Source organism: Magnolia sinica, chromosome 8 (assembly GCF_029962835.1).
Source record: "Magnolia sinica isolate HGM2019 chromosome 8, MsV1, whole genome shotgun sequence".
NCBI classification, from domain to species: domain Eukaryota; kingdom Viridiplantae; phylum Streptophyta; class Magnoliopsida; order Magnoliales; family Magnoliaceae; genus Magnolia; species Magnolia sinica.
Genome location: NC_080580.1, coordinates 26,985,089 through 27,039,238, shown reverse-complemented (window position 1 = coordinate 27,039,238; position 54,150 = coordinate 26,985,089). Strand labels below are relative to the sequence as shown.

At 38.9% G+C, this 54,150-nt stretch overlaps 2 protein-coding genes across 5 annotated transcripts; one reads left to right on the top strand and one right to left on the bottom strand.

Moving 5' to 3' along the window:
• The first annotated feature begins 537 nt into the window (after nt 1–537).
• On the top strand, nt 538–14,525 carry LOC131253135 (probable protein phosphatase 2C 38). Of its 2 annotated transcripts, none has more exons than XM_058253970.1 (5): nt 538–801; nt 900–2,059; nt 4,638–5,005; nt 11,818–12,054; nt 14,075–14,525. In XM_058253970.1, the coding sequence occupies exons 2-5, from the start codon at nt 1,741–1,743 to the stop codon at nt 14,306–14,308; spliced, it is 1,158 nt and encodes a 385-aa protein (XP_058109953.1). In that variant the 5' UTR covers nt 538–801; nt 900–1,740; the 3' UTR covers nt 14,309–14,525. The 2 variants fall into 2 exon arrangements, with proteins under 2 accessions (XP_058109953.1, XP_058109954.1); XM_058253971.1 differs by having other exon boundaries at nt 538–1,071; nt 1,594–2,059.
• A 5,142-nt stretch (nt 14,526–19,667) lies between these two features.
• Nucleotides 19,668–43,062, bottom strand: LOC131253134 (protein MODIFIER OF SNC1 11). 3 transcript variants are annotated; one of them, XM_058253969.1, is made up of 6 exons: nt 42,704–43,060; nt 23,317–23,397; nt 23,036–23,161; nt 22,837–22,894; nt 22,339–22,396; nt 19,668–19,911 (listed from the first exon to the last, which is right to left on the bottom strand). In XM_058253969.1, the coding sequence occupies exons 1-5, from the start codon at nt 42,988–42,990 to the stop codon at nt 22,358–22,360; spliced, it is 591 nt and encodes a 196-aa protein (XP_058109952.1). In that variant the 5' UTR covers nt 42,991–43,060; the 3' UTR covers nt 19,668–19,911; nt 22,339–22,357. The 3 variants fall into 3 exon arrangements, with proteins under 3 accessions (XP_058109952.1, XP_058109950.1, XP_058109951.1); XM_058253968.1 differs by lacking the exon at nt 19,668–19,911 and adding an exon at nt 21,659–21,799; XM_058253967.1 differs by lacking the exons at nt 19,668–19,911; nt 22,339–22,396 and adding an exon at nt 21,547–21,799 and having other exon boundaries at nt 42,704–43,062.
• Between the last annotated feature and the right edge of the window lie 11,088 nt (nt 43,063–54,150).

Sequence of the window (54,150 nt, the reverse complement as noted above, 5' to 3'; positions counted from 1 at the left end):
CTACAAAGGGAAGAAAAAGAAGGAGAGTTATTTAATACTTTGGCGGAACACGAAACTTGATACTCAGTCCCTCAGAAATTGCACACGTGGCATATAATAACCCAAAATAAACCGGCTAAAATGTGGAACCCACTGTCTCTAACTCAGAAGCCCAACATAAAATGAAATGAGAAATCCTATCCTCTGATTCTTGGAAAATTATTTGTTGAAATAGGACCGTTGGATTTTTTTCATTCTTAACTGTCCAATAAATGTCCACTAATACAATATAGTAAGATAATAAAATCAAGTAAGCTAAAAAAAAGGTTACTGATGATGTATCTAAACAAGGACCCATAAGATTAATTGGAATTACTGGTATGGCAGCGTTTCATCTATCAGAGAGGCCAGAGTATCAAAGATTTTTTCAAAAAAGAAATAGTGTATTTAAGGACATTGATAATTTGTCTGGGTCTCACCAGCTCTAATCTCCGCCAATTTTGGAGAAGGGAGAGAAAAGCGGGGAAGAGAGAGAGAGAGAGAGAGAGAGAGAGAGAGCGGAGGGAGGGAGAGAGAGAGAGCAGCAAAAGCTGCCTAAAAAGGTGGATGGTTTGTTGCTAGTCAAGGTCAAAACCTCAGCCAATGAATTATAGAAACTAGAAAATAAAGAAAGAAAGAAAGAAAGAAAAAGGAAAGAGAAGAGAGAGAGAGAGAGGGAGAGGTGAATGGAGAGAAAATGAGAGATTTCTAATCTAATCCCAATCCAACCCATATTCACAAGAAAAGAAAGAGAAAAAGCAAAAACAAAGATAAGGGAAGGAAGTGAGTGTTTTTTTTTGTTTTGTTTTATTTTATTAGTTTGCTTTGCTTTTTCTTATTGTTTTTTCTATATTCTCTCATCCCATCTCTCTTCCCATCAGATCTCCTGACACCAATCTGAACACCAAGATCTTCTGTCAATACAACTCCAAACACCCTCTTATCTTCTTCTTCACACCCGAATCTCATCAGGAACAGCTCAGAATCTATATAAATTCCCCTTCTGTGCAAAAATCCACATGGCCTGTCAATCACCCATGAGCTAGATTCAAGGTATGTGAGTTCAACATTTCCAAATCCTCTCTTTTTCTCTGTTACATTAAAAAAATCTCATCTTTTCTTTTTTAAATTCGTTTTCTGCCGTTTCTATAAATACCCATTTGATATCTCTTTGAGACCTGTGAGAGGAACTTACCACAAGTCTCTCTTAGTTCGATTAAAGATCCCTTCTTTTTCATCACAGGCTCATTTTCTTCTCTTTTTGCAAATACCTATTTCCTATTTATCCGAGATCTGTTGAAATCCTTCTCCAAATTCTCTCACTTCCTAATAAAAATTGTCATCTGTTCTTCCACCACGGACTCATTTTCTGCTGTTTGGCAAATACCCATTTTGTATCTCTTTAAGATGTGTACAAATTCATGGTATGTGAGAAGGACATCCCCAAATTCTCTTTCCATTCCATTCAAAACCCCACCTTGTTCTTACCTTTGACTAGTCTGCTGTTGTTTCTGCAAAAGTGCACTTTGTATCTCCCACAGATCTGTTGAAATTCATGGTTTCTGGGTTTCGTAGTGGAATTTTAGGTTCAAACAACTGGGAGCTTTTTGGGTTGAATCAAAACCAGAAACTGGAATTGAAATTGGATTTGAGTTTTGCTTTGGATTTGGATTTATATGAATGTCTCGATTGCTGGGTGGTTCGGATGAGAGAATGTGAGGCATGGTATCTTCTGGATTAATGAAGATTGTTGGTCCTTGTTGGCGGCCTTCGGTTGCGGGAGATGATTCTCGGAGTGATTCGAGTGGCAGGTCTGATGGGCTTCTGTGGTATAAGGATTCAGGGAATCATGTTAATGGCGAATTCTCAATGGCAGTCATTCAAGCCAATAGCTTGTTGGAAGATCAGAGCCAGATTGAATCAGGGCCATTGAGTTTGCTCGATTCAGGGCCTCATGGTACATTTGTGGGGATCTATGATGGTCATGGAGGTCCAGAGACCTCAAGGTTCATAAACCAACATCTCTTCAACCATCTCAAGAGTAAGTGATTCATCTAATCACTTTTTGTGTAATTTTTTATCCTTTTTATTTGATTGTATCTTTGTTTGGTGATTATGAGTATTAAATACTTCTCTTTCATGGATTTTCTGTATTTGATATAGTGATTAAGATGATGTTTTCTTTGAATATAGCATCCATTCCAACATCTCAATTGTATATTGTTCCTGGTAATTGTTATGTATTTGAATTGAATACAGCATGCATGGATTCTTTCTTTATTCATTTCAATCTTGACGGTTTTGAACATGATTCATGGATTTGTTTTAACTCGAAGTAGTGAGTAACACGTGGGGATTGTCTTGTTGTGATTCTTTTCCCTGATTAGTCTGATCAATGGAGTAGGAGCAACTTCTGTTATGTTCTTTCCATAAATTTGGAACAGATTCAGTTTGAATATTCTTTTATGAAGGTGAAATTGCAAAAGCTCCATGCTGCGACTGGAGCTTCACCTGTCCTTTAATGGATTCCCTTAGAATTACATCTGGGTTGATTTTCTAGGTGCAATTGGTATATTTCATGGTTATATTGTAATTTATTCTTTTTGGTCTATGATTTTTCTTTATTTTGATTGGTAGAATATTTTATTTAACAACGAAATGGATAAAATGCATTAGACAACTGGGCTAAATGTGTTTGAGATATGAGGAAACAATGGACCATTTATTCATCCATTGTGAGTTTGCTTGTAAAATTTGGGCATATTTCTGTGGGCTGCTGGGTACTTTTTGGGTCTTGCCCTAAAAGGTTGGAGACCTTCTCTCCATGTGGCACTTTGTTCGGTCGGAAAGGAAGCAAAAGACCATCTGGAGACTCATTGCGATTCATTGGGAAATCTGGTTAGAATGCACCAATCGAACTTTCATTGATAAGGTGGTGGATACAGATTAAGTGATCAAAAAGGCTAGGTGGTTGTTTGTAGAATGGACTAGAGCCACCAATGCATTTAAAGGTAGCCCGGTTAAGTAGTTTCAAGGCAGCTGGGTTCTCTTTTCTTCCAGGTACTAGGCGGATGACTTCTCATCACCCTTGTTGTATCTTTTCTCCTTTTCTCTTTTAATAAATTCTTGAGTTTCGCTTGAAAAAGAAGAAGAAGAAGAAGAAGAAGAAGAAGATAAAATGTTAGTAGGGTATATTCATTTTTAAAACAAATGCCTTGGTTATGCCACGCCACCTATATACTCTTCAATGATCCCAAGGGGACATGTGTAACTATGTATTCACAACTTAACATTATTAACATATAGATTGATTACATTTTAATGGCATTTGGGTTCTTTATATCTCATCTATGGCCTAACAACATTTGGGCCCATTGTAAAACTTGTCCATACGTATTCATTGATGGAGCATCCCTCTCTCTCTCTCTCTGACTGCAATCCTCATTCCCAGTCAGAATAATACATTCTCACCAAAAATTGGCTCTAATTCTATATACCTTTGCATTAAGAATTTTGTAATATTGCTTGTCATGTCTTCTTTCCCTTTGTGCCACACCATGTGGTGATCTGGATCATATATCCAGTAGGTCCCAATGTGGAAGTCTGCATGGGAAAAAAGGCCCAAAGGTAGAGTTCATAGCCATCAGTCCAAGAGACTTGCTAACTCAACCACCAGATACTGTCAAGACATTTAAATGGTCAGCCCCTACTCAGTTCCTCACTTTTTTTAAGGAATTGTGGGCTGGTGGATCAGTATGCAGTGTGGACAGCCCTCACTCAATTCGTTGATCAAAGATCCTCATCGTCCGTCAGGACATGTAGAAATTTGGACTTGTTTTTAGACGTCCTCATATGGTCAATGAAGGTCTCTGCCGAGTGAGATGTTTCCATTTTGGCCCACCTACTGTGGGATCTACCACATGAACATTCCAGGTCACCACAGGATTAGGCGGAAGAAGCGAGCAACAGCTGGAGAGTGATGTGCAATGGTAGCAAACCTCTTTGGTTAAACCTTAGATATCTTTCTTCTAGCATTGCCATTATTTATGGGGCTCACTCTAGTGGTACCATACAGAAGTGAGGCCCACATGATGTATTCATGACATCCAACCCATCCATCAGATGTGTGACCTCAAGTTACCTCTAGGTAACAAAACTCAGCCCAATCCAGAACTCAGGTGGGTCGCATGCCAGAGAACAAGCTGAGGGTAGGTGCCTACCGTTGGTTTGAATAGGGGATCCACCATGAAGTGTATCTGCAATCCAGGCCATTCAACCCTTTATCTGGCCTGGATGAAGAGTCAGCACCAACATCAGCATTTTTTCCAACTCACGTGGATCTGGTGCAAATCAAGGGTGTGCATCCCTCCCATCTTGTTCCCTGTAATGTGGCCCACCTGAGTGTTGGATTGGGCTGAGTTCTGATACCTGGGGGTGACATGAGCTCACATCTGACTGATAGGTTAGGTCTCCTGCATACATGACGTGGTCATCAGATCTGCCCTGCTTCACCAGAGTTCACCTTTTCTTTTATTCATTTATTTTTACACAATCAAGATCATTACAACTCCATCTTGTAAGTTTCGACACTTGAGATTAATGAGCCTATGTATATGCAGAATTCATATCAGAGCAGCAGGGCATGTCAGTTGATGTTATCTACAAAGCATTCTCCGCTACCGAAGAGGCCTTCCTTTCTCTTGTCAAAAAGCAATGGCTTAACAAGCCTCAGATTGCAGCGGTTGGATCGTGCTGCTTGGTTGGGATCATATGCAATGGAACACTCTATGTTGCAAATGTTGGAGATTCTCGTGTAGTGTTAGGGCGGTCGGAGAAAACTGCCAAAGAGGTTACAGCTGTTCAGTTGTCTGCAGAGCACAATGCAAGCATTGAATCTGTGAGACAAGAGCTGCGGTCATTGCATCCTGATGATTCTCAGATTGTAGTTTTAAAACATAAGGTCTGGCGTGTAAAGGGCCTTATACAGGTAATCTTTTCTTCTTCCTTTTTTAATTTTTAATTTTTATTTTTTTGCGTACACATCTACACTTTAATTGCAAGATATTCTCTTCTTGAGCTTTGCTAAGAGCACACGTGTGTGCAATAAATAAAGCTCATGGACACTCCACACATGTGCCAGCTTTTCACATAGGTGTGAGATCCAATCCATCCATCAAGTTGGTCCTATCTTCTACATGTTTTCCCCAAAAAAAATATCTGGTCCAATCAGCATGTGTCCCCAATATTGGAAATGTGCTGATGGATTGGAACATAGTGACAAATCTCGTTTCGGCAATTTCTCAGTGGTGCAACCCAGTTATCAAGTCAATGAGATCTTGATGCATGAATTGTGAAGAAATGGACAAGAGTACAGCCACAAGAATAGTTGAGTAGAGGGGGGAAAATAACTTTATTAATATCAAACATTCAAACTTTGGAATGATTACCTCCTATGCCACCACCCCCTTAAATGAATCTTTAATGAAAATCACCCTAACTAAGAGATTGATTTCAAATCAATCTAATTTACGTAAAATGGCAACAATCCTAATAATAGTAAAAGAAATTCTGGAAAATAATCCTCAAAATCTTCAATCACATTTTTAAATCAACACTTATAATATATCTTCAATCACATTTCCCCATATCTTCAATCACACCTTTGATCAGCCCCTATACTTCCATAAATAGTAAATTGCATTTCTAGATATTTAGGCCCTCAAATCTATAAATAATCAGTCTAAAGTTAGCACATGTTGGGCCCTACAGTGGGTCGTGGGCTTGCGTCACTCAGCCCTGAAATTTCTCGGGAAAACTTGAGGTTTTCTCAGGATATTATTGGTAAAATCTCCCCAAAATTAAAATATTTATAGATAATAATTATAAATTTAAATTACACACACACACACACAAAATCCTTAATATTTTTACCTTTTGAGTTATTATCACGATAAAATGCAGCATTTTAATAATATCATTTAATGTATTTCTTGCAATATTATTGTGAGATTTTCAAAATCTCAGTGATATTTTTGTTTTGAAAGATAAAGAAACTTTTATTAAAGAAACACTGGGCAAGAAGGCCTTGGCGAGGGAGCAAGTTACAACCTGAGGAAAAAAGAAAAAGAAAAATAACCCATCCACTACATCCTGCTTGACCCTCCTCACCACCTCCAACACTAACCCACTAATATTTGTCGCACTGGTTAGAAAACTTTAGCCAAGTTTTTTAGAGCCGTACATTTGTTTTGCTAACTATGTCTGACCTTACCAGTGGATCAACCTGATTCTTGTGCCAGGGCATCAATATAAAGGTGCTTTTTTGATGGATGGATTGGATCTCTGACTTATTGTGCCATGCTGCCACATGTGGCTTGTAAATGAGCCTTATTGCACGCACATGTGGGCTTAGCAAAGCTCTCCCTTCTTTTCTTTGTTATGTTTTTGGATATTATCTGTTTTCTACTATGCCTCTGTAATTAAGAAACCATGTCTGATGAAGTTTGTTTCTTCGAATTATTTACAATCTATTCTGACAAACCTATTGCAGTTTGTTGTGGTTGATCTTCTGATGCTTCTCTGTAAGGGTCTGTTTGGATTGGTAGAACCCAAAAACTAGATTTTGTAAGGGTCCGTCTGATGCTTCTCTGCACGGTATTGATCCAGGACATGTATGAAGAAACTGATCTGATGTTACCATCAAATATTGTTGCATTTGGACACTTTCACTGATATTCTTTATACAAATTAATTAGGTGTTTTCACTTGGTCAAAATATCACCACTACATTCTCTTGGTGTCTGAGTATACCATCAAATTAGACTCACTCACATTCCATGGTTTACTCTCTTTTTTTAGGCACTGAAACCAACATATTAAAGCATCAGAACTTTATTGTTCTTTTTTCTCGGTGAAGATCTTGAATTTCTGTATTATCTCTTCTTTTCTTTTTTTTCTTTTTCTTTTTACACATACTTATTTATGTGCAACGAAGTGGAAAAATTGTAGGATACGTGAACGAAGGGTTCATAATGTGTTTTCAGTTTTGACAAGTGGTGCACTTTCTTTGGCTATCCAGACCATTTTTCTGTTCCGGGCCACCGAGGATGGACCACAAGCCAAAAATCTTCTAGATTGGCATGTCCTAGTGAGTAGTGACCAATTATTGGAGTTCAGACTCTTTTTGGTTGAATGTGGACCTTTGCTGTGTTTCTTCTCTTAACTGTATATTTCTAGGCCACAAATTGAAAGGTAACAGTTCAGCTAGTGAGGAGATCTATTGGCATGGTCCATCTGTGGTGGGATGCATCAGACCAGTGGTCATTACTGACTGAATCATGAGTCCCATTTGTCAGAACTGAAAACCCACTTATTATCTGCAAAGCCTCCGGCCATGTATCCTAAAAAAGGGTGAGGTATCCTGGCTAGACAGTAACATTGAAGCTGACCCTCATTGCACTGTGTGCATTTCAGAAAAATAGTACTACCAAGGTGTTCCAAAACAGTAACAGTGGCTGTAATGGCCACCACCATTACCGTTATGATATGGGCCGTAATGGCCCCTGTATCGGCCGTTACAGGCGTTTTTTTTTTTTTTTTTTTCTAAAAACTGTTACTAGACCAGTACGGCCGTTTCGACCCTGTAACGCCTAATGCTTATGACTGTTACCGTTACGTAATGGCCATTACGGCCTTTACGTAACCGATTTTGAATACCTTAAGTACTACACAATATGCGGCCTTTCAAATTTATTTTTAAAAAAAAAAAAAAAAAAAAACCTACTCAATAAGGCAAGATGGTGCATCTTTTGATTGGAGCTTTCACGTGGGGAGAAAATTGGATCACACCTGTAAATTGGGACGGGCCATCAACTGTCCATTGATTTTGGAAGTGTGCCCCCCTGATGAATGGACCATGCTAGTTTTGCCGTAGGTGATCTTTACATGGTTTTGAATATCTTTACATGGGCATATTGACCTGGCCAAAAAACGATATGATACAGCGTCACAAATCAATATCCAGCTCATATTAGGCAAACTTTATTTTTTAAGCAAAAAATCTAGAAAATATTAGAAAAGTAGGGAAAAAATGAAATATCCTAGAATTTTATCTTCCCTTTTTTTTTTGTGTGTTTTGACCATGTATTCAGTAGTGTATTGGACTATTCTTTGGTAAGAATGTCATCTGTCAGGTTGATCTGCTGTAAGGTATGATGTTTATTTTGTTGGGTATAAATTGTTAATGCATGTCATACATTGATATCATATATTGCTAATATGATTATCATCACTTCCTCTCCCATTAGGGCCCGTCTTTCAGTGCTTTGTCCCCTATGTTGAGTTGTATATATTTTTTGGTTTTGATGTCTATATAGTTGTTTCTTTGTTTTCTTTTCTATTTCTTTTGTTTTCTTTGTTATTGTTGTTTTTTCTTTATTTCCTCTTTTGTTCTTCTTTTCGCCGTTTCCGACTCTTAATAAATTTTCTTCAATCTTGAAAAAAGAAAAATAAAAAGGAAGAAAAAAAAAAATGATGAAGTATGAATCAAATCATAATAATAAAAGTGTAAAATGCATATAAGACATTAAAACTATAAGTAACATATATTGATAATGCATCATTCATATCATTAAAAGCAAAGAGATTTACCTAGATCATATCTATTATTCATATTATTTCGCTAAAATAATTTTAGAAAAATAAGAAAAGAAAATGTCCAAAAATTAACTCAAAATAGATAAAGAATATTGAAAAATAAAATTTTAATCAATCCGTGTCCAAAATCTTGAGATCCATAGATTTGAAACATTGATCATGCATTATTAATGCTTCCATTTCGAAAAATTAAAAGGAAAAAAAAAAATCTGAAAATACAGAAAATTCTAGTGAAAATAGAAAAAAAAAAAAAAAAACTGGGAAAAGAAAAAAACAAATTAGGATGAAATCTTTTAACATTTCATCGATTTGGTGTTATAGCAGCAAATTGATCATATATCAGTAAATAAGCAAACAAAAAGGGTTCTTTTTAATTATTTCTAGAAATACCCTAAAATTCTAGCAAAAATAGGAAAAAAAATTAAGAAGGGAAAAAAAAAAAAAACACCAAATCAAGATGAAGTCATGCAACATTTCATTGATTTGGTGTTATACCACCAAATCGATTAGATTCCAGTAAAATAAAAAATTTTAAAAAAAAAATTTATTTAAAAAGTTTAAATTATTTCAAGAAAATGCCCAAAAAATCTAGCGAAATTTGGAAAAAATGGAAATACACCAAATCGAGATGAAATCATGCTACGTTTCATGACGATTGAAACTTTTCCTATTTGTGGTTGAATATGGACTGTTGCTGTATTTTCTTTCTGAACCATCTATATTTTGGCCTCCAATTGAAGAGCTAAGATTTTTGAGATTTCTTTTGTATGGCCCATCTAGAGTAGGCCTCTTCGTGTCACAGTTTGGATCACTTATTTGAGACTTTTATTCATAAAGTTCGGTTTTTTTTTTTTTTTTCTAAGTTCTACCCATACATGAAATGTTGTTTTTATAGTGTATTGAGTTCAATCCCAATATCAAGGATCTAGCCCCCCTGTTCACCAAACCCTCACCAATTGAACTAGGCTCTACAAGAATGTGTGATGATAGATACTGAGAGGATATTAAAAATCTCATGAATGACATTGAGCACCTTTCGAAGAGGATCAATTCTCTCTTGACCTCTCTATAAATGCCAAAAGGACTCATGAGTTTTTCTGTGTTTTTTTTTGGTTAGTGGTGTTCATGCCTCTTGGAAATCTGATGTTCATGGACTGCAGACAGTATATGGACCTCAGTCTTCATTGTCACTTATTAAGCTTCAGTTTCATGGCCTTCGCCCCTGGCCCTGGTGGACCCTGAGAAAGAATATAACTTAGACATGTTAGTATCAGATGCAGGGATCCTTGAAAACATGACAGTGAAATGTCTAGTTCATCATCATCTAAGCCCGATCCCAACTAATTAGGTTTGGCTACATGAACCCTTTTCCACCATTCCACTCTATCAAGGGCCATAAAAATGTTTAGCTATATGATAGAAATAGATGTTATTATATAAATTTTAGTACATGTAAGCATAAATACTACACCTTAGATCTGTGATCCGGTGAGAATGCTCCTTACTGTGTTACAGTTAAAATTTCTGTTGGCCCAAGTGGGCCCACCTGAATCGTGGTGGACTATTGGATAGACCTGCTTTGGATTGCACATGGCCCCAAAATCACGTTGGTCAGATGATCACAGATGTCAGATTAAGGGGCCCGCAAAATGGACTGTGAGAGCATTTTTCCTCTCACCGTTAATTTTTTATGCCCCTAATTGGATAGCTGTGATAATCTGATTAGGGTAACATGGGGCCATTTACAATTTGTAGTGGACACCTATCTTATGGTTGTTAGTGATCATAGCTGGACCCACCTGGTATTCATGGAGGAATTTACACCATGATATGTAAAAAAAATTGGTCGGTCATTGCTATATATTAGTATAGAAAAGTTCTTGTTAGCCTGAAGTATGGAGAAATCATCATTATAACCTTGTGCCAGCTATTTGGGGTCGGCTATCCTCACAATTCCTTGGCATAAGCTTTGATCAGCTGCTCATCTGACATGAAACCCCATCACCATGACTTGCAATTTGCTGGCTCATCTCTATCAGGCAGGCATAAAATACAGAAAACACTTGAAATAACACATTAAAGATATGTTACTACTATATAAATAAGAGGTGCTCCAGTGGTGTCAGTACCACTGTAAGCTTATGGTGGTACCAGGTAATTGTGGGGCCCACATGGTGTATTTATTACATCCAATCTGTCCATCGAATGCATTCCCTCAAGTTACCTCCCAGGTCCTGAAAATCAGCTCAATATAAAACTATGGTGGACCACAGCGCAAGGAACAAGGTGGGAGGCTACCTTCATCCTTGATTCTAATCGTGGCCCGCCTAAGTTGCAGAACATCCTGATTTTTTTCGTGATCCTTCATCCAGGAAAGATGAAATGACTGGATGGCCTGGATTCTGTATACACAACAACACGGTACACCCTCACGGGAATCAAAGGTGAGTGTCCCATCTCAATCCATGCTCTGTGCTGTGGCCGAGTTTCTGTTTGGGCTAATTTTTGGCCTTGGGGATAACGTGAGGTGACAAACCTGATGGATGGGTTGGATGTCGTGAATACATCACGTGGGCCCCACTTCTTTCTGGTACGACCTTAACTTTTGGTGATACCAGTACCCATGGGAGCGCTATGAGTTACATTAGAAGATATGAAATCATAAAAACTCTTAGAAAGTGGAGCATCCTTGTTAGAAAGCTGAGAAGCACTCGACCTTAAGATGGACTTTGTTACTAGCTCATTTTCTTTGAGGTTTCCGGTACATTGAAATATTTGTAATATGTTGCATTTTGCATAGCCTTGGGGATAACGTGAGGTGACAAACCTGATGGATGGGTTGGATGTCATGAATGCATCACGTGGGCCCCACTTCTTTCTGGTACGACCTTAACTTTTGGTGATACCAGTACCCGTGGGAGCGCTATGAGTTACATTAGAAGATATGAAATCATAAAGACTCTTAGAAAGTGGAGCATCCTTGTTAGAAAGCTGAGAAGCACTCGACCTTAAGATGGACTTTGTTACTAGCTCATTTTCTTTGAGGTTTCCAGTACATTGAAATATTTGTAATATGTTGCATTTTGCATCAGTAGATTATAAATTGCAGCAGTTTCATTCTCTAGATATATGTTTTCCTTGCAGGTTTCAAGATCTATTGGTGATGCATATTTGAAAAAAACTGAGTTCAATAGGGAGCCTCTAATTTCAAGGTTTCGTCTGGCTGAACCCTTCCGCAAACCAATCCTTAGCGCCGAGCCAGCAGTATCAGTACATAAACTCTACCCGCATGATCATTTTCTTATATTTGCATCTGACGGTCTATGGGAGCACCTCACCAATCAAGAGGCTGTTGACATTGTTAACAATTCTCCACGCAATGTAAGATTTCTTTCCCAAGTTCAAATTATACTTACTGAGTAGATCCTGACTGTTCTGAAACATGGTACATGGTCAGCAGTATCAGAAACACTGCCTCTGTGTAGAGAGGTGTTATAGGATCCTTGACCTGATGATATGCATGGTATACTGAGTTTTATTTATTTATTTGAAGGTTTATGAAAAGTGGGACCCATAGTCAAGTGATTGAGACCACTGCTCTGTCGGGGCCAACTGTGGATGGACAATGCCCTAAAAATCTTACATATTGGAAGACCTAATCACCCATCTTCATGGTATCCAAAAATGGTTACGTAACAGCCATGATGGCCATTACATAATTGTGGGTACCTTTCAACATTACAGGGCCGTAATGACTGTTACAGAAAAATGTCCTTAACAGCCGTTACGGCCATTATGGGACCGGCGGACCACTGCAGTTTTTTTTACTAAAAAAATGGCTGTAACAGCCGTTACAGGGGCCCATATCGTAATGCTAACGACAGTGGCCGTTACAGCCACCATTGCTGTTATTGAATATCATGCCATCTTGGTCATTATTTAGTTGAGTTTGGACAATTGATGCATTTCACTTCGTGACTGTCTATTTCCAGGCACAAATTGAAATACTGATTGTTCCATGGAGAAGATCTTGGTTCCAAGAAGCCAATGGGGGCCCTACCACTTGTCCCAAATGAAAACCCAAGTATACCGTGAATGTCCTCGGGTTGTAGATGACACAATTCCTCCTAGGTATAATCTAATAGAATCATTGATTGCTGTCAGGAAATCCCTTGCGGGATGTCAGGTCCAAAGGCTTTCGATTTCATCTTATTATTTAATCATACAAGAAAAACAATTCCCGGGATGATGCTTGCGCGATAATCCAGGATTTTAGGATCAATGGTTTGGAAAGCTTCAATAGCAAAATGTGCTGCCAAAGATTCATAGGGAGCTGAGAATTCTGTTGTAGGTTGGAAAACTCTTTCCTTACATTGTGAGCTAGTGAGATCTAGGTTCATGATATTGGAGTTAGAGCATGTATCTGTTGGGACCAAAATCAATATGTATTGGGCCAATACACACTATGTAACAACCATACCAATGTGGATTTTAACCAGTTGAGTACTGTGTGGCCATTACGAATCAGTATCGTCAAGTACCCATACAGCTAGTGTTTATAGTATCAATAATATCAGCCAATATTATCGGTATCTTAAGTACATGGTACAGAACAACCAGGGAATTATAGAAGTATGTGGTATTGTTGATAATATCATATTGTATCAACGATATTTAAACATATTGTGAGATATCGTCAGGATTCCTTTTAAAGTTCTCCAATATCGCCGATGCATGCATGCCAATATCAAGGTAGCACGTGGGAGATGGAAAAAAAAAAAAAACATTAATAAATAAAACTCATTTTTCCAGGGATTTTTTTGGGGGGAATGTCTTGGTGGGCTGTGGTGAGCACAGATGTATTTTTTTTATCCGTTTTTTGTGTTTTTTGTATGTATTCTTCGTTTTTCGGTACTTGTATTGTATGATTTTTTAATTATATGTACTCTTTTTTGAAATAATTGCCTCACTTCTTTCAGACAACACGTAGTTTAGGACCCTATACAAGAGAATTAGAGAAACTTGTTATGCATTCTTGTTTTTTTGTACTGTTTAAGTTCTAAGTGTGTCATCATATCTCTTTTAACATCTTCCTGAAGTTCTATTGAAAATTTCCATCATTTCCCCAATGTTTTCCTCAGATAGTGATCCATTCCCTCGATTTAAGTGATATTTTCCCATGCAATACCAGTTTTTCGTATCCCAAGGTTGCGATACATGAATTGATACTGATATTGAAAACACTGCATACGGCCAGCACTTGGAACATTGTTGTAAGATATTGTTCCCACGCAACTGGGTCCGAGATCGAACTTCATTTTCATCAACAGGAAAATGAATCAAATAATCAAAATATCACGGAGCAGGATTCAACTCCTTAATAGTTTCCATTTTTGTGCAGGGTGTTGCGAGGAGACTGGTTAAAGCTGCTCTGCAAGAAGCAGCGAAGAAAAGAGAAATGAGGTACTCTGACCTGAAAAAGATTGATAGGGGGGTACGGAGACACTTCCACGACGATATCACAGTCGTAGTCTTGTTTCTAGACCCCCACATGATCAGCAAGAGCTCTCACCACGGTCCGATAGTTTCAATAAAAGGAGGCGGGGTTCCTGTGCAAGCTGACTCCCTGCCTTAAGAGGTTCTAAGTCGATCCCGCAAAACCTATATTTGCGTTCATAGCGGAAGTTCTTTTATGTACACTAATTTGGTTTACCAGAATCTTTCTTCAGGCTCTCTCAGTGACACGGGTGGGGCCCATGACTAAGCTGAGATTGCTTAGCATTATAGTAAGAGTTCTCCTTGTAAATTGCCTGGAAATTGGCACTTGAAACTTGAAAAGATAGTTTCGCTAACCGACCATGCACTCTCATGTTGGGTTCATTTTTTCTCTAACTTCAACAGAAGTGATCCATGCTGCTGAGGCCTCCCTGCTTGTTTCTGCAAATTTCTTAAATCCTGGGGAGACCACCATGCATGTGGTGGTGTTCATGTACTTCGATCCAGACCATCCAAATTGTGGCCCCAGTTGTCGATGGAGCATCTAGCCCAAAAACTGCATTGATTGGGATGATTCTAACCACTTAACTTTGGCCATTTCTCAAATGGGTAGGATGGATTGCTCACATATATGTGTTATCTTCTAGTGCATGCTCTATCTAGGATAGTGGGTCAAAGCACATGGAAGGTGGGAGTAAGTCACCAGCATTTGAGAAATGGCAAAAGATGAGAGGTTAGGAGGCTAGCCCTGTGATGCTGGTAGCATGCATGAAACTACTGTTATTACATCTCTCAATCTCTCTGCTGTAATTGATAGATATTAGGATTGCACTTTTCAATAGAAATACGGATACTAGTCTGGCAAAAGTGGAAACTCATAATTTCCTTTCCTGAGCAATCATTCTGAATGTTTGTTTGGATTTGCAATCACATTATTTCCAAGTTGGGAGAGGAGACGAACGCATTGGTGATATATAACATCATTTCTTTTCATCTTCGCTCAATCAATTCAGAGTCAGTCTAGTTCACGAATGCATTTCTGGCTTTAGTTTCCGCAATTTTCAAACACCTTCAAAAAACTAACAAAGATAGCTTTCTAGTGAGTCACCCATCATGCATGCAGGGGTTGCCTTGGATGTAGACCATTCATTGTTAAGGGCCAACCTTTGATGTGGAATGTCCATCATGTGGCGCGCCCACCTCGATGTGGGCCATCTATTATGTGGGGCCCTGCTTCAATGTTCATTGCCCATCTCCTAGAGCCCACCTTTGATGTGGATAGTCTATCATGTAGGCCCTGCTTTTGAAATGGGTGGTACATCTTACCCACCTGCTTTGGATGTGGACTATTTACCATTAGGAGCCGGCCATGTGGGTCCACATTAATATAGGGGCATCCATCAAAAGGATATATATATGGGAAATTGTTCTATGTGGTCGACGAGGTCGAGCTGTGTGGGCCCCACTGTGATGTGGATAGGACATTAACACCATTAGTCAGATGCATCATTCCATGATAGGCTACGAAAATAAAAATCAGGTCAATCCATTACTTGTGTGGGCCACACCACAGATAACAGTTGAGAAGGGCTACCCTCCCATTAAAATATTCATGATCGTTTATTGGGCCTACTAATATGTGGTTCACAAATCCAGCCCGTCAATTGTGTGTGCCCCACTTGGATGAGGGGTCAGACCAAGTTTCAGCTGCATCCAAAACTTAGGTGGGCCCCACCAAGTAGTTTTAGATGTTTTAGGCATGTCTTCGCATGGTTTTAGATGGTATGGCCTTCTGTGTATACGGCTGATTTTTGGGATATCCCATAATTTAAAGGGGACCCATCAAATGCACGGTGTTAATGTTCGACACGCATTAGTGGGGTCCACACAGCTCGACCTCATGGAAAGTTCCCATGAGGTCGACCGCATGGAACCATTTTCACATTATATATATATATATATATATATATATATATATATATATATATATATATATATATATATATATATAAACAGCAAATAAGTTAGTTTTATTATGAAACTTATCAAACTAACTTCAGTGGAAAACATAAGGGTCTGTTTGGTAAAACTTAATTTTAGCCGTCACAGCTGTAAAATGCTTTTTCCCATTATTTTTCCAAATTTGAATCGTTGGGTAAATTTAAGTGCTTAATTTAAATTTTCACTAAAAATATGAGTTTAATTTTAATCTTCTCTTTTAACTTAAAAGTTAATACGAAATGCTGGGCGAGTGATATTGAGTTAAAATATATATTTTTTAAATGACAATTCTACTCTTTCCTTACCTGGGGTGCAAGCTTACCGAGTAATTGTGTGGAAGCTTTGTCGACGTGGCAAAGTTTTTTGGGCCTATGATGATGTGTGTTATATCCACCTCATCCATCCATCCATTTCGCCGCATCATTTTAGGAAATAAGCTATCAAAAACGCGGTAGAGGCAGACCCAAAGCTCAAGTGGACCACACCACAAAAAGCTGAGGGAACAATGATGCCCACCATTGAAACCTTCCTAGGGCCCCACAAAAAATAATATAACAAAATAGATGGACGGTGTGAATCTAACAGATACATCATGGTATTGCTTACAGTACTTTGCCACATCTACACGGTACCCAAGGTGGTACCTTTGTCATGGATTCGGCATCCACAGATTGCCTACTGAAGCTGCCAGTAGCGAAGCACTACTCCACAGTGCTCTGTGGGCCCCACCATGATATATAAATTATATATATGTGTGTGTGTGTGTTTTATCCATGTGGTCTATCTATTTTTCCGTATCATTTCAGCTAAAAAATGAGATAAAACCAAGTCTCAGGTGAACCACAGTACAAGAAAACAGTGGTGATTGAACACTCACCATTAAAAACTTTCTAAGGCCCTCTGTAATGTTTATTGGCCTCCCAACCTGTTGATTAGATCACATAGACCTGGATGAAAGGAAGAAAAAAAAAAAAAACAAATATCAGCTTTTCATGCCCCCAATCATTTTCATTGTTGGGCGTTCAATCACCACTGTTTCTTGTGTTGTGGTCTACATGAGATTTGGATCTGCCTCAGTTTTTGGGTCTCATGCCTCTAAAATGATCTGAATAAATGGATGGAAGGCATGGATGAAACGCATACATCATGGTAGGGCCACAGAGTACCGTCCAGTAGCAACTGGCTAATGGCGTATAAGCGGTTGCGGATTTCCTGCAAACTCTCGCAGGAAGTTACAAGCATGCTAGGTGGGCCCACCATGATGTTTGCTAGAAATTCACCCGTCCATTGGTATTGAGACCTCATTTTCGGACACATTCAAAAATTAAAAATAGGCTGATCCAAAATTCAAGTGAGCCCCACAGTAGGAAAAAAGTGAGTGAGAGTCCACTGTTGAAACATTCCCAAGACCATGTAAGTTTTGGATCAGGCTAATATTTTTGTGTTTTCGGTACATTCCAATAGGAATGACCTTATAAATGGTATGGATGACATATAAACATCATGATATACCCGAGGAAGGTTTCAACGGTAGGCATGCATTTCACTGCCCACTTTTTTCCTGTCATGCAGCACACCTGAGTTCTGGATCTAACTCATTTTTGGAACCACATCCTAAAACGACGTGGCAAAATGGATGGACAGTGAATTTCATGGTTAGCCTCAGCTATCTTCCCCATCTTTTGAAGTTCCTGCAAAACACCCGCTTAAGCCACTAATGGGGTGATGTGGCAAGGTTCTATAGGCCCACCATGATGTATGTGTTACATCCATACTGTCAATCCTTTTTTCCAGCTCGGAGGTATTCAATTATGTTTGATCAGCGCAGCTCGAAATCAAAGTTCTCTTTTGGTCCCTGTCCACTGAAATGCTACCTCAAATATCTGACGCCGATGAGAAGATTACGAGGGGTTCTTATGAGATGAGGTATGCTTCCCCCTTCCAGGAAGTATTCGACAGCTCAAGTCGAAGAAAAGCGGGAAATCTATCATTACCCGAAGGGATAACCATTTGCTACCAATCGAGAATTGCTTTTCATCTCAAATCAAGGTGATTGGTTTTGTACCAATGGAAACCATAAATTTCATACACAATAGAGATATATGATAGATCTTTATTTTTAGATAGTTAATGGAGTTCTTCCATTCTATCCCATTCATTGGTACTGGTCATTGAGACTGGAAAAATTGTCTCATTTGTTCTAACTCATGATCTGAACGAGTTGCATATACACCTTGGCACATGTTCATCAACGCTGACGACATCCTCTAAGCCAAAAAATGAGGCAAATCTAAAGCTCAAGTGGACCACACCATACAAAGCAGTGGAATTGAATGCCTACCGTTATAAACTTCCTGGGGGCCACAGAAGTTTTGGATCAAGCCAATATTTGTGTTTTCCCTTCATCCAAGTCTATGTGACGATATGAACAGGCAAATAAACATCATGGTGGGCACCAATCTTCTAATCTAAGGAGCTTTCTAAGTAACGGTTGTTATCTTTGTTGCACTCACACAATGATCCATATCCAATGGGTAAGATCAGATGGTTCATATCACTCGGTGTGCTTTTCCCGTAGTGACACCAATCAAAGAGTTATGATTATTCTATTAAGAAGAATATAGTTCATGGTCCATCAATGGTGTATCCAATTTCATCAAGAACTTTGATTGTAGAACTAAATGCAATAAACATAGTAGTAAACATACAGTGCATATCTTTAAGATGATTATATCTGCTTATCTCCTTACAAAATAGTTTATGTCACTGCATTTTGCAAACATAAAAGATCCAGACTATTCATTCACTCGACTTGGTGGGAAAATTATTAAAATTTGATTGGATGGTGCATAGATATCCTAAATTTGATAGCATGAGAATAATAGCTTGTCTTATACTATATAAAATATAAAAATCGAAATGACAGGGGCAAATATGACAGATTGTGACCTAAGCAGGTTTTCATGAGAAAAAAAAAAAAAAAAGAGGTTTTTATTTTCAAATATCACTACTTATTTTCAGACAAATTACCAAATGGATTTTTCAGTACTTATAAATATTAAAATTCAGCATTTTAAGTTGTCAATACTTGAATTAATTTTAAGCCCTTATTTTTAAGTTTACCAAACTGCACTTAACTTAATAATGACTTAAAATAAATTAAAAAGCAACTTATTTGGTAGTATCCAAACATGCTTTAAATCACACCATTGAATATAAGCATAGGCTGACGAAAAAAAAAAAAACTCCACACTCAAAACAAAGATTTAGAATGAAAACCGCTTTGACACAGGCACTTGAGTTGTTTTAAGTGTCTACGAAGACCTGGTGTGCAAATTTCTCACCCTTCAAACTGGCATCGGGATCTTAATACAGCATTTCAAAATTGACCTTTGAAATTTCAAATTTTTGGAACGCTCATGGATTACGACCATCTTTGAATGGTAGGAAAAAGTAGGAAATATAAAATCAAAGATATGACCAGAAAGATGTCTCAATACCAGCAAGGGAATGTTATCCTTTAGTCCCACTATAATATTGATTTTCCAACTCATGTATTCAATAAAACCTATTCATGTAGGATTTTGGCCCCAAGGTTTTGCAATGCATACAAGATTTTCAATTCCCACGAGTGGGGCCCATGATATGGTGATCTAGACCACTGCTGTGTTGCATCCCAGTGGATGATAATGCCCCAAAAGATCCCCTTGATAGGCATTTTGAACCTTCTGATCATGTCACCTACAAACAGTGTTCGGAGTGCTCTAGTTAGGGACATGGAAACATTGGAAAAACACAAGGAAATAGTGGAATTTCTCAATGAAACTTGGGGAGATGCTAAAATACACATACTTGCATATTTGGGAATCATATAATTGAAAAAAGAAAACAAATACATAATAAGTTTTTCTTTAATGGCGATGTGAAAGCATGTAACGCAGGAAATTGGATCCTTACTCTTGCTCCGGTGGTAGACTCTCAGGAGTTTCAACACCTGGTCAAGGATTCGAGCCTCCATAGGTGGTGAAATCCCACTACGGCGTGAGTGGGTTGGGGCGTGTGTGCGTGTGTTTAAAATTTAAAAAATAAAATAAAATGTAATACAGGAAACATTAGAGAAAAATGGGAATTTTTGTGGAATTTTTCAATGATAGTTTAGGGGGTGGTAAAATACACATTTACATATATAAGAAACAAATAATAGTGAAAAACACGCATATGTAGGAATCAAATAATAAGTTTCCCCTTAACAGGGCTTAAAAGCATGCATCATTGACACTCGGGGAAACATTTGAGGAAACATGGGGAAAATGTGGATCCATCTATCCATGCACATACGTACATACAAGCACACATGCATGCTCCATACATCCATGCATTACACACATCCATCCAACCAACGATCCATCCATACATCCATGCATACATATACACACATAAACATGCAATTCGCCATGCAATCATGCACCCATAAAAAAATTTTAAAACAGATGTTTTTAATAAACAATTTTTTTTTTCAATATTGGTGATATTATTCGAAATATCGCCAATACATTGGCAAATACAAGCAACACCTAAAATTTACATGGTACAAAATATTGATGACATATTGGCAATATCGTTACACTGGCAATTCAAGTGACGTGGAATTTACATGGTCAAAAATATTAGCAATACACTAGCGATATCGATATATTGGCAATACTTTGCGATATATCACTGATACCTAGAATTTCTAGTGTTATTGGTATCACCAAACTGAAAATACAAATAATATCAGAGATATTATCAAGAACATCAAGGATACTCGAAACAATGCCTACAAATAGACAGGAAGAAACAGTCCACATGCAACAGAAAAGGGTCCCGACGATGGTGTCTGGAATCTTCCCATCTAGGACATTTCCTATAATCTGTACAACCATGGAGGGATTCAACAGACCAATGGTCTCGATCACGAAACCTGGGCCCTACTTGTCACAACTGAAAACCAGCCAATATTGTGCGGTCTCAGTTTTGCATATCCTACATCCTCTTGTCAAGGGTTTGCCACTTTGCAAGTCAACAGCAAGAACTAAAATGTAGTTTGCCACCTCTACCACTCTGTTGCTTTGCATCCCATCACTAATGGCTATGGCCCAAATATCTCTTCCATTAGATGATCCAAGCCATCGATGAGGAAGATTCATAGTGTTTATCCAATCCATGATGGGCACAATTGTTTGGATGACAAAAGGTAGCCCCCACAGTTAAATGCATTGCTACAAACATACCCCTTTGACATCTAGCAAAGCACACTTCAACTAACGTCCGCAATTTAAAAGCTCCGCCAAAAAAAAAAAAGATCTTTGCAAAAGAGAACCAAAGTAATATGGATTCAAGATAAAAGTTCTTGATCTATTTCCCCAAACAATAATCTCTCTAATTCATGCTCCCATATCACTGCAACAGATATTTGAAATACAAACCCAAGAAAATAATTCCAACAGCACCATAATTTCAATTGGCATCTCATGCATAAGAATCTTGAAATTGCACAGTAATAACAATTGTCCGGAGTCGTATGTGCAAAAGTAATCATGGGCGTGACAAACCCACTAGGCGAAATGCAAAATGTTAGTAACCAGTGCTGCCAAACAAGACATCCAAGATCAGAAATTCAGAAGGAATTGAGAGAGAGAGAGAGAGAGAGAGGAAATATATGATCCTATGCATCAGCACAAGAAGTGTCCTGATGCCACCATTGGAAAAGGCCGACAGTTTTTTGATATGATGCATCCAACTGTGGACAGAGGGCTCCCCCAAAAAATCATCCACAGGAGAATCCTAGATGTCAATCATTGGCATTTCTTCTGGAATGCTCTTTTCTTAACTGTCCATTTTGCAGTGGTTACAGATGGAAATTTAAGATTTTCCAATCTGGAAGACTTCCCAGCATCCAAATTCACAGACCCATCAGATCAACAGTCTGGATAACTGATTCATCAGTCCCATCGTGCATACTGGGATATCAGGACACTACTCATCTTTATGCATCGGGATTGTATAGTTTATAAAAGAAAAGGAAGAATGCCTATCTACCAGAGCCAAGAGGCATGAAAACTAGTTGCTCAAAGGAAATGGGTTATTTAATCAGTTTATGCATGCTATGAAAGAAGAACATCTTACTATTAAAAGCGATCGATGCTCAGGCCCCTCCATCCGCCTTACCCACTATAGTTGGGTTCTGATTTTAATAAAAGAGAAATCAGCATGGTGATTAACAAAATATAAAGGACAGTTTCTTTTTTATCCCGTCTTACGTGAACTGCAACTCATGCCCATCCCTCACATCTTGTTGGTTGGATGGGACCAGCAAGTATCTCCATGCTCAGATGATCTGGAAGGTCCATCTGGTCAGTAACATTTTGGATGGGCCATGATCCAGAAACCACAGACTTGTCTTCTTGTTCATGTATTTCTCTAGTTGAATGTGGACGGTTGGCTAACTTTGTTTCAGCAATTCATTCGAATGCCACCAATCAGATGGTCAGAATCATCAATCCGCATGAGCTTTACACTGTTTCCCGTCCACATGGTGGATGGGTGTGATTTGCAGATCATGCGATGTGCGCTCTCTCTCTCTCTGTCTCATCTCAACATTGATCATGATACTGCATGCCACACCTGCTCATTCGACTTGCCATTTGTTTGTGTTGAGTTGGTAGGTGAGGTCTGTGAAAACCTGAAAAGCAAGTTGAAACAGATACGTTTATATGGGAAAAGAGATGTCTATCTTACTATGATACTAGATAAACCAGAAGATAGGCTCGCATGCATTACAGAGTGATAATACAGTAACGGGAAAGCTGTGCTCTTTTCTGACCTGAGTGCCCTTGCCTTCCTCTTATCTTCTTCCAGGGTATCTGGCTTGGAATTTGGTGCAAATCTAGCTAACCGAGCTTTCTTCTTTGCCTCCTCATCATCCCCAGAGTGAACAACCAGCCCAAATCTGAGAAACAACACGAAAAAAAAGTAGGCCTCAAAGCCAGTCTACTATGTTACCAATGATCTGAGGAGAAGCATAGATACGTTAGTTGTCAGTTTATTTCAATTTCCCGATAACGCCAGAAGAAACTATTGCAGTGAGGAGTCAGAAACGGAAACCTCTCTGCCCGAGCCTTTCTCTTCTGCTCCTCTGATTTCTTTGTTTCTTCTGATCCATGCACCGAAGATGCAGTGCCAAACCTGCCAATGAGATAGGTCCATATTAGACAGGTTTAACACAGTAGCAATAAAGAGTAAATTGTTGCTTTCTGGATTCCTACTTGAAAGCACATCTGCCCACATAGAATGCATGGGATCTTCTCTGTTCATCATGCAGTCCCTACTGAGTACACACGGACATCCAAAAATCAGGCAGTCCGCTCACCAAGTGGGTCACACTTGAATGTTGAGCGGGGACCACTATATTTCTGCAGCTGTCCATTTTTTTAAACATGTGTGCCTACCTGATGACTGCGCCAGCCTCATTTTTCAGGCCAGGGCACATAGCTAATGGGGCCCAGATGTTTTTTTTTATATGTTCCTCCTACTAAAGCTAATTCTCTAGCCATCAGATTAGCAAAAGATGGTATTCAATGTTTTTCAATTGTATGTGTCATACCCTTTGACCTAATTTTGTGTGTTAAAACTTTTGGTTATCCATATAAAGATATACAACCCAATACATATTAATTTTCCCATATACAATTTGGTTTTTCACAAAGGCCAGCTCCCTTCCATCCATGCTTCTCCCCTAGGCACCAGGGTACGGGGTTGTTGTGATCCTCGGGTCCAAGCTTTCTGTTGTTGGACCACAGTAGCAGAGAAGATGTACCATCAAGAACCAGAATCAATTTATCACATTTGTCACTGTAAAGTGGCTAGGGACATCTGAGCTTTCTTTTGTAACCTCATCAACATATCTTAGATTCAGTGGTCACAGTATTGGTATTGATGCACATGTCACAGCCTTGGGATACAGAAACATAACGGTATCGCAAGGGAAATATCGCATATATGGAGGGATATATCGTCTAAGGGAGACAATGGGAAAATGATGGAATTTTCGAATGAAACTTGAGGTGTTAAAAGAGACATGATTACACACCTAGAACTCAAAACATTACAAATAACAAGTACGCAAAATAGGTTTCCATTGGTTTTTTTTACTTTTTTTTGAAAGATTTCCATTGGGTATGGTTTCTAGTTGTTTGACAAAACTGATGCACCTAATATCCAAAAAGAGTTCATATAATTCATAAATCATACAATACATACCAAAACACATAAAAATACAGCCAAAAACCAAAAAGAAGAAAAAATACTTCAGTAGAATTTAACAAAAAATGATATTTTTAATTGTTTTCACTATTTCTAATTAAACAATAATCTTTTTTTCGAAAAATTCAAGAAACTGTCTACAGGTAGTGTCCATCAAGTTTTTGAGACCCTACTTGCAATTTAAATGGATAAAAATGGAAGATATTCAGATTCCCTCCAAAATCTTCTATTTTCCCCAAATTCTAAAATTGGATCTTCAAAGCCATGAATTTGCATGCAAAATATGCAGAATCATGCTTTAGTAACATATTTCTACCGAATCTGAGCAAAAGAATCAAATAAAAACAAACAAAATCTCAAAAAATGTTATGGAATGGGTTCTAGTCCATTTCCCCTCTTCAATTGCGATTTCTCCACCCAAACTTTGATTTCTCTCCAAACAAATAAAAAGTTGTCTAAATCCTAACACAAAGGGATTCCATAAAAAATGGAGCAGAAAATTGAGTGTTAGAGGATCAGTTTTAAAATAATAATAATAATAATAAATGTTTTTGGCTTTTCAGAAGAGGGGTATGTTGCATCAACCGTCGATACGTATCACATGTATCAACGATATCGGGAAATATTTGTAAAGTGATTGTCGATATTTTGCGATATATCCATGTATTGATGATATATTGAACGATACATGCGACATTTTCTTCGATATAGGGGAATTTTACAATTCCCCTTATGTTTTGTATCAAACCCATGCAATATCAATACTATCAATGCTGCAAACACTGCTTGTGTTCTTCCATCCATTGTGGCAGAGCTTTTTTCAGGACGGCCAAGCCGCTCCTTTAGGATTGTACTGCAAATTGTTTCTTGCACATTAGGCTAGTGCAACCAAAGAACTCAGAAGGGTTAGGATTGCAAGTCTTCTAAGCAATTGGATCGTGGCAATTCATTCCAACCATCCCCTTGCAGGATTGGTGGAACTGAAAATGTCCATGGAAGCCCTTTGAGGAGATTGAGTTCCCCTTCTAGAGGTAGGGGAGGCAAATCTTGCGATGGAAGCACCTGATAGATTGATTTTTCCATCCCCTTTATTATCAAGGGTGATTCTAAGAATGATTTGGCTTTGTGAATCCGATAAATGCCCCTGTCGATGGAAGTGTGCGTGTGCCTTCTTGTCTGGTGAGTTTAATCATGTTTTGTGGGATGCAAATTCCCTTGCAGATTCACTTGCAAAAGATTGTGTTTCCTGGCCCTATCTTGTTGTAGGGTCCTATAGTCCATTACCTAAATAGATATTGTTCACATTAATAAATTTTCGTGTCCTATCAAGTAATTTATATATATATATATATATATATATATATATATATATATATATAAAGAAAAGAAGAAAGATCATCATCCTCATGTCATCATCTACGCCTTATCTGAATTACTTGGGGTTGGCTACATGAATCCGATTCTGTAATTCCACTATCAAGGGTCATAACTTCAATTAGACCGTAGGTCAAGTCTTTTTTTACTACCTCAACCTAAGTCCTTTTGGACCTTCCCTTTGGCCATTTAGAGCCTTCAACTTGTAGCAACTCACTCCTAATTGGCGCGGTTCTTGTTCTCTATTGCACATGACCAAACATCTAAGTTTACTTTCCCTCATATTATCACCTATTGCCCATTTAGAGCCTGTAGTAACTCACTCCTAATTGGCGCAGTTCTTGTTCTCTATTGCACATGACCAACCATATAAGTCTACTTTCCCTCATATTATCACCGATTGGCCCCACTCCTAAGCTCCCTTAAATGCATTGGCGCGGTTCTTGTTCTCTATTGCACATGACCAACCATCTAAGTCTACTTTCTCTCATATTATCACCTATTGCCCATTTAGAGCCTTCAACTTGTAATAACTCACTCCTAATTGCCGCGGTTCTTGTTCTCTGTTGCACATGACCAACCATCCAAGTCTACTTTCCCTCATATTATCACCTATTGGCCCCACTCCTAAGCTCCCTTAAATGCATTCATTTTAATTCTATCCTTCCTCGTCTTGTCACTCAACCATCTTAGTATGTTCCACCAGTTAGATTTGGTGCAACCAGTGTTACAAATATCAGTGAAATTATCGATATTATCAGCATCGCTAGGTCAACGATACTAAAATTACTGGTAGTTTAAAAATTTTCTAATATTGTCAACATTTCCAATAAATGTCAGTGATATTTATCGATATCAACAATACTTTGAGAAGTCCCTAATAAAAGTTCCCTAGTATCAACAATACCATTGATAATATCACCGACACTGACCATAATATCCCCGGTACCAAGGAAATGGCCGTAAAAAAGCAAAAATTGATGGATTTTTTTCTTTGGGGGGGGGGGGGGTCGCAAAAACGCAAAAAGAAAAACTCCATTTTTTAGGGTTTTTTTTTAATGGGAATTTTGTTCTTTGTGTGATTTCTATCACTCTTGGTTTTTATTAAATCAAAATTCTATTTTGGGAGAAATCTCGACTCAAAATGACTCAAAGGTGATGAAAAATACATAGGAACATTTTTTTTCAAATGTTAGCATGGATTGCAATGGAAATCCATGTCTATGCATAATTTTCATGCATTAAAATGGATTTGTGACAAAAATTAACATTTAAGTGAAATTCTGGGAAATTTGTGAAATCCTCATTTTTCATTTTTATATTGGAAAATGTGTTTTTCACATTAAATCACATGGAAATTTTTATACATTAATGAGTGTTTTCCGATCTATTAATTGGCTTCAAATTTTATATATTTATTTTATACTAATTTTTTTCAAGCACACGTGATTAGGCTCCTATAAAATGGAGACTTATTACGTATAGTTGTTTTTTTTTTCCCAGTATTTTGATTCTCCAGTCATGTGTAAACATGTGTCTTTTAACATCTCCTAAAGTTTCCCTTAAAAATTCCACCTTTATCCCAACATTTCCCCAATGTTTCCCTTAGACAATGATATTTTTCCAAGAATCGGCGAGATACAAATGCATGTTTCTATATCCCCGGTCATCAATACATGTAATGATACCGAGACTCTAAACATTGGGTTGCAACAATGGCTATTTTGTAGTGATTTAATTTGCATGAGCTTTAAAAGGATTTTCAATTAAATATCATATGTGTATAATTTAATGGTGTGAGGGTCTATGTGAAGCCACCGTTTTTCTTAATTTCAAAGAAAATGTGATCAATAACTGCATTTGCCATTCTAGTTTCATTGGCCAAACATTGGCTATTTTAGGAATGAGGTGGACTTGGGATTGGTCAAATTCTCCAAAGAAATACACAAAGCAGTGGTAGTCGCAAGGAGGATTGCTCAAATTCTCCAAAGAAACTAGCAAAGTGGCGGAGGAAGATTTTGCAAAGAGCAAGATGCTCTTTGCAATTTGGTGATAACAAACTAAAGGGGTGGGTCAATATTTCACTGAGGTAGTTAGATTCAAACTTGAAAGTGGTGAAAGTTGAAACAATCACTTCTAGGAGGATCTGTGGTATGAGGATTCCTCTCTAACACCTATGTTTCTAAGGCTAATCATGCTAGCTAGGAAGAACTTTCTTATGAAGGACTTTGTGGATGGAAAAATGATTTGGATTCTTAATTTCTAATTGAACCTATGGGATTAGGAAGGTTGATATGATAGTGGACCTTCTTGATCTTCTTCTTAATTTCTAATTGAACCTATGGGATTAGGAAGGTTGATATGATAGTGGACCTTCTTGATCTTCTCCCCCCCACAATCCCTTTAAGGAAGATGAGCAAATTTGGGCCCTGAAGTCCAACGTTTTTTTAAGAGCTATAGGAATAGTACAGAATCACAATCTCTGCTTTCCAGCTGCTCGCATTAATGGTTGCGTCAGTACTCAGCCATCTCATAAGACGTGTGTCATCGATATAGATGTTTCCGCTTCTTCCCTCGAGATTCCCAATAGCCGATATATCGAGACGTCTGTGTGGGTGGACGAGATTAGGCCACGTCACACAAATTCTATATCGCGTTTGAGAGACTCCCCGACCCTCAACTTTAGTCAGTCGAACGAAACATGTGGCAGCTTCGGAAGCCATATCGATGGCTCAGTAGAGTCTAAAAAGAAGTGCATCGAGACTAACCCTGAGGCGGTGGTTGGCTCGGGTGCTTCGGGTCCTACAAAAATATTAAATTCCGAGCCTAGTAACGAGCGTAGTTTGGTCCCAGTGCCCAGTGCTGCAGCAAAGGTCATTCCCGATATTTTGCTTCGCCCAGGAGAGTCTTCCCATAACTCTGCGATATTATGGAAGATTCTTGTTTCACTTCAACATAATCATCTAGGGGAGTCGGTTCCAAGGGGGGAAGATAGTTTGAGGAGTCAAGCCCGTCAGATTGATTCAAGTTTCCTTTCTTATGCAAGTGACAATGTCATGGAGGCCGACAATCACTCATGGATTTCGGAGAATCCGGCTTCTCCCGTTTCTCCCATAACTTTCCCTCTCTCGTCCAGTTGCGATTGGTCAAATCAAGCTCTGATTACTCTCTTTTAGGATGGATCTGGAGAAGGAATTATATAAGCAGAACCGTTGCAGGTTCGGGCTAGAATATCATCGGATCAAGAAGAAGTTAACGACAAGCAATCGGAAGAGGTTTAGCTTAGGGCTAAACTGATAGACACTATCCAGAAAAAGAAATGGATTAGAGATGCAATCGGGCATGTTGGAAGATCCATAGGGCTATCCTTTGAGGATTCCCCTGAGGACTATGTAACTTTATTCCAATGTGTGGAGACCCGCAGTAGACCCCTTCCAGCTTCGAGATCCCCCAGAAACCACCTTTCCAGATCAAGCAGCAACAGAGAGCTTCAATGTAATGATTTGAGCCATGTTAGGTCCGAAGGCATTAATATTGATTCTGGTCTTCAGGGTATTCGGGGCAACTCGGTTCTCCAATGAAGATAGTCTCCAGGAATGTTAGGGGAGTGGAGTCTAAACAAAAAAGGAGGCTTATAAAAGATTCCTATGGTAGAAGCAATCTTGACGTGGTTTGCTTACAGGAGACTAAGGTGCACCAGTTTAATGATACTCTGTTGAGAAGGCTAAAGATGTTAAATGGGTGGTCCTGGATGCCATTGGTAGTGCAGGAGGCATATTGGTAGCCTGGAATTCGTCTCAGTGGTCTGTTCTGAACAATTGGGTTGGGTTATTCTCGGGGTCGATTATCCTACAAGACAATTCGCCCGATTTTCGTTGTCTCATATCCTCAGTTTATGGCCCCAACCTTGAAGCTAGCATAAATGACTTTTGGGAGGAATTGAGTGCTACTAGACGGTGCTTTTCTGGCCCTGTTTGCATAGTTGGGGACTTCAATTTGATCAGATTCGCTGAAGAAAAATCTCATGGTAACAAGGTCATTCCAGCGATGAGAGTATTCTCGTCTTGGATCGATGACCAGGACTTAGTCAACCTTCCTCTTCTTAGCTCCAGATTCACATGGACCAATGGGCGAGCGATTCCAATTCTCTCCACGCTGGACAAGTTTTTGCCGTCTCCCGAGTGGTTGGATTCATTCCCCTCTGTTTCACAGTCCGTCCACCCGAGAACTACATCAGATCACTGGCCGGTCCTTCTCTCAGTTGAGGAGTAGAATTGGGGAAAAACCATTTAGGTTTGATTCCTCCTGGTTAAGGATAGAAGGTTTTCGTCAGTTGTTATCGGATTGGTGGGGTGGCTTTCAAGTGGAAGGTTTTGTTGGTTACAGGTTATGTTTGAAACTCATACTTTTGAAGGAAAAAATCAAACAGTGGGAGCAAAAGGAACTTCGCAAAAGGAAAATGGAAACGGATTTGATCCTGTCCAAGCTGCAAAAGATTAATGTTGGTATAGAAGATGGTCTGACATCTCCTGATATTTTATCCAGAAGAATACAGCTTATTCAATTTCTTTCAGCTAGGGCCCTTGAAAACGAGATTTCTTGAAAACAAAAATCCCGTGAAAAATGGATCAAGGAGGGGGACAAAAACACAAAAAAAAAAATTCATAATATTGCCAATATGCACGCTAGAATTAACAAAATAGCATTGTTGTGAATGAGACCCATATTGAAGATAAAGATATAATAGCGGAAGAGGCAATAGCTCATTTCAGCACCCTTCTCAAGGGTGAAGATTGGGATAGGCCTCATTTGGACCATCTTCAAATGGATTCAGTTTCGGGAGATGAAGTCACTACCCTTGAGTCTCCTTTTAGTGCGGAGGAAGTGAAGATGGCGGTCGACTCTTTAGGAGGAGATAAAGCTCCAAGTCCGGATGGTTTTCCCACTTTGTTTTTCCAATCCTTTTGGGAAGTGATACAAGATGACGTTATGGACTTCTTTAATAAATTTCACGATAGAGGTAGACTCTCTAAAGGGCTTGGGGCCTCTTTTATTGGCTTAATTCCTAAATCTTTGGGTGCAGCAACTTTCAAAGATTTTAGATCGATTAGCTTACTAGGAGGAGCCTACAAAAATTTTAGCTAAAGTCTTGGCTTCTCGATTGATAAAGGTTATAGGGAAGATAATCTCAGGCAATCAATGCGCGTTTATCCCAGACGGGCAGATAGTTGATTGTGCTCTCATAGCCAATGAATGTTTGGATTCCAGTCATAGATCCGGATCGAAGAATATTTTATGTAAGTTGGATATTGAGAAAGCCTATGATCATGTTGATTGGGGATTCCTGCAATACATGTTGAAGCGGCTGGGTTTTGGTGATAAATGGAGAGGGTGGATAAGAGAATGCATTGGATCAACCTACTTTTCTATCCTTCTTAATGGATCCCCGAAAAGTTTCTTCAAAAGCTCGAGAGGTTTGCGTCAAGGGGACCCATTATCCCCGTTTCTCTTTCTCATTGTCGGGGAGGCCTTATCCAGAATGTTACATAAAGGGCAATAAGCTAGTATCTTAAGCGGAATCAGAGTCAAAGATTTGTCTACCCCAATCTCGCATATTCGGTTTGCGGATGATACTTTGGTATTTAGCGACGCAACCCCAGAGAAGGTAGACAATTTGCATGTTATTATCCGATGCTTTAAGGCAGTTTCGAGGTTGAGAGTGAATTTGGCGAAGTCTAAGATGTTTGGGGTGAATATGGAGGAAGAGGAAATAACTAAATGGGCGGAATTCTTTGAATGTTCAGCGGCGTCTTTTCCGTCTTCCTTTGTTGGTCTTCCCTTGTGTATTGGCTCGCCTCCTAAGGCCTCTTGGGATAAGGTTATAAACAGGTTAGAGAAATATCTAGCTAAATGGAAATGTTGGTTCTTATCGTTAGGAGGTCGTCTCACTCTCATCAAAGCGGCTCTCTCAAATTTACCTTTGTATTTCATGTCATTATAGAGATGTCCACCTTCAGTTTTGACGACTCTAGAAAAATTAAGACAGGACTTCCTATAGCATGGTAAGGAGGAGAAAAAGAAATTTCAACTTGTAGATTGGAAAATGGTGTGCAGGCAATTTCAACAAGGCGGAGCAGGGGTAAAAGATCTCAAGACTATGAAGCGGACTCTTCTAGGCAAGTGGATCTGGAGATTAGGCACAGAAGATGGGAGTCTCTAGAATAAGATTATCAAAAGCAAATATGGAAGATCAGTGGGTGGTTGGTGGACAAAAGATTCGTCCCGGTATAGGGCTTCGGCCCTTTGGAAGGGAATCCTTCATATGAAAAAGGAGGTCCTTAAAGGCATTGGTTTCGAGTTAGGAAAGGGTGATAATATTCATTTTTGGGAAGATAGATGGGTGGGTGAGGCTCTTTTGAAAGAAGAATTTCCGAACATATTTCTTCTCGCCCCGTATCAAGCTATTTCTGTAGCCAACTGCTATACTGTTTCAACGAGGAAACTAGAATGGAACCTGGAATGTAGGAGGAATCTCCACGATTGGGAGCATAAGGAGTATGTGGATCTTCTTGATTGCATCAACGGATTTACGCCAAACCAGTTAACCGAAGACAAATTGATCTGGACGATGGATAAATCCAGTAAGTTTTCGGGAAAATCACTTTATAATCAGCTGGATATCCTGGTCCCAAATGATGATTACATGTTAAAACATATTTGGATATATTCGGTCCCCCCCCCCCCCCCACAAGATAGCTGCTTTTGGCTGGTTGGTTGGTAAGAAGAAAATTCTGACGATGGACAATTTGAGGAAAAGGGGGATGACTTTAGTTAATGTCTGCCTCTGTTGCATGAAGGACGAAGAATCAGTCGATCATCTTCTAGGGCAATCTAGTGCATCGCCCTTTCATTGCCTCAATATGGTCAGAATTTTGTGTTCGTTTCAGTATCTGTTGATGCCTTCCTCATTCGGCGGGTCAACATTTCAAGGCTTGGCACGGGATCAGCATAGGCAAGCAAAGGTCCCGATTAGGGAGAATGGCAATCGTAGCAGTTTGGCGGTCAGTTTGGGAAGAAAGAAATGGGAGATGTTTTAAGGATATTTCAAATTCTATTCAGGTTGTTACCTCTAAGGCAAAGCGCCTAATTTTAGAGTGGGCTGCTCATGTTGATTTTCTGAAGGGTTATGACCTCCTTTTTCTTGGAGTTTAGTAGAGTTTGCTTTCTCAGCAGACTCTCTCCTTTTTCTGTTTTTCCTTTTTCCTGTATTTCCTTTTTGGTTTTAATACAAATTTCGTGATCTTTCAAAAAAATAGTTGTGCCTAGTTGGTTCCCCCAAGCCACATTGTGCACAAGCATGAGGGTCATATGGCTCACCACAAGTGGAGGCATTTTCTTGGGTCGCTACAACTAACAAAATCTTAAAATCGAATAATCTTTAAAGGAGAATGCTCTCTTCCAAACATGTGCTTCATGTGCCACATGAATAAGGAATCAATTGATCATCTCTTGCTTAGATGTAAATTGGGGACTTAGATTTGGCCTGCCTTCTTCAACCTCTTTGGTATTGGCTAGGTTCTCTTAGGGTCTATGCCGGCCCTCATGGAGAGCTAGAATTGATGTTTGTTCAATGGTAGAGAAAAAAAAAATGGAGGATGCTTCATCTTGCCATCATGTGAAGGATTTGGAAAGTAAATAAATATCAAGATCTTTGAAAATAATCCCTCAAGCATCATTCCAATGGTGGCCATTTTTTTTAAGTTGCTTCGAAGGGATCTTTAAATCCGTCCTTACGGAGTGGGGATTTGATCTTAAGGAGTCACGGAGCCTAATCTGACCTTCTTGCTTGCGACTGGCCCCACCTCTAGATCGATGTAAGCCAATATCAATGGTAGTCCTTTTTTTTTCTTTTTTCTTTTTAGTATCAATGGTAGTTTGATTAGAAATCCAGGGGCTTCAGGTATCAATGCGTGATGGGAGATGAAAATGGAGCTATTATCTTCTCCTTTTATGGTTTGAAAGGCATCCGCTCCTTGAATAGAGTTGAGCCATTGGAAATTAAAATGGGAGTAGAAAACTTTGCCAATCGAATGGGCCAATTGCTAATTGTCAAAGCCGATTCTTGCAATGCTACAGCTCGGGGCCCCCTCCTTGGAGCCTTGCCTTTATTTATAACAAGCAAAGGTTATGTGTGTGTGCCAGTTGGAGATCTTTTTCCATCAAATCCCAACAGAGGCCAACACCCTTACCAATACTTTGGGTATGGAAGGGGTCTCTCATCTCTCTTTTTAATGGGGATTCTTATACACTGCCTTAGTGGATTTTTAAAATGGCTAGTTTAGCTATCATGGCTTTAAAAAAAGAAAAAAGTAGATGGGTATAGAAAACCGAATATTGTTAATCGCTTATCTGCTCTTGAAAGGGGGGAAAAAAGGTTTCTCATTCTTCCCTCTTTAATTGAGCGAACTGGATGTGAAAACCAATGGTACCATGATGGAGACGCACACATAGATATGGATACAAAAATGTTGGTGCACGTCGGCAATTTCCAAAAAACTTGGATATGGATGTGATCATGAGTAAGGGTGTCCTTCCAACATATGGGAACATTATTTTAACTCATACTACTTTAAAGATGAGATCATAAGAAAAATTCTTTCTGCTAGCAACAACACATGTTGGTAGCGTTTACACTTAAAAGTCCCTAGCTTGGATAAAAGAGGGTTGATGTCAAGTACGCAGCCCGCCATCTGACCTTTGCAAGCTAACATGAAAAACGGGTTCAAGGGCCTGAAAAGAGGATGAGAGAGACCTGAAAGGACTTTGATTGAGGTGTTGCAATGGGATATGAAGGCTCATTCACTTACCAAGGATAGGGCCTTGGATATGACTGATTGGTAAAACGGACTCATAATGCTGACCCCAAGCAGCTAGGACAAGGTGTTGATGATGATGATGATGATGATGATAAGAATTTTTTTAGGCGCTAAAAAATTCAAATATAGAAAGAAATGTAATACTCATCACTTTATTGTTTCATCCTGTGCTCACACATCTTGAAACAAAACATATGTAAGTATCCCATAACATCATAAATTCAATATTGTCATGTCAAGAATATAAAATTATCTTGTTATCCTAATAGCAGCAAATGAGGCTTTTATAAATGCAATCCTAGCTATCTAGGTTGTTGTTGTTATATTATCCATTTTATTCCCTCTTTATTTCAATCAGTTCAACCAAGTTCTTTCTAATAAAGCCAAGTGTCCAACGTAGCCATAGGACATCTGTTCATTAATTGCCACAAGAAAGCGGTCATGTTTGCACTCATCCTCCAAATAGCATCTTTCGTCTAGCCTCCACTGAGGATGTGAACCATTTCAATTTAAAGAAGCCTCCCACTTATCAGTCAAAACTAAGGTTAGTTGAACCAGCATTCATTTAAGATAACAGGAAATCCACTGTAATGCCTTCAGGTCCCCTACCATTCTCATAACTAAATGCAACCTAAAAAGCGCAAGAAGCTGCTAACAAAGGAATACATCAGCCAATGGTCAGAGCTGCAGTATGGCCATGAATTTTACCAACCTATAAAAACTTTATCTTGTTTGAAAGATACCAATAATTGATCCATACTTTGGCATAGTGGGACACTGATTGTTCAACCATGTAAAGTCCACTCAATCAGGAGAAGATCAATCACAGTGAGACAATTAATAATCTGTCCAGGCATGGATCTGCACAAAGTAATTGTTGCTTCCAAAAAATTACAGGATACTCGTTCGAGAGCTAGAAAATAAGTCTTAGTGACCTATACACACAAAGCTTCCCGATGCATTAGAACAGGTACAATTATTTACTTTTGTTACTCCTGGAGACCACATGATGATAATGATCTATCGAGGTGACAAACTTTGGTGAAATCATCTGATTGCTACCAATTTGCAAAGAAGAGGTTTTCCAAAAATCTAATAGCAGAAACAGCAACGATGACAATGATGACTACGACGGTGATGATGATGATGATGTCATGAAGATGAAACCTTAGTCCTGTCAAAACCGATTGAATGTACTTGAAATGAAGCACCAAAATTTTTCTTTTTCAGAATGAACCCTAAACCTTAAATTTTTTTTCCCAGGCCAATCTAATTATTAAAGCACATGTTACTTGGAAACCAAAGGATAGAATGAAGATGTCAGCTAATATCCTCCATCACTGGATACTCACTACTCCATCCAAATTCCAAACCCCAGAATATGGAATTCAATTACCCATATAAATGAATGGTGTCAGCCTACCACAGAATCCAAGCAGCTGACAGGAGTGCCAAGCTGGGCAGAAAAAAGTAGTGGTCATCTCGGTTAGGGCTTTCTTCATTGTGTTGTGGCACCTTGGATTCAGAGTAATATGGAAGATGTGGATGCAAGCCTGTGTGGGTTCAGCGTGCTTTTGTGAATTAACCAATCGGTCCCCAAAGGATGCAAGGTATCCAGCAGCTTTTTCAAGCAGATGTACTGTCTCGCTTCCTTTTTGTTGCCGTGGTAGTAAGTTCTTAGCAGGATGGTCAAGGTGAATGACGAGGATTAATCAACTGCTGTGGAAACGCCAATTTCCAAATATATCATCTTTGATTTGTAGATATGATCCTATTCTATGATGCGAACAGTCAAGAGGTGAAAAATATGAGTTACTTCATGTGGTGCTTTGAAGCATCTTGGATCTCAAGATCCAACCTCCTAAAAAGCAAGATTTTGGGTATTTGTTAAGGACGATGATGTCAATCTTATCACAAGTTTGGATGCAAAGCAAGCAAACTTCCAATATGTGTCGGCAAGCCTCAGAAACATCTGTGGGATGCAGTTTTGGAAAGAGTGGAAAGTTGTCAGGTAGGAAGAGTGTTTTTGTCCCTCAGGGGCCACATTACCCTCATTAATTCAGCTTTAACAAATGCCCCCATTTAATGATGCTTGTGGGAGTTTTGTGCTCTCATTGTCGGTCCGAAGCCCAGATAGAGGAGGGTTGCATCAGGTTAGCCATTAGCAGTCAGAGTTAAAATTTGGCTACAACTTGTTGGGATAAGGCTTTAGGTGGTTGTGGTTGTGGTTGTGATGAGCAAACCTGCCCAATTTCGTATGCCCTTGGTTCAGCGCCCTGTAGGCATCATATAAAGATTGGAGAGGATTCAAAGAGACTTTCTGTAGCAAGGTGCAAAAGAGTATAATCAATTCCACCTTCTGGAATGGCAGAACATTCACAAGCCGAAAAAGTGAGGGGCGGGAATTAGATTAAGCAAATGAATACTATGTAGTCTATGTTGCTTAAGAAATGGCTATGGTGCCTCAAGATAGATGATGAAAGCTCGTGAAAGCAAGCCATTTGATGTAAACTATGGAGATCGGATAAGGAGAGGTACAATAAACCTCATCTAATATGGGACTTCAGAGTGCAGAGAGCAAAATTCTGAATATAGGGGTTTCCCAAGGCCATTGTGGAGAAAATTGGAGATGGTGCTAGAATTTAGTGGTGGGAAGCTATGTGGTGTGATAGTGATGCATTATGTTAAGCTTTTTCCATGTTGTGCCAGGTGGCTGTGAGAATGAGAAAATGGTCTCTCAGGCTTATAACAGAAAGGAGACCATGTAGTACGGAGATTAGAATTCAAGGGGGACTTATTTCTTTTTCTTTTCTTTTTTTCTTTTTTGCTTTTATGAAAAGCAACATTCAAGAGGGACTTCAATGAAAATGACATCAAAAAATTGAAAATTCTATCTCGTGGAGCGCTTGAATAGGTGTAGACTAATATTGGGGGAAGGGACAAGTGGCGTGGATCTTAAAGTGGAAGGGAGTTTTCCCATTAGTTGAAGGATCCTTCTAACCAGGTGCCGCTCCTGCTTTGAATCACACTTCGGATGCGCACTCCCGCTCTAGCTTCCTAGTTGTTTATACTGGATAACATTTTGAAATAGATACCTCCCCACAGTTGCACCTGAATCTTTTGAAGTTTCAGTTCATGCTTTGCCCAACTACAGTTTTCCCATAAATCATTCTACTTATTGATATAGGGGGAATCTAATAGGTAAGTGTGTGTCCCGACTGCATACATTTGGAAGTATCCCAGTCCCCCATGGGGTAGCAATGGTTGGCTTATCAAGAGGGATAAAATTCCAACCACCAACCACCTGAGGACCAGAAACATGATCATCCCTAATGTATTGTACGCCTTCAGAATGAGGAGTTGGTGGATCGCTTACTTGTGCACTACAAGTTTTCAGGTGCCATTTAGTGGAGTTTCGTCTGTCGCTTCGGGGTAGGCTAGTGATGCCTCAGCTGATCCGAGAATTCTTACTAGAGTTGGAGGGGCGACAGGTGGGAAGGGGATTTCTTTAAAGCCTTGCTTTAGTCGCAGATTTATGGACTGTGGTGGATGAGCACAACAAATGATCATTCTATAATGGAGAATAGTTGAAGGAGGTTATCCAAGGGTAGAGTGGAGCTGGAGATTCTATCATTTTTAGCTTGATTCCTTGAAATGCCCTCATTATTGCTTTGGTCCACTCAAACACACCAGCCTTCATACATTCAATAATGGGCATCATGGCATAACTAAAATTTCAGATAAACCTTTGATAAAATGTCACTAGGCTGTGAAAATTGTGAACCTCGTGAATATTTGTAAGAGTAAGCCAGTCAAAAATAGCCTTTATCTTTTCAAGATCATACCTCACGTCTTCTATTAAACTAATGCAACCCAAAAAGACCACACCAAAACTCATGAAAGTACACTTTTTTAAAATTGATATATAGTTTCTCGTGGCACAATACTCCCATCGCCCGCTAAAGATGGAAAATGATCTTCTCGTGAACGGTTGTAGATGAGTATGTCATCAACGTGCATGATGATGAACTTGCCTATGAATGGTCGTAGACTATGCATCATCACCCACAAGAATGTACTAGGTGCGTTTGTCAAGCCGAAAGGCATGACTAGCCACTCACACTCATACGATCCATCATTTTAAAAGCAATCTTCCATTCATCCCCAATATGAATTCTTATCTAGTGATACTCACTTCACAAATCAATATTCAAACATATTGTAGCATTTGCCAGCATGTCTAGCATGTCATCTAGGTGTGCAATTAGAAAACAATATTTTAAGGTTATCTTGTCAATGGTGCAACTATCCACACATATCCACCAACCGCCATCCTTCTTTGGCGTCAACAACACTAACATAACACACAGGCTAAGGCTTTCATGAATGAAACCCATGGCTTGCAATTCCTTCACCTGTGGATGAAGTTTTCGGTACTTTGTCAAGTCCGTTTTGTATATCAAGATTTGGTAATTGAGTACCAAATCAATTGCGTACTAAATGTCGCGCACAAACAAAAGCTCATTGGATAATTCGTTAGGGACCAAATCCTGAAATTGAGACAGAATATCCTGAATCTAAAGTGGTTCGACAAAAACTTCACCAGCTAGATTGGTTTTAAATTCACATCATACCATAGAATACATGATTCCCCTTTCTTGTTTTTTATTTTCTTTTTTTTGAAAGATATAACATGATTCCATATTCTCAAATTTCCTCCATGAACCGAGCAATACCCAACACTATGGAAGGCTAGAAGCCAACTTTTTCTCTTCAAATTCGTCACCTCTTATAGGATTGAGAGTGGCAGGCTTTCCTTTATACACAAAGTTGTATGTGTTCTTGCAACCCTAATGAGTCAAATCTCTATCATATATCCACAAGTGCTCCAGTAATATGTGTGACTTTTACTGGAATGCTGCCACACCAAAATGATTCTTCGTAACAATCCGAGGAGAAGCTCACTACGCACTACTCGATCACAGGGATGAATGTGTCATGCACCCACGCAATCTTATATTATATGGTTTGGAATGCTTTTGAGCCTCCAGTTTCAACATGTCCACCATGCTTTGTGAGTCCACATTCATACTCTTGTCTTCGTCAATAATAACATTGACAACATTTCCGCCACACGACACTCATGCATGGAAGATATTGGTTCTTAACTAATTTCTTGGGCCTCCTCTTTTGATGCCATCATAACTCCCCTGACCATCAACAATAACTTATTTCTCTTAAGGCCATTTATGCCCTCGAGTTCTTGATCACCTTCTGGGGATCACTTCCGTGTTCACCTTCCTCTTAGCCTTCAAGGAAGCCCTCTTTGTACCATTCACCCTCTTGTTCCTCGCAAAACTAGAGATTGCGAGAGGGAGACGCTATCGCATAATGTCTGCGAACACCAGACTTGAAATAGTGTCAGCTGACCTCCCCTGAGTTGGCACAACAAACTTTACCTTTGTGTCAACATTTCGTGAAAGGGGATTCGCCCATTGATCTTGACCAAGAGTGTTAGATGTAGAACCGTTGATAGTAGGGAAGGTGAGTGTATAGCCCCCAACATGAGAGCTTCTATGTCTTCTCACCAATTTCTGCCCCTGCACTTTTCAGGCCATCTAGTACACTTAATCCATACTGTTAAGCGAACGGTTACCAATTCCCTTTACATGTTGAACCGTAGTCCATTGTAATAACGCGCCACTTATTGCTTTCCCATCTCCATCAAGCATCAACAAATCACAAATTCATAATAACATTGTGTATGCACAATTATATTGTATTGCTGCAATGTGAGGAGCTTGTAGAAGAAAGTCATCTCATAATCTAAGCAATTGAAACCTTTGCTTCATTCTTGTATTCATTTCATCCCAATTGCCAAGGGGAGGAAAGCCAAAATGCCTACAAGTCCTCTTCAATAGCACGCCACTAGTCTTAGGTCGCACGCCTTTAAATTTTAGGGTAGCAAAACGTAGCTTGATGGTTTCTTCTATTTTGAACTAAGATGCTGCTCCATTGACTTTATCCAATCATGGAAAATCTTGGGATCCAAATTACCGTCGCAATTTGGAATCTCATTCTTGAAATGTTTGCCAGGATCTCTAGTGTGAACATTCTGCCTTCCTTCAAGATAACTTAGATAGTCCTATTGAGGGTTGTTCATTTCTCTTGTTTCCAGTTACACGTAGCAATTGCTGGATCCTGTAACTCATAGCCATACCGCTAGTGAAAATCACCATTTTGGCTAGGATGCCTTGTGTCAACATTCTAGGACTCCAACTCTCCCTCAAGGTCATGTAAGGATGCTTGAAGATCCAAATTAATTCCCTTTGTTGCTACTTAAAGTACAGTATCCATTCCTTCCAGACTCCAAAGTATCTACTTCAATCGTGAAACGAGCCTCCCTATCATCAAACCGTTTCATGAACAAATCGACCACTGACTACAAAGTCGATACAATCCCATCTTGAGGTTTAGCAAGCAATAAGCATCCCACAAGTGTAAGTCATCCCTCTCTGGTGCTCATATGACAGCAGATCTACGCAAAATATGCGAGAATGGCTTTGGGTAGTCTTTTTTTACTTTTTCTTTTTTTTGAAAGAAAGTAAAGGAAACGGATTGGGTTTGACGACCTTTTTTAATATGGTTAAGGTTTTTGTAGTGTTGGGTTTGATGGGCTTTTTATATAGGAAATAGGAAGGTTTTGGAAATTTATGATATATTACAGGTTGATTATTGGCTAAACTATGGACAGGTTTTGCTACTATTTGGGATAGAAATAGGGTGATGTCTTAGGTGAGATGGAGGTTGTTTATGGGCTGTGGTGAAGGGCTGAAATAACAAGCTGGTTAAGGAAACTATTTTAAGGGTAGGTTGGGGCTAGCCATTAGGATAGAATTTGAGGAAGAGAATGAAAAAGTAAAGGAGAAAAGAATCTCCCAGGAGCAGAACTTGTGCTGATACCAAAACAACTCAGCTAGATCAAGGAATAAACTAATTGCAACGAAGTTCATTGTACCGTATTGAAAATCTGAATCACATATGAGAAAATAAAATAAAATAAAATAAGAGAAAATATGCAATGATTATGAGCAAGGTCAACAGTCCTCTAGAACTATACTAGAGGTCAGGAGATCACCACTCTCCCTCAACACACTACCGTGGAAAAAACAAGAGAATTTGCTCAAAGAAAATACCATCCAACTTTCTTATTCCATACGGCCTATGCCTTATTTATAATGAGTGTTTACAAGGTTACCTCCTTGAGTAAATCCCGAGCATAATCTAAGGAATCTAAAAAGAGAATTCCTTGCTAGCCAAGATCTCTAAAATAGAAAAACCCTTAAACATGAAAATCTAATAATACTAATTTTCTAGCATAGAGATATCTTCACTAACATAGAATATGAAAGAAAGTAAATTAGAAACAAGCTATAAAAAAATAAAAATAAATAAATAAATAAATAAAAGAACATTGGACCTTTTATTGTGCACGCATGTGGAGCATGCACGTGTTGCAATTGCATCAGAATTTCACTTACAATCAATCCCAACTGCAAACCCACAACATACTCTCAACATTTTATGTGTGTGTAAGGAAAAGCAAAAATGCTTCCCCCATGGCAGTGTCAATCACAGCATTATGCCGCACAAGTGGCATTTCTGTAATTAAAACATCAAAACCACGATCCCCATTTTCTATAAAATAAAAGAAGGCAGCTTTTTTTTATATATGATGAGTGGAGACGAAATGATATTTTCACCCTCAGAAGGGCAGTTTGGTCATAAAAAAGATGTTCGAATTTTTTTAAATAAATGAAATAAAAATAAAACTATAAAAAGAAGCTAGGAATGACAAAATCACCCCTAGGTGTTGAAATTGGAATAACATTTTCCGAAGAAACACATGTTCGAGTTGTTGTAAACCCTAGAATCCAAATGCGGGCGTAGGGAAGGAGCTTCGAATATCAGGAGCATACCTTTCGGCACGGGAGCTGCGCTTCTCTTCTTCGGAGAGCTGGACAGGCATGCCAAAACGCTCGGCGCGGCGTAACTTCTTCTGGAGATCGGACACGGCAGCAGGGGCAGATCCGACGGTTTCCGTGGGACTGGGAGATATGATTTCTTTGGCTTCTCCTCCAAGCTCTTGATTCTTCTCAGGGCTTTCTGATGTAGGGGTCTCCTTTTGAAGGGGGTTTTGGTAGGGTTTTTGGAGCAGGTCCTCGGTTACTTCTCTTTCTTTGGGTTTCTGCAGCTCCATCGCCATTTGATTTTGATTTGAGAGAGAAACAGAGAGAGAGAGAGAGAGAGAGCGAGAGCGAGGTTAGGATTGTAAATAGACCAGAGTGCGAGGAGGATTGTAAATAGAGACGAGAGCTGCGTGTCGGCCGAACGCGTATCGCGTACTAAGTAACTCGGTGCGCTCGAGTAAACTCTGTGGGGTCCATGAGATGTATGTAACATATCCACGCCGTCCATCTGTTTTACAAGCTCATTTTAGGACACGAGCCCAAAATCGGAGCATATACAAAGCTCGAGTAGACCACACCACATGAAACAGCAGTTGAAACTTCATTGTAGGTTTCGAAACCCTTCACTCGATTGGCAATCCTCGCAGTGTGTTTGGCACCTGGAGTTTGAATCAACTTCAATTCAAAAATACACATGCATGGCATATTTATAAGGGTTCGAATTTAATTATTAAATTAATTTTAATATCCCTAATCAGTGAGATATATAATTTTTGACACTACGGTCGTAATAAGCCCACTAAAATATATGTTTTGCCTAAAAATATGAAAATTCAAGTCTCCGATGGACCGCAAGCACAAGATCATGTCTGAGTGACTAACTAACGATTTTTAATCGTTAATTAATATAGACAATGTTTGGACAGTGCTGATTTACACGGACAATGTTTGGACAGTGCTAATCATCATTGTGGGCCATGTGTCCAATAGAATAATAGTGTACCGTGACACACATGTTACACCTGCAACTATTAAAATGATTTTAGGTATAATCCAAGCTCTCAGTGGATTTCAAACCCCCTCGAAACCCCTTGAATTTGAAACCCTCGGTTGCTTTATACTGCCAAACAACCAAGTGAATTGAAAACCCCCTCCAATCCATGGTGCCAAACCAACTCTTAGTGTTTTCTTTCCTTCCACATATGTGTGACCTTTTAAGGAGCTTAATTACAAATAAACATCATTATAGGCCTTGGAAAGGTCTCAACGCTGTGTACAGCGTATATTGTTATTACCATTGTTTCTTGTGGGATGGTCCACCTGAGCTTTTAATATGCGTTTATTATAGGCACATGCCCTAAAATGAGTAAGTGGATCATGTGAGACCCCAATCCACCAAGGTCGGTGGGACCCCTAACTATGGGACTTCACCGTGATGTATGTGGCTTAAATCTACACCATCCAACTATTTTGGAAGCTCATTTTAAGGCATGATCCAAAAAATGAAGTTGACTCAAATCTTAGGTGGAACACACAACAGGAAACTATTGTAATTAAATCCTCGCCATTTAAAACTTTATAGATTCCACCGAAATATTTATTTGCCATCCAACCTATTAATAAGATCACAAGCACCTAGATGAAGAGACCCAAAAATATTATCTTAATCCAAAGCTTTTGTGACCCATTAGAAATTTTCAATATTCAGTCACTACTATTTCCTATATTGACCAAACTGCTTCAGTTTTTCTATCATGCCCTAAAATGAACTTTCAATACAGATGGACAACGTGGTGTAGTCATATATATAAACAGTGGGCTTCACAGCTAAGGGCCCACCACCTTAGTAAATCTAGGGTCTCACCTAATCCACTTCTTAAATGAGACGGTAAAATGAAAACACGGGGTGATAACACATGTGCATCACGGCAAGTCCTATATGGGTGTTCCAAAACTTAAGTCGGTCATACCACAAGATAATAGTAGGAATTGAATACTCATAGTTTTACTTACACTACTGTGGAAAACACCTGGTGAACCGGTTGGATGGCATATAAAAATCATGGCAAGGCCTATTAGGGTTTCAAGGGTGAATGCAATCCTTACTCTTGCTCGGGTGGTAGACTCTTAGGAGTTTCAACTCCCGGTCAAGGGTTCGAGTACCCATAGGTGGTGAAATTCCACCAGCGTGACTGTGTGGGGTGTGTGTGCGTGTGTTAAAATTATTTTTTAATAAAAAAAAAAGAAAAAGAAAAAAAAAAAGAAAACAAAAAAGAGGTTTCAAGGGTGAATGCAGGTTTGGTGGACCCCAGACTCTGGAACCAATCTTAATGTATTTGTCTTATATTCATGCCGTCTATCTGTTTCCACGTATTATTTTAAGGCATGATCCAATAAATGCAGCATATCCAAATTTTAGGTTGACCATATTAAGAAAAAAGTGGTGATGGAAAGCCTACTATTAAAAACTTCTTAGGGGCCACTGTAATGTTTATTTGCCATCCAAGCTGTTGATGAGGTCGCGGTGACCTAGATGAAGGGACCAAATAAATATAAGTTTGATTCAAAACTTTTGTGGCTCACAAGGGGTTTTTAATAGTCAATTTCTACTGCTTCTTATGGCATGGTCCACATGGGATTTTGATCTGCTAAAATTTTGGACTCTCATCCTAAAATGAGCTGGCAAAACGGATGGATGGAGTGGATATAAGATGGAAAATACATTGTGGCAGGCCCATAGTTAGGGATCCACTTACCTTGATGGAGCGGGGATCCACATGAGCCGCATCCTTCAATGGTCAAGCGTTCCCATACTTACTCTTTACTATGGTGGGACCCACTTGAGTCTTTAAATCTGCTTCCATTTCTGCACACATGCTAAGACGATATGGCCAGAAGCGGATGTCAAACAGACATCCCTGTAGGCCCCACAGTGCTTTGGATCACTGGCTCGATGGAACGGTGCTTTGAGGTATTTTGGTAACAGGATCTTGTAAGTTGTAAACAAAAGCCGACAGTGATACTCGGGCTGGGTGTGATGCTTGATATGCAGGCACTTGTATATTTTACCGTTAATAAAATCAACTGGAATGTGTAGCTTCTTCACGTCACAATCTCAATATCTGATTTCCTTATATTTGTGGTGGACACTTAGAAATAGGCCCACTGGATATTTTCATATCTAACCGTCCAATAAATGTCCACCACTCCCGTACTCAAACAGTAATCTATATTAGTTAACACAGTTTGGACCGTTGAATTTGACTAATTGTACGTATGCAGTTTCAAAGTAATTTCAAAATGTCTACAATCATCCATCACACTCTCCCAAGTATTAAAGATGGAGGACTTCAAAACTCATGCAGAGTGTGATGGATGATACACAGGCACTTGGAAATTACATCCGTATCATTAAAGTAATTAAATTTCAACGGTCCAAATGATGGGTCAGATGTATCATATACTAAGATTATATTTATTTGATTTTTTATTGTTGACGGTTATAAACGAATATTACCAATGGTCCTATTTCAATAAACAAGTGTCCATTAGTAAGAGGTTAGGATTCTTCAACCAATTTGATTTTGAGACTGTTGCTTAACAACATGGGTTCGACAAGTGGTTTTAATTTAGGTTAATGTATGTGATGCATACGATTTCTCAGTGCCTGTGTATCAAGTGTCATACTCTAGCAGAGTATCCAATAACTTACTTCTTTTAGTTGTGTGAGAGGGACCGGAATCCTCCACTGGCACCCTTTTTTAGGCAGGGCTGAAAAGACCCAAGTCGTGTGGAGCCCATCAGTCGCATGTGTGAAAACACTGGGTCCATCAACTGAGGTGGGCCCCAGCAAGGGGATCAATGGGCATAGGATGTCAACCGTAGATTTATGTGTGAGGTCACCATGTTGTGTATCTTTCATCAAAACCATGAATCAGGTGCAGTGTAACTTATTAGGATGAAGTGAAGATATAAAATGAGCCTATGCAAAACTCACGGGCCTATACCACATTATTTATCATTGGATTTTTTTTCTTTTTATCAGGCTGCTATTTTGTATGTACATTCCAAATAAGGGTTCTCACCTGATGAACAGAGTAGATTTGCATATACAACATAGCAGGCCCACACATGTTGTAAAGATGGTGGCAAATATAGCACATATGTTAAAAATCTCATAATAATATTACAAAAGTATACTAAGTGCCTCATTGGATACCACCAAATAAGTTACTTTTTCTACTCACGGTAATAGATAATAGATAAGTAACTTATTTTAAATAAGTTTGGTTTATGATTAATTATAAATAACTTTTTTACTAGAAAGTACGTCATCACTTCAATTAGCTTTTTTACCTTCCGTAAGCTGCCGAAGAGAGGCATGGGAGAGACAAAAGAGGTGAAGCTAAGAAGTATATTGTTTGCCGAGCATACTTATTTTATTAATAAGTAGAAAATAAGATAAGCTACTCATGGAATAAGTAGCTTATCTTCGGCAACTTAAGATCCAAACAAGTGACTTCATCATCAACACATAATAAAAACCTTAGGCGGTTTGGATTAGTTGAAATATAAATTGAAAATATTATTTTTATGAAAATGACATTATCATAGTTTGTTTTTGTGCATTCCCTTTTTTTTTTTTTAAAGTCATTTTCATTTTCACCTCATTTCCTAAAGAATACTTATCTTTTCATTTCTTTCCTGTACTTAAACTAGGGATGTGAATGGTCGAGCCTACAGTTGGTCTTGGCCTAGATTTTGAACTGTTTCAAGTCGGGTTGTCGGGCTGGACCTATTCAAAATTTTGATGTTAGTAGGCCACCTAGCCCATTGACACCCCACTTAAAACTATCGTTTTTAAAATATTGAGAAAATCGAGAGGAAATAACCACTCTTTTTATAATTTGCCCCGATATGGTAGTCATATGTACCATTGTCTATATTCTAAGTGTCAAACATATGCAACTATCTGCTTTATACCCATTTTCAGTGCACAAACGTGGACCCATAAAAAGGTACCATGTGTTGACATTACGGGTTTGATGTTGGTAGAATCGTACCAGTATTTGAAGATATCTATCACCACACTTTTCTTCCACGATGCGCCTTTTTCATTATTAATGTGGTGGCACAAACTATATGCATGCACTTAGGAGATTGAGACGTTGAATGACATGTGACCGGGATTCGTATGGCACGTTAATAAGGCAACGTACCTAACACGTCTATAAAAAGACCTACCAAAGCAAGACTTCTATCACGAATCTAGATATGATACACCCGAAAAGGTTGTCTCTTGCAATCCTTCTAAAATGGGAGATATTCCGAGAGATATTTGGAGCCCTTATTGCAATCACAAAGATCTTGAAAATATCCAAAGATCAAACCGATATTTGAATCAATGAACATCAATCAAATGACCCGTATCGAAGTTGGTTGGAATAAAAAGTATTGAAGAGCTCGATCAGGTGGATCTGATCCCAATTCCATCATTAGAAGGGACGAAGGGTGGAGATGGCTTTAATTGAGCTAATTTTAAATGTAGTGTCATCCTAAAAATCTCATAGAGGACCATCTACGTAAAAGTGGAGATACAAAAGCTAATGGTTTCAAATTTATAGAGATCTCTCTATTTGAAATGCAAGACGTAGATACAAATGGTCCTAAACTATCAAGCAAAACAAGTGAGGGTTTTGTCGCCTTGATAACATATCAAAAGAGCACGTGATGAAGAGCTTGAGGCCTACGCCAAATACAATGTATCTTCTTTTACATTATCTTTACGTTTATCTTAGCATAGTGTGGTCTTAGCATAGAATGCTATTGTTCAACGCCATCTCTACAGTACTGTAGGATTAGCAATTTAGCATAAACATCCACAACCCTAACTTAATGGATCCCGATTAGCCGAGACCTTACTTGGGTGATCAATCACCCTGGTTACATCCTGCTAATTATCATCTTAGATCATCTATTCATATGGACGGATTAGGTATTTATCTTTTTCATTGTCTCTAGTTGTTTTACTATGTCGATTGTACCGAGCAACATCTACGTGTTAATAAATTTGGCATTGCTTTAACATTTTTAGTTTATATGTCCATCTTGTTCTTTTGAGAAATACATTAGTTGTAAGTAGTGGTGAAAGAAAAGTCAGTAACGCAAGAAAAGAGGAATCCATCGGGAAGGACTTACCTCCACCCTTTCGCAGATCATCTGATCGTTAATTACAACTGGTGGTTTATTTAACGGCTGGATTTTCGAATCCGGTCTTACTCAGTCGTCTCAACGCGAGGGTCACCAGCGTTCAATCAAACATCGAATCAAGTACGACTCTAGCACGCCTGCACTCCTTGATCATATGCGTAAGCTGAATACAAGTCCTTAATCACACATGTGGCCTTGTGCTTAATTAGATTGTGCAAACACCATCCATCTTCAAGTGTCACACGTGTTGGTATGCTACATATGTGTTGAGGGTCAAATATTGCATATCAGACCCTAGTTATTGCTTAGATTTACGAATATGGTACTGTTTAATGGCCCGATTTAATCATATTTGTGATGCAAGGTGTATTTACGAGTTTGAATTGAAATAGGATGCTAAAAGCATGGATTTAACGCTCATGAGTCACCAAGGTAAGGGACGGACCCCATGGGACCAAGATTAACGGATTTACATGCTAGAGATCCGAGAAATTTGAGAAACTGAAGCTCAAGTGGCTTAAAAGTCACCTAGAATGCAAGATCACAGGGTTCCCACCATCTGTTAGGCTTGAAACTTCATATATGGCCTGAGGACCATAAATTAACTGTACATGTCAAATTTCAACCACTGGACCTTCGTATAAGTGGCCCAAATGACAAATTAGCCACTAAATCCTTGATCTGGGGCCCACTTGACTTCTGGATATGCTTCAATTTTGGTCTCAACTCCTTAAATAGGATGATACAACGAATGGATGGAGAGGATTTAACATAAACATCATGATGGGCCCCACGTGGGGGTTCGTGTGCACAGTGCATAAGTGCACTGGCTGTGCATCAGATGAACCAGATCAGTCAATAGGCTGTTGACTGATCTCTTCTTTACCTCTCTCGTCTGCGAACAGCGAAAGCTTGAACAGAGCTTGCGGGTTATTTTTTACGGGCCACCACCAATAAGATCCACACGACCCCTCTCACTCGAGAATAGGTGGAGGAATTTCAAAAGATAGAAGAGATCGGATTTCAACCGTCCAAACGGAGGACGAACGGTAGAAGCACAAGTCTCGTGGGCCACACCGAGTTTGAGCCGAAACAGACCATACCTCACTGGTTTTTCGAGAAGAATCTGGTGGACGGCATGGATTTTGCAAAGGACAAATCAAGTGGACCCCACTAAGAACCAGCGCAAGCAATTTGCGTAGCTTGGACGTTGTCCGTCCGCTGGGAGTTGAGGTGGCCCACCAAGATCACCAAATGGATGATCTAAGACGTCCATCATGTCCAGGGTAGGGCTTCGATTAAAACCCAATCAGTTTTATGCACCCACGCTGTCATTCAAAAACACAGAGCAAGGAAAAAGCTGCCACGTTGAGTAATGGTGTGGTCCACCCAGAGTTCGAATTCAATTCAATCTTGGAGGAGTGGCCTAAATCGATACCACGAAACTAGTGGATAAACCTGATTCTTCAGTAACCATAGACTATGGGCCCCACCAAGCATCAACGCAAGATGGGTCCTTTTCTTGCACACGGCGTGACTCGCACGCTTGTTGGCTGCGTAAACAGATTTCGCATCGGCTGTTCCACCGCCAATGCTTGTAGCCTACCTCCATCAGCCTATAAAAGAAGAGAAGAGAGAGAGAATCGGGGATCCAATCTGGGACAGGCAGCCGTGGAGGTGAATTAAATCCCATCTGGGGACGTGCATAGAGAGTTTGGTATTTGTTTTTTATGTTTTTTTTTCTTTTCTTTTGAGGATTGGTTAATCAAGCTTATGTTTAGCTAAACCTCTTAGGTAGGGTTAATTGGTGAAGCTTGTAGCGTGATTGGGGTGTTAGTTTTACTTTGATTTATGTTTATTCAATCTCATAGATTCTAGTTTGCTGATAAGGAATGTTTTTAGTTTTAATGGTTTGTTATGACTCAAATTACAATGGATCTGCGATAGCTTTAAGCATGTTCTTTCCATTATTAAGATTGTGAAATTAGTAAGACCTATTGTTCACCATCATCTCATGGGCATGGTAGGGTGATGGAACCCTTCCTAACCTTCACAATTCTCTTATTATTGGCTACGAGATTGGTAAATTGCTGTTATTTGCCATAGTCTCCCGGGCATGGTTAGGTGACGGGATCACTTCCAAATCTTCACCAATCTTATCTATTGATGATTAGATCCATGAGAAGTTCAGAGATCTGACAAATATCTTCTTACCAACTGAATAGGATAGGACTCTAATTGCAGTTATGTCCTTGAATCATTGCTAGGTAACTTCCCAATTACTATAAGTGGATCCTTGGCACCCTAGTTCCTACCTTTAAATTCTATAAGTTTTAAGATTAATATTTCACCATTATTCCCTCAATTACATTCAATTTAGATTTTATCTTAGTCTAGTTCTAGTTCTACTTAATTTCAGATTACATACAGGTTCCAGTCCCTTGGGATTCGACCTCGGTCTCACCGAGTTTATCACTACATCACAACCTTATACTTGGGGAGTGAACAATATGCAGCGTGTACTATCATCCGTCTTAAAGCACCATTTGTCATGTGTGCAACATGTGCCATCCCATGCCTTTTAGTGACCTACATTTCAACGTGCCCTAATATGTTGTATGCAACATGTGTCATGTGTACTATTGAGTTAAATACACCACATGGCCACCATTCATCTTTAAGCACTTTAGATGTGAGACATGTGCTAACGTGTGACATACGCAACATGTGCCACCAACCATCTTCAAGTGTCCCACGTGTGTAAATTTCCATTCAAGTGACATGTAACATGTCCAAATGTCTATTCAAGTGCTCCACATGTACCGCAATCCATTATAGAGCATCGTACACTTGTCAATGTGCTACACATGTAACATTTACAACTACTCATTATCAAGTGTGTTAACATGCCAAATGGCCCAATGTGCCCCACATGGGTGAAGGTGTCCCATGTGACTATATGACACATGTGTCACGATCCATCTTTAACACCCACACATGTCACAGGTTGCAAAAAATGCCAGTACATGATCAGTGGGCGAAGCCAAAACACAATAAAATGGGTCAAACCAAAATAAGAGACAAGAAGCACAATGATTTACATGGTTCAACAATGTGCCTACTACACGGGGCACTAATACAGTTTTTTTTCTTCACTAAAAACAAGAGAAACATAAAAATAAGGCTTGTGGCTCTCCCACCCATACAATGAATCACACACCAAGAAATACCCCAAAAGATGAACCAATGTACTACCTCTTTCAACCTATGACTCCCCTTATATAAACGACACTGGTTGAGAGAGCAACATGGCAAATACCTTATAAAAAAAGGCTTCACCTCACTTGGCTGTACATATGGACATATGCACCATAGAGGGAGTTAGAGAGAGACAAGGAAATAAAGGAGATACGTGTCTCATTGGGAGACGTCAACACCCACCGACATAACATCAAATTTGGTATTTAATTAAAAATTTTCATGAAATTTTTTTTTCTTTTCTCTCTTTTTTTTTCAAATAATATATTTGAAAATGAAGAAAATTTTCATTTCTCGCCGTTTTCTATATATATATATATATATAATGTTTTCTAAGAAAACACATTTTTCCTTTTAAAAAAATCCACAAATCCAAATAGGCCCTTAAGGACTTGTATGTGTAATTTATTTATTAATTTACAACAAATATTTCCATTTTTTGTGATGATATCTAGAGAAAAAACTCAAATATGAGAATATGCCAATGAATTTGCTTGTTAAGAAATTGCACAGAACGAGATTCATTGATGCGGTTGTAAAGGATTATGAATCAAGTGAAGGAAAATGCTCAAGACTATTTGAGAGTTATTTGATGCCTTGGCCACTTGCAATGATCAATACGCAAGCGCTCACAAACTATATATGTGGTGTACTTTGACTCAAACTAAATTGCTAATGTGGAACCCGATGTCATTATGTCATGAAAAAAGAAAAAAAGATTTGTCGAGCAATCTTAAACTTTGATTTTGGATACTTGTTTTTTGAAATAATACCCTTAGTTATTTTTCATTTTAAATTGTAGAATATATGTCCACCAGTCTATAGTTAGATAATCAAACAAGCTTAACTTTTGATTCATGATGCAACTAGACTAATATCCATGATTTAACTTAATTTAAATTACTTGTACGCCATGATATGGTAGGGATGAAACAAGCAAAATCTGGTAGCTTCATCTCTTCATGGATGCGCAAATTTTTTTATAACCATAAACTATGTGGACCCTACTATGGTATATGTCTTATATCCACTCCATCTATCCATTGCACTGGCTCATTTTAGGACATGATCTCGAAAATCAAGTAGATCCATAACTTAAGTGGGCCACACCAGAAGAAACAATGGGGATTTAACACCCACCATTAAATCCTTTTTGGGGCTATAGAAGTTTGGATCAAGCTAATATATGTGTTTTCCTTTTATCCTAATGAAAATCACCTTATCATGGGTTAGATGCCATATAAACATCACAATGGACCCCAAAAAGGTTTTGATGTTGCGTTTCCTATGGCTTGACCCACTTCAAATTTGACCTACCTCCTTTTTAGGCTAAGGTTTTAGTTGGAAAAACCAATGATGGAGTGGACGTTTCATGAACATCACAATGGATCCCACAAACCTTAGAGTTAGGGCTCAAATTCATGTCCTCTATTTGCAGCCAAACATGTTAGGGTGGCATACCAATCAACCCTTGCCCATCTAGTGGGCCCTATCATGTTGGCTTATATTTCAAGAGATAATACGGTATAATAGTAGAACCTGAAAAATAGGAATAGGGCGTAGTCATCTCTACAAAAATATGGCTGGATAAAAATTAATGAGATTCAAGCATCTAGTGGCACCTATTTTATGGATGGCTTGTGTCTCAAAGATTACGCGTACTAGTAAAATCTAATCATCGCTTTTAATTTATTTTCTACATCGAATATGACCTTAATTGTTTTTATTTACTACCATCTATTTAACGAGAAACAATCAAATCAGACAAATAAAATCATTTTATAAGTGCTCATTTAAGAAGTTTCCATCCAAATTGCTAGAAACTAGATGGAAAATTCTAATTGATATCTCATCATTCAACTCGTGTTGTGGAGAGATGGCTTTACCACATTCCGGTTGCAAGGCTTTACTATATCATATATTTAATAAATATTGTATTAGATTTTTTTACTTTCTCGAGCCAAATGTTAGATGGTTAGGGGTCGTTT

Bases quoted from the DNA above. Each gene is read 5' to 3' on its own strand.
- LOC131253135 (XM_058253970.1), top strand. From the start codon at position 1,741: ATGGTATCTTCTGGATTAATGAAGATTGTTGGTCCTTGTTGGCGGCCT. The intron at 2,060-4,637 runs GTAAGTGATTCA...ATGTATATGCAG, and splicing joins TCTCTTCAACCATCTCAAGA to AATTCATATCAGAGCAGCAG. The intron at 12,055-14,074 runs GTAAGATTTCTT...ATTTTTGTGCAG, and splicing joins TTAACAATTCTCCACGCAAT to GGTGTTGCGAGGAGACTGGT.
- LOC131253134 (XM_058253967.1), bottom strand. From the start codon at position 42,990: ATGGCGATGGAGCTGCAGAAACCCAAAGAAAGAGAAGTAACCGAGGAC. The intron at 23,398-42,703 runs GTATGCTCCTGA...TCTCATTGGCAG, and splicing joins CGCAGCTCCCGTGCCGAAAG to GTTTGGCACTGCATCTTCGG. The intron at 23,162-23,316 runs GTTTCCGTTTCT...GTTGTTTCTCAG, and splicing joins AGAAAGGCTCGGGCAGAGAG to ATTTGGGCTGGTTGTTCACT.